General features: G+C 46.7%; 4 protein-coding genes across 6 annotated transcripts in view; 2 read left to right on the top strand and 2 right to left on the bottom strand.

Annotated features, from left to right (window-relative positions):
* LOC307206736 (non-structural maintenance of chromosomes element 3 homolog) overlaps positions 1 to 2,410 on the top strand; it is a 7,246-nt gene extending 4,836 nt beyond the window's left edge. For both annotated transcript variants that reach the window (XM_079960129.1, XM_079960128.1), the window contains exons 9-11: positions 53 to 115; positions 1,006 to 1,120; positions 1,886 to 2,410. In XM_079960129.1, coding sequence (XP_079816255.1) covers positions 53 to 115; positions 1,006 to 1,120; positions 1,886 to 1,966 — 259 coding nt within the window. In that variant the 3' untranslated portion in view covers positions 1,967 to 2,410. The remainder of the gene's footprint in view (positions 1 to 52; positions 116 to 1,005; positions 1,121 to 1,885) is intronic.
* Positions 2,298 to 17,982, bottom strand: PFKFB1 (6-phosphofructo-2-kinase/fructose-2,6-biphosphatase 1). 2 transcript variants are annotated; one of them, XM_079960091.1, is made up of 15 exons: positions 17,824 to 17,982; positions 17,156 to 17,281; positions 16,936 to 17,032; positions 14,644 to 14,710; positions 14,486 to 14,560; positions 12,577 to 12,633; positions 12,067 to 12,188; positions 9,173 to 9,380; positions 7,128 to 7,274; positions 6,517 to 6,621; positions 6,157 to 6,286; positions 5,805 to 5,867; positions 4,449 to 4,513; positions 3,873 to 4,010; positions 2,298 to 2,830 (listed from the first exon to the last, which is right to left on the bottom strand). In XM_079960091.1, the coding sequence occupies exons 1-15, from the start codon at positions 17,912 to 17,914 to the stop codon at positions 2,771 to 2,773; spliced, it is 1,551 nt and encodes a 516-aa protein (XP_079816217.1). In that variant the 5' UTR covers positions 17,915 to 17,982; the 3' UTR covers positions 2,298 to 2,770. The 2 variants fall into 2 exon arrangements, with proteins under 2 accessions (XP_079816217.1, XP_079816218.1); XM_079960092.1 differs by lacking the exon at positions 3,873 to 4,010.
* Positions 17,983 to 24,680: 6,698 nt separating this feature from the next.
* On the top strand, positions 24,681 to 35,073 carry APEX2 (apurinic/apyrimidinic endodeoxyribonuclease 2). The gene is made up of 6 exons (XM_079960087.1): positions 24,681 to 24,839; positions 28,074 to 28,157; positions 28,537 to 28,717; positions 29,714 to 29,860; positions 30,620 to 30,689; positions 33,451 to 35,073. The coding sequence occupies exons 1-6, from the start codon at positions 24,719 to 24,721 to the stop codon at positions 34,444 to 34,446; spliced, it is 1,599 nt and encodes a 532-aa protein (XP_079816213.1). The 5' UTR covers positions 24,681 to 24,718; the 3' UTR covers positions 34,447 to 35,073.
* Positions 35,074 to 36,337: 1,264 nt separating this feature from the next.
* On the bottom strand, positions 36,338 to 64,042 carry ALAS2 (5'-aminolevulinate synthase 2). Its single transcript, XM_079960051.1, is given in 12 exon segments — positions 36,338 to 36,618; positions 38,940 to 39,102; positions 41,065 to 41,333; positions 42,672 to 42,836; positions 43,703 to 43,882; positions 44,930 to 45,114; positions 46,775 to 46,997; positions 48,588 to 48,686; positions 48,792 to 48,932; positions 51,719 to 51,915; positions 63,910 to 63,973; positions 63,976 to 64,042. Coding segments are annotated over 12 exon segments (1,902 nt in total). The 5' UTR covers positions 64,028 to 64,042; the 3' UTR covers positions 36,338 to 36,454.
* Between the last annotated feature and the right edge of the window lie 6,031 nt (positions 64,043 to 70,073).

Below are 70,073 nucleotides of genomic sequence, written 5' to 3'. Positions count from 1 at the left end.
GCTCCTCTGATATTATGTACCCTGACAAAATCCCACTCTCTAACCGTTCCAGGGGAAGATGCAAGGCATTTGGTGATGTGAAGAAGCTCGTGACAGAGGAATTTGTCAAGCAAAAGTGAGTCAGGAATTGCAAATCTTCCTACAGTTTTAGTAGAGAAGAGAAATGTGTTGTACTGGTTCAAAAGTGTTAGGAGACTAGAATCCAGAACTCATTGTTTTGTTTCTAGTGCCTAAAATGGGATGGGAGACCAAGACCAGATATGTCCTTTAGAGAAGGGAATTATAATTAGAATACTGTATAGATTATTAAGGGGACCTTTCTCTTCATCCTCCTCCAGGAACCAAAAGTATCTGATTCCCTTACCTAGGCAGAAACAAAACACGATCTGTGCTCTGAAGTAGTGATGTACAGCTAAATTCCTTGAATCTGCACAGGGTTGTAACAGTGGTTCATTGCATTTGTTCCTTGTACGCAAATGTGTGGGATTGAAATCTTGTGTGCACAGGGCACATTCATGGCAGAAATTGTAGCTTGACTGTTCATAATGTCCAGCTGAGTTTACATGCCCTGGGAGACGTCAGACAACTCTCAACTGGAGTACAGATACTTCAGCTTTTAGCCTTCCTATTCTCCTGTGTCTTTGTCCATGGAGTTTTCTTGGCAGGGATACTGGAGTGGCTTGCCGGTTCCTGCTCCAGGTGGATCACGTTTGGTCAAATCTCTCCACTATGACCTGTCCATCTTGGGTGGCCCTGCACGGCATAGCTCATAGCTTCTCTGAGTTATTCAAGCCCCTTCGCCACGGCAAGGCAGTGATCCATGAAGGGGTACAAACATGAGTCTGACCAAACTGCGGGAGGCAGTGGAAGACAGGAGTGCCTGGCGTGCTCTGGTCCATGGGGTCACGAAGAGTCGGACACGACTAAACGACAATTCTCCTGTGTGTGGGATGGCTTTTTCCTACAAAGGATTGTAGCAGTGATCATGCAATTCTCACTTTCTAGGTACCTGGAATATACTCGCCTCCCACACACTGATCCACCTGAGTTTGAGTTCAGATGGGGACCACGGGCCGCTAGAGAAACTTCCAAGAAGGAGGTGTTACAGTTTGTTGCTAAGGTACTAGTCACCTACTAATAAGGCATGACCAGTCGAATTTTTCCATCGAGAGACTCTGTTGCCTGCAGAGTTTGCCCATGTGGCTGTACCAAAAGATCTCAGCCAAATCTGTACTTGCAGTAAAACTCTACCCAGCATTAAGAATGCCCGGACTCTGGGACTGGAATAAATGAAAGAAATGTTCCCCTGTTTGTACATCCTTTTATACTAGACCATCCTTTTCTGATTTTAAAAAATTTAAATATTTATGGAACAGAGAAATGGAGAAAAGAGAAAAAAGTAAAGGTTGTGAATACTGTATGTGGATTATGAGGGTATAGGGGCAAACACTTAACTGCAGGGGACTGGCCATTGTTAGCTTTCCTCAGTTGATCACTCTCAACTTCTGAGCTTTTCCTAGACATCTTTCAAATGTATTCAGGCTCTTCTCTGCAGTCATAGGGGAGAGCAACTTGCTTGCAACACATGATACTGGAATGTTAGCTCTTGTGCAGTTTCACAGATCCTATACTGCTTTTTTAAGAGGTGCAGCCTGATTCTGGTTCTTCTGCATAGAATTCCTCCTCTCTCTCCGCACCCCCAAATTATGTTGGCAGTATCTGAGCAGGCAGAAAAGGTTCTGATTTCTTGTATAGCTTTCTATTCTGTTGTTAGAATGTGGCTTATATTGGATATATGTGATTGAAAATTAATAAAAAATATTTGCAAAAAATAATAATTCTGTTTTTTCCTAACTGTGTCCATCTGATTCCTTCCCCCAATCAGATACAGAAAAGGGACCCAAAATCCTGGATGAGCCATTACCAGGAGGCTGAAATAGAGGCCAATGCTGCAAGAAGAAAATAGCTGTTACGGCGTTGGATTACAGGGAGTCATTGGAACCCCCAAGTGGAAGTGGGTCTGCAGCCTCCTATGAGTACAGCTGGGAGAAGTGCTTTGAGGTTCATTTTATAGGGCTTGGCTCCATATAAAGCACTCTGTGCAGCTTGGTAGGTTTCCTCCAAATGGAGGAAAGATTGCGTAATACACTTGGGACACTTAATCCTTCAGTCCGATAAGATTTATCCATAAAGAACATGTCTGATTGATGGTTAAGTTCAACGTCTTTGTGATAATTTTTTTAAAAAAATTTGTATGGTTTTATATTGGTCAGGAGAATATGGATCAGAGGTAAAAGTTATACTCAGATATAGAATATTTCTTTATTTAACTGCCTCTGTAATATGGATAACACACATTGTAAAGAGTGTTTTTTTCATTAAAACAAAATAAAAATATAGGGCACATCCAGTCGGAGCAAATGTTTTTATATCCTATTGAAAATGTAAGCACGTGCTAAACTGTCTCAAAATGAAAACAACAGGGCTTAAAATCCAGGCCTGTCTTCATCCCATCCCCACCCACTCCATTGTTTGTTTACAGCCTTTTTCTTTCTTAGTGAACAGTCTCAGCCAGGGCCTCACACATCCTATGGCAGGCAATCCGAGACCACAAATTGCTATTCAAGAGGCCCACTCACTCATAAGGCAGTGTGCAGGCAAAATGCTCCAGAACTCCTGCACCCACCACTATTTCTCTGGGTGGCACTGTGTTGCCTGGATGAGTGCCAGCAGAATGGAAGGTAGGATTCTCTTAATATAAGCAGCATGGTTAATAATGGTCTGGCACTGTGCCTAGTGCTTCCTCAGGATTTCTTGCTACATCCACATTCTGCAGAAAGAGAAAGGAAAAGAAGTGCAAGATGGTTGAATGGTGGCTTAAATTAGAAAACAAAGTTAGGGGGGAACTGAACACCCCATCCGCACCCAATTAAACTAGCGTGGTGAAATGGTTCCATTAGAATTGGAGCTGGAATGTCTGCACTCCACTCCTCTGTTCTGCCACCTCTATTTTATCATTTCTTCTAATGTGGACCAATATTTGGCAAGACCATTGCACCGCTCCACCTTGCAAATAAGATTTTCTTGTGTAATGTGAATTGACCAGCACAATGCAGCCTTGTCTTTAAGGTATTGCCATAATAATCTGCTCCCATCTCCCAGTATAGGCTTGCCATACGTTGGGAAAATTCCTGACACGTCCTGGTTTTCGGGTGTAAATAGGGTGTGGTGGTGGGGGATTTTGCACAATCAGCATAATGTCAGGGAAAACCCAGATGTATGGCAATGCAATGGAAAAAGTAGCTGAAACAGCTCCAGAAGCTTAACATCACTATTTTGGGGGGATGTTTCCCCAAAAAAGCTCAACAGGTGTCAGGAATTTTTTGAAATATGGCAACCCTATCCCAGTAGCTACGAAGGAGAAATAATTTGCTTGGAAAACTACCCACACCTAATTAACCAAGTTAGCAAAAGAACTTGGATTTACAGCAAGTGAAGCCAATTAAGGTCTGTGGAGGGATAGTATTAGGTTAGTGAGCCGGATAGGGTAGAGCAAGACGATCGGGAGCCTGGGGCAGTGTGTGTGCCCTGTGCCCAGGGGCAGGGCCAGCCACCTGCGGGGGCTTTGAGGAGTGCCTACCTTCTCCCACTCAGCCGCCCTACAGCTGAGGAGGAGGAGGCAGGCAGACCGTTTGGGGCAGCGCGGAGCCTGCGGGCACCCAAGACACCGCGTCACTCCCAAGAGAAACACATGGCTCGGGCGCGGTGAGTGCCGCCCAGCATTTTGTCACCCCCCTCAGTGGTGACACACAGGGCAGCCCACCCCCACCGCACCCCCCTTCCTCCACCCCTGAGGGTAGGGGAGTCTTTACCTGAGGGCCAAACAGGCAAGGGGGAGGGGACCGCCCCAGATCACTCCAGCAGGGTCGTTTGGTTGGCTGAGGGCTGGCCATTGGCACATTGTGGTGGTGCCGGTACAAGGGGGCCTGGCTAGCTTTGTAGGAAAGATGCTGGGAGTGGGGGTGGGAAGATAAGAGGAAAATATTACAGAGGGACAAATAGGAGTATGAACAAGGTGGTCTTTCCTGTTAGAAGATCCCCATGGAGTGATGTCAGCAGGTAGGACTAAGCGATGCAGCTGGTGAGCAAAGCTCTCGGTTCTCAACAGCATCACCTGGAGACAAGCTTTATAGCAAGCCACTGCTATGTGGAATTCTTCCAATTGCATGCAAGGTCTTTCAACCAACCTTGGGTCTCCAGCTGTTTTTGGACTACAACTCCTATCATCCCTAACTAGCAAGACCAGTGGTCAGGGATGATGGGAATTGTAGTCCAAAAGCAGCTGGAGACCCAACGTTGGGAAACACTGTTTCAACAGACCCTTTCCAGCGGATCCAACTAGATCCTTGGTTAGGGATATTTCTCAATGTGGCAGGGTTCCCGCTTACCTGTGGCCGTTCCCGGTGTGTATTCACAGCCTCAATGTTGAGGAAAATCGATTCCACCTCGCAACCTGTCCCAAATAACAACCCTACAATTAATGAACATTGATGGATGTACCCAGCATTTACCAGGCCACCTGTGCCTTTTTTCAGCTCATGTGCATTTTGCTGTTAAAGGATAGGCTGGGACAAGCTTCTTTAGAGCCAGTGTGGTGTAGTGGTTAAGAGCGGTAGTCTTGTAATCTGGTGAACCGGGTTCGATTTCCTGCTCCTCCACGTGCAGCTGCTGGGTGACCTTGGGCCAGTCACACTTCTCTGAAGTCTCTCAGCCCCACTCACCTCACAGAGTGTTTGTTGTGGGGGAGGAAGGGAAAGGAGAATGTTAGCTGCTTTGAGACTCCTTCGGGTAGTGATAAAGCGGGATATCAAATCGAAACTCTTCTTCTTGTCTGAGGGAATAGTTAATTGTCCTAGTTGGAAACTGGGAGACTGACTTAGGCAGGACTAAAGGGAAGACCTTGGCAGCTCAAAGAGCTTTCTGAGCTGGCGAACAGCACGACAGTGAAGCTGTCTTGGACTCCCATCATGGCAGTTGTTGGTGGAGCTTTGCTGGTTATTTTCTGGGGGTTTTTTACCCCTCTTCTTTTACCAGGCCTAGGCTGCTACCCTAGGAGAGTATAGCTGGGAGAGAGTCATCTGGGTGGTTTTTTTAAAAAACCCACTTCATTATTTTTAATAGTGCCTGCAAAACTAAGAAGCCTTTCCTGAAGATTTAGATTGAAGTAACAACAGACAAATAGTGAAGGGGAGCAATAGGGCGTCCATGGTTTAAAGTTGGCTTGCAAATTCTGGCTTCTTTGTAAGGCCACTGGTCTGATCCAGCAGCCTCTTACGTTCTTATAAGAAATGTCAAGCTGTGGTTAACTGGCTTTACTGGCACGTGGAGGGATGAGTTCAAGCAGCAGCAAAGGAACTCATATGCATCTGGGCTTATTAGGCAAGCATTTGATTACTTGAAAACAGCTTTTAATCTCCCACGGCCACAGTGAAGGGAGGGAACATACTGGAAGTGGGGGTAAGCAAATTCTCAGCCGTTTTGGAATGACATGCTTTAAAGGGGGTAGAAGGAAGACTTCCAAAGCACAAAGGATTTTGACAGGTGGATGGAATTTGGCTTGCAATGTAGATCCTAATAGGGTTCTTGCCCATGGAGCCAAAAAAGTTCCCTAGCCCCAATTTTTTTTGGGGGTAAGGTATCTCCCAGCTCTTTCTTAAAGCAAATAACCAGGACTTCTGAAATCCACCAGCAGGCCTCCTGCTTGAGGAAGGGGGTATTGAGTTGTTCTGGATTCAGACACTCACCATAGGCCACGGGTGTGAGCTTGAGAACGGTGTGCAGCGGGCACTTGAGGTAAGGCAGCTCCTCTGGATGGAGAGAGAACAGCAAATGAGACAAAGAGGAGCACTGAACAAGGATCCAGCCCCTTAGTCTGTGGAGGGTGGTGTATTGGTGGGGAGAGGAAAACAACAGTCAGCCTCACTAGTGAATACTGCAAATATCAGATTGCAAGAGAGAAAAGCCATCATTTTCTGGCAGTGGGTGCTATGAGGAGGAAATGCTATTTATGGGAGAATGTCCCACCCTCTGCAGGAGACCGTAGGGACTTGGGCTCAAATGGGGAGCCTGCAAATGCAGAACAGGGTACTCTGGTACCTGCACTCTTGTCCAAGAAGTAGGCAAGCAGGCAGCGCATGACCGCTTGATGGCAGATAACCAGCACGTTCTCTTGTCTCTCCAACTCCATTATGACAGGCTCCAAGCGCTGCACCAGATCCTCGTAAGACTGGGTGGATGTAAGTATTAGGTTATCCAGAGATGCCCTTGGTCCTGGCTTTGGTCCTAAGGCCCTCCCTCCCTCGAGGAGTTTCATAACTCTCTTCTCTGGTAGGCTGCATGCTTCCTCTTCCCAACCTACTCTTCCCATTGGGAGTCCCAGGTTCCACAGGTCAGTTCCCATGCGTGTGATGTGCTAAGTATGCTCAGCCCCCAGATGCCCCACTGGGCATTCCTTACCTCTCCCTTAGGATAGCGGTACCGATATTTGTCCTGGTCTCGTAGGGCAAACTCTTCTGGGAAGTGGTCCTGGATCTCTTCGTAGGTCATCTCCTCACAGACACCCTGGGGGGGAAATGAAGCTGGGATATCTGAATTCAGCCTACATTCTTGGCATAAAACAGGAAGTAGCATATATGTTGAAGGAAGGAGCTGGGATGTCTAGACTCCCTAGCTTTCTGGGGAGAAAGTGTGGTGTAGTGGTTAAGAGCAGTGGACTCATAATCTGGTGAACTGGGTTCGCTTCCCTGCTCCTCCACATGCAGCTGCTGGGTGACCTTGGGCCAGTCACACTTCTCTGAAGTCTCTCAGCCCCACTCACCTCACAGAGTGTTTGTTGGGGGGGAGGAAGGGAAAGGAGATTGTTAGCCGCTTTGAGACTCCTCAAAGTAGTGATAAAGCGGGATATCAAATCCGAACTCTTCTTCTAATAAGGGATTTTGGAACAGGAAGCCATGCCTCCTAGTAGCAGGCAGGGCTGGTGGATTAGGACCAAAGAAGTGCGAGACCCTAGTTCCTAGTTCCCCCACTGTGGGAAGAAAGGATTGTGCTCATTTCCTGTTGGTCCTCACCGCATCAATCTCGTTCAGGGCTTTCCACTGCTCGTAGGGCACATGCAGCGCCTCTGCCGTCTGGATTGTGCGCTTCATGTGGCTCGTCCATACTTTGAGGTCACGGATGCACTGGGAGCGGATGAAGCCAGCCAAGGCACAGGCGTACTGGCAGGCAGAGAGACAGAACAAGACAGAAGGTGAGGAGAAGCGCTGAGGGACAGAGGTTTGCTGTGAGGCAAGAGATTCTCAGACCTCTTTGGTGTGTGAATTTCTCCCAAAGTTGAGGGCAAGACACTGCAAGAACAAATGCACTTCTTTCTGCTATACAGTGGTACCTCTGGTTGCGAATGGGATCCGTTCCGGAGGCCCGTTCACAACATGAAAAGAGCGCAACCCGCAACGGCACATCTGCGCATGCGCGGGTTGCAATTCGGCGCTTCTGTGCATGCACATGACGTCATTTTGCGCATGTGCGAGCAGGGAAACCCGGAAGTAACCCTTTCCGGTACTTGAGGTATGACTATACAGGTAATGGCATTGAGGAATCTATGTTGTGCATTCTCTGAGAGGGGAAGTGGTGGCAATTGTGTCTGCAAATTTATCACTCATGCGTGCACAACATCATCTTGGAGCTCAAGGACAGGTTTTTGTTAAAAGAGTCATGTAAACACTTCCATGTTAAAAATATTAACGGGAGACTGCTCATCAGGAATAACTTCGTTGGAGCTGTAACTGTGGAAACACCGAACAAACCTAGGTTCAAATATGTCTGGGAAATATGACAGCCTCTATGTGAAGGGTTGTATCCAATGAAGTTGCCCCGTTTGTGCAAGGACTTTCGCTTGTGCAACAGAACCTTCGCTCCATCGCCACCCTCTGTGCCTCCTGCCATCTGTTCTGGTGCTTCCGCCAGCCCTCCAGAGCATCTTATGTTGGCGGTGGGGAAGAGGGAGAGCAAGTTCTGTGAAAGTCCTTGCTTTGTTGAATGCAACTCTGTGCTTTTCCATGAAGCCCGTGGTTTGTTAGCATTTTACTTATGTCAGGGAACTGCCATCGGAGCCAGAGGCGGAGGGAAGGCTCCAGAGGGATGCCGGAGAGGGTCCCAGTAGGGAGAGAGGCAGCCCATCTGCTGGGGAAGGAAATCAGCGTAGCACCAGTGGAGGAGGGGGGCAGATGGGGGAATCGGAGAGAAGGCTCCAGGACTCCTTGCCGGAGACCAGTGGGGAGAGCACGGGTCCTCCGCTGCCCACACCCTCCCTGCGCAGAAGACTTCCACGCAGGGAGAGTAAGAGGAGACTGGGCGTCAAAGAACTTCTTTGCTGGAAGAAGTTCAAGAAATGCCCACTGACGGATTCTGCCAGCGATTGAGACAGCCACGGATGGGTGGCTGTCCGGACAGAAAGGGTTCACCCAGGTAACCCAGCCAGGTGTGGCGCCAACTTACACACGAGCAACCCCAGAACCATTACAACTTATTCCACTTGTGAATCACTTCCCATAAAAAGTGATCTAAACATCAATAATAAAAAGCATACTTGAAAATAATTTCAAGTCCAATACAGATGCAGACTGGGATCGTCACCATCCTTCACTCAAAAGGCTTTAGGAATTAGGGTTGCCATATTTCAAAAAGCAAAAACCAGAACACCACCTAAGTTGTTGAACTTTTTCTTTTACAAAAATGCCAAAAAACCCGCGATTTTTCGATTGACTTGCCTGAGATCCAGGACAGAGTGCTGCCTTGCAGAAATTCCCTCAGACGTCAATTCAGCCTTTGAAATCCTGTTAATGTCTGGGAAAATCCGGACATATGGCAGAACTAATGCCACCAGTAATGGGACGTATGCCATTTCTTACCGCTTTACCCAGATAGGATTCTACTAGCTTTCCCAGTTTAGTTTTTGGGGAAGCTGAAAACGGACCCATCAACAAGGAGAAATCAACAGGGAAGGTTATTCTGAAATAGAAGTGACAGTGCTTCCATTCTTCTTTAAACACAGGAATTCACAGTAAGAAAAACCTGTTTTTTTGCGTTTTGATTGGCGGGTAGTGTTCTGCTGTACCTGTGTGCCGCGCTCAGACAGTCCGGAGTCGCCCCCAATGCGGCCCCGCAGGTTGAGCTCACTCTCCCCATGCCGACTGAGGTAGATGGAGCGGGGCGTCACGTGGATATTCATCAGGTAATAGACTGTGCGGCTCTGTACATGGTCCTGAACCCGGTTCACTAGGTACCGACTGCCAACATTGAAGATTTTTATGTAGGACAGGGACCTGTGGATGTTGAGTGGGAGAGGGTGAGATCAGAAACCCTTGCAATCCGTGTGAGACTCCCTGGGGAATTCTGCACTGCTCATTCATTGCGTAATAAACTCATGGAATTTTATACTACAGAATAATAATGAGTAGCTTACACAACACAAATGACTATTAGCCATGATAGTAATAATAATAGTAGTAGTAGTAGTAGTAATAATAATAATAACATGAACAACAACATTTTATTTATATCCTGCTCTCCCCAGCCAAAGCTGGGCTCAGAGTGGCTAACAACAATAAAAGTAACACAGCATTCTAAAATCAATCAATTCTAAAATCAATTCAGAATCAAATTAATGGCAACCATTGGGCTAGAGTTCTGTGAGGATTACCAAAGGAGGGGGTCAGACTCTGCCTCAGCCAAAGGCCTGGTGGAACAGCTCCGTCTTGCAGGCCCTGCGGAAAGCTGTCAAGTCCTACTCTCTTGTGACAGAGCTTTCCACCAGATCGGGGCCACAGCCGAAAAAGCCCTGGCTTTGGTTGAGGCCAGCCTAACCTCCCTGTGTCCCGGGATCTCCAAGATGTTTTTGTTTGAAGACCATAAGGTCCTCGGTGGGACAAACCAGGAGAGACGGTCCCGTAGGTACGAGGGTCCCAGAGCCAAAGATCGGCTCTGTGTACAGCAGCAGATCTGTGAATACAAAGTGCTGGGAACAGCAAAAGGCAACTGATGACATGCTCTGTCTATGAATTCCCTGAGGAATCTTGGGGAGCAAATAACAGTACTAAACTTTGGTGTATGAGATAGTCAAGAACCAGTAAGAAAGCGGGGTGATGGTTGCACGCTTCCCTGCAGTCTGGTATGAGGAAAGGTAGTATAAACATGTTTTAAAACAGAGTAAATAGGTCCATAAATAGCTATAATCATGGCAGCTTAGTAGAGCCTCCATGTGCCAGGCAGTGTACTTCTTGAGAACCAAATGCTGTGGGAAAACGGGGGAAGTACATCTGAACCCAGCAAGGCAGTTCTCATATTACGTTTTTACTTTTAATGGAAGGCCCAGAGTTATTTTCAACCTTTTGTACACCCCTATGTGGACCGAGAACTCCCAGAAGTGCAAGCTGGATTTAGAAGAGGCAGAGGAACCAGAGACCAAATTGCAAACATGCGCTGGATTATGGAGAAAGCTAGAGAGTTCCAGAAAGACATTTACTTCTGCTTCATTGACTATGCAAAAGCCTTTGACTGTGTCGACCATGGCAAACTATGGCAAGTTCTTAAAGAAATGGGAGTGCCTGATCACCTCATCTGTCTCCTGAGAAATCTCTATGTGGGACAAGAAGCTACAGTTAGAACTGGATATGGAACAACTGACTGGTTCCAAATTGGGAAAGGAGTACGACAAGGCTGCATTTTGTCTCCCTGCTTATTTAACTTATATGCAGAATTCATCATGCGAAAGGCTGGGCTGGATGAATCCCTAGCCGGAATTAAGATTGCCGGAAGAAATATCAACAACCTCAGATATGCAGATGACACAACCTTGATGGCAGAAAGTGAGGAGGAATTAAAGAACCTTTTATTGAGGGTGAAAGAGGAGAGTGCAAAATATGGTCTGAAACTCAACATCAAAAAAACGAAGATCATGGCTACCGGTCCCATCACCTCCTGGCAAATAGAAGGGGAAGAAATGGAGGCAGTGAGAGATTTTACTTTCTTGGGCTCCATGATCACTGCAGATGGTGACAGCAGCCACGAAATTAAAAGACGCCTGCTTCTTGGGAGAAGGGCAATGACAGGTCTAGACAGCATCTTGAGAAGTAGAGACATCACCTTGCCAACAAAGGTCCGTATAGTTAAAGCTATGGTTTTCCCAGTAGTGATGTATGGAAGTGAGAGCTGGACCATAAAGAAGGCTGATCGCCGAAGAATTGATGCTTTTGAATTATGGTGCTGGAGGAGACTCTTGAGAGTCCCATGGACTGCAAGAAGATCAAACCTCTCCATTCTGAAGGAAATCAGCCCTGAGTGCTCACTGGAAGGACAGATTGTGAAGCTGAGGCTCCAGTACTTTGGCCACCTCATGAGAAGAGAAGACTCCCTGGAGAAGACCCTGATGTTGGGAAAGATGGAGGGCACAAGGAGAAGGGGGCGACAGAGGACGAGATGGTTGGATAGTGTTTTCGAGGTTACCAGCATGAGTCTGACCAAGCTGCGGGGGGCAGTGGAGGACAGGAGTGCCTGGCGTTCTCTGGTCCATGGGGTCACGAAGAGTCGGACACGACTAAACGACTAAACAACAACAACAACATGAGTGGTTTGCTGCTGCTGCTGCTGTTGAAATCCCCTTTGCTGCAAATTCAGACTCCCAGCAAGTTTGGTACAGTGGTACCTCGGGTTAAGAACTTAATTCGTTCTGGAGGTCCATTCTTAACCTGAAACTGTTCTTAACCTGAGGTACCACTTTAGCTAACGGGGCCTCCTGCTGCCTCTGTGCCGCTGCCGTGCGATTTCTGTTCTTATCCTGAAGCAAAGTTCTTAACCCGAGGTACTATTTCTGGGTTAGCGGAGTCTGTAACCTGAAGCGTATGTAACCTGAAGCAGCTGTAACCCTAGGTACCAGTGTTTATGGAATACACACAGCGTTCCCTCCCCTTTGCAAGGCAGGCCTTGCAAGCAGTGGCAGAACTGCCTTCTCACCTGTCCAAGTCATCATCGAGTGGCTGGTAGGTTTTCTGGTAGCACTCGATCCGCTTGAGAAAATCCTCTACCACCTCATCTCGGTTGCAGTCCTTATAGTCAGGGCTGGTTAACTTCACTTGCTGTGGGTGATGTGAGGAAGCAAAACAACAAGGCAAGACAAGGGTGGAGAAAGGGACATGGACACAGACACACACACACACACAACCAGTCAGGCTGAATCTATATTGGTGTAAGCTTAAGAAAAAGGATGGTGTTGATCCTCTCTTGCCAGTAGGATAGCTGGAAAAGGATGCTAGGTTTGGGATGCTGTGCTTCATTGAAGGCAGGGCTCACAAGCACTTTCAGTGCCAGAGAAATTTATTTCAGCTCACATTTTCATGTGAACCTATCTAGTCACCATTCCGCTGCCCATGCTTGCCCTGGAACACAGGAGCCCTTGGGACATTCACACTTCTCTAAGCATTGCCACAAAGGCTGATCTGGTGCAAAAGAGAAGAGAGGTCTTACCTTGATATTCTCCTGGATGATATCAGGGTCATCGCAGATAGATTCAATGAAGAAGACCTGTAGTGACAGAGTGATATGTCATGACAGGAGAACGTATGTGGCAGGCAAGCAGCTGCCATCAGAACAGTTTTCTTTTGGTGGCTGGAGCCAGATGGTTGCTTCCCCCCTTCCCAGAGAATATGAAGGAGTACAAAGTGGAAGGGTTGCTACTGGTGAGCAAATTTTACAGGCTTTTGTGGTGCTTTTAAAAAGTCTTCAAAATCTATTTGGCCAGAGATGACAGTGCAAAGTTAAGAAAGACAAATATACCCAGGAAACAAAATCTCTATTGTATTTATTTCAATTATTGGGGGGTGGAGACCATGTCTCCCATTTTCATTAACACATGCTGAGATTTCAACACAAATGTTGGTTTGGGTGCAGAGTTGTATTTATAAGGATCTCAGGTTTTGACTTTTATGCTTGCAGATGTCTCATTGTGGTTGTAGCAATATGTTCTTCATTGTGCAAATAGCATCGTAATTTTTTTGATGGGGGATACCTGTTATCACCTCCTTTTCCCCATATGGATCTCTAACCAAGGGCAATGCTTGGTACTTAACGGTACTTATGTTATGTTACTGGCATAACATAAATTCACATGTGCTAATTTATATGAATAGATGTCTCTGGGAAAGTAAGTGTGTGGGCTGGGGTCTCACCAGAACCGCACTATCTAATTTTCCCAGCTGCCGTGTGTGTGTGTGTGTGTGTGTGTGTGTGTAAAATGTGGCAGGAGATCTGGAGCCCACTGAAAAAGACCCCCGTTGTCCGCTAACAGTGAATGAGCAAAGGTATGCCCATCAAGCAAACCCTTAGTTTTCATAATTCATTCTGTATAAATTTTGTATAAATTCATTCTGATAGAAAAATACAATTAAAAAAACATGTTTACAACTGTTTAAAAACCTCTAAAACAATTAAAGCCCAATAACACATCCATAATAAATTTAAGAACAGATGTAACCAAATTATGTGTCCAGATAGACCTGCTGAAACAGAAAAGCTTTCAGCAGATGTCTAAAATGGAACAGTGATGGTGCCTGCCTGATATCAACAGGCAAGGAGTTCCAAAGTGCTGCCACCGCCACCTTAAAGAAGGGGTCAGCAAACTTTTTCAGCAGGGGGCTGGTCCACTGTCCCTCAGACCTTGTGGGGGCCAGACTATATTTTGGGGGGAAAATAAAAAATGAATGAATTCCTATGCCCCACAAATAACCCAGAGATGCATTTTAAATAAGAGCACACATTCTACTCATGTATTATAATAATAATTTATTATTTGTACCCCGCCCATCTGGGCGGCTTCCACAAAGACCAAAAATAAACACCAGGCAGGCCCCACAAATAACCCAGAGATGCATTTTAAATAAAAGGACACATTCTACTCATGTAAGAACACACTGATTCCTGGACCGTCCGTGGGCCGGATTAAGAAGGCGATTGGGCTGGATCCGGCCCCCGGGCCTTAGTTTGCCTGCCCATGCCTTAAAGCAGGTATAGATCGTGATCTACTGGTAGATGACTGGACGTCTGTGGTAGATCACTGGTAGATCACTGTCTCCTCCCAAAGAAGTTTAACAAGTTTGGTTCCCCTTTTTTGCCCTGCACCCCCCAAAAAACAGGTCTTTCCTCGTCTCTAAAAAGAGCTCAACAACTTTGACCTGAACCCCCCCCCCAAAAAAAAAGGGGGTAGATCACTGCCAGTCTTTATGAGTAGATCGCAGTCTCTTGGGAGTTGGCCACCCCTGCCTTAAAGGAATACTCCTAAATGGAGAATTTAGAACCCGAGTTCCCTTCACACACAACTTTTGGCACAGGGGACTCTGACGAAATCCTCCGCCTATGGGCTGCTCACTTGACTGCTTACTTTGTAGCCGTTCTCCCTGGCAAACTGCAGGATGAGGGTCCGGCGTTCCCGCGTGGTGTTGGTGGCATCAAAAACCTGTGCAAGGGAAGAGCGAGGCGGTGGAACAAGGGTGCAATCTAAGGAACTCTTAGGAGTGATACGGGCTTTTGCCTCCTTACCGCAACTTGTCCCTCTTCCACACTCAGATAGGTTTGGACGTCCCGAAGAGCGGCTAATGCACACTGTCTGTTGGCGAATATGAGGAGAAGTGAAAACCCACCTCCAGACTTGGGTAATAATAACCAAACCTTTCGTTTTTATACGGCACTTCAGAGCATTCAAAGCACTTCACAGTCCTCACGACACCCTTGCAAGGTGAGTCAGTATTATGGGGAGCAAAGGGTGGCCTGCTCAAGTGCAGAGCTGGGGAACCGATGGTCCTCCAAATGTACCGTATTTTCCCGTCTATAAGACACCCCCATTTATAAGATAAGATAAAACTTTATTCGCATTAGCCAATGGCCATAGCAACAGTAAAACAGTATATGCAGAAAAGGGAATTTGATATAAGAGCACAATTTAAAGTCTTGAATCAGCCGTCAGTTAGTGGCCCTTATTCGGATTGCCTATGAACCTAGCAACCTTTGCTGTTATCTGCTCATTTTGATCTGGTAGAAGAAAGGACATTATAGCAGTGGTTGAGCGCCCTGGGATGGTTAGTACGATGCCTCCTATTTTGGGGGGCTCAGATTTAAGAAAATGGGGGGAGATGTATCCGTGTATAAGACGCCCCCTAATTTTTGACATTATTTTTTAGGGGGGAAACCTGGTCTTATACACGGAAAAATACGGTAACTGGACTACAACACCCATCATGCCTGCCCATGCTGGCTGGAGCTGATGGGAGTTGGAGTACAAACATCAGGAGGGCCACACGCTCCCCACCTCTGACCTAGAGTGTTCACAGTGAAAGCGAAACCTCGATATGGAGGGACTTCCTGTGTAAGAAGTTGCAGTTTAGACATTCCATTCCACTAGCTCTCTGCCATTATTTACATTTATTCAATTTAATGCTTGTTTGGGGCCGATGGGAATTGTAGTGAAAGATGGCTGGATAAGCCCTGGTAGGGGGAGGCTGTCCTGTACTCAGCCCTCCAGCGGGGGCTCTGAACTGGCTCAGATGGTCCTTGCCTCCTCCTTGCTTTTATTTCTGCTGGAGATTTGACGCTGAGTCTTATCTTCAGCCTAGCCTTGTGGAATTTTTTATTTTTATTTTAATCTATTGTTGATTCTTGTTACTCACACCTGCAGCATAGCTTCAGGCAACAGCTTCAAGGTTATGGGGAAAAGTTGGGCATGTTTCCCTCTGACATTGAAAAACACTGTTTGAAAGGATTATCTAGGAATGTGGCAGACAGGGGGAGGGTATTAAAAACAAAATAACACCAAAGTCTGTTGCTGGCGTTTGACACTGAAATGCTTCTAGTTTATAACCTGGCAGCAGCGAGAAGCCTTGCTGGCCAGGTTGAAAGGCAAATGTAAGCTCTGGGATCCTGTGGAGTCTGAGCTGTGGTGATCTGCTACATACAGCACTCTGGCCACTACATGAGGGGTGGGGAGCCTGTAGCCCTGCAGTAATTCCATGGGCATTGAACCAGGTGCCAAAGTCCTGCTGGAAAATGAAGTCAGCATCCCCATAAAGCTTGTCTGTGGAAGGAAGCATGAAGTGCTCCAAAATCTCCTGTCATCAGCTGGTGTTGGTCCACTGTGCTTCATTAAGTCCAGGGTCAACACAGCCGTCTACCAGGAGATTTTGGAGCACTTCATGCTTCCTTCCGCAGACGAGCTTTGTGGGGATGCTGACTTCATTTTCCAGCAGGACTTTGGCACCTGCCCACACTGCCAAAAGTACCAAAACCTGGTTCAATGCCTATGGGATTACTGTGCTTGATTGGCCAGCAAACTCGCCTGGCCTGAACCCCATGGAGAATCTATGGGGCATTGCCAAGAGATAGATGAGAGACATGAGACTGAGCAATGCAGAAGAGCTGAAGGCTGCTGTTGAAGCATCCTGATCTTCCATAACACCTCAGCAGTGCCACAGGCTGATAGCACTCATGCCACGCCGCATTGAGGCAGTAATTGATGCAAAAGGGGCCCAAACCAAATACTGAGTACATATGCATGCTTCTATTTCTCAGAGGTCCAATATTGCTCTATTTGCAGTCCTTGTTTTGCTGATTTCATTTAATATTCTAATTTTCTGAGATTGTTCATTTTGGGTTTTCATCAGCTGTACGCCATGATCATCACAATTATAACAAATAAAGGCTTGACATATCTCACTTTGCATGTCATGAGTCTATCTCATATATTAGTTTCACCTTTTAAGTTGAATTACTGAAATAAATGAACTTTTCCACGATATTCTAATTTTCCGAGTTTCACCTGTAGATGGGAGAATTCCTCACCTCCGGATCTGCATGGCCTCTTCGTTGTCTGGCCTGAAAAACTCGTAATTCTTGTAGGTCTGGACTGCTTCACGGCGATACTGCCCAACGTTGAACACTGGGGAGATGAAGACTAGGATGGGCTGGGGCTCTTCAAGGTGTCCCCTTGCTCCAGCAGTGTGGCTTCCCCCTCCAATCTAAGCGTCCACCCATCCTGAACAAACCCCTTCCCCACCATTACCTTTAGTGGGGGTCCCGATCCAGTTGAGGTAGCGGGTGAGTTTTTTGGAGATGTAGGTTTTTCCTCGAGCGGGCAAACCCACCATGATCACCATGGTTGGTGAATTGGTGAACTGTGGCACGGAGGCTGTAGAGAGAGGCAGAAAGAGGAACTGATGTGCTATGTGATGAAGCCAGAGAGCGCCCGCAAAACCACGGGAGCTGCCAAAGCTTCAGTACCCTACCTTAAACTTTTGCATCTTTTTCTACACTAGTTATAGTCCATGAATTCTAGCATTCCTAGAACCACCAGAGACCTTTGAGCAAAAAAAGATGACAAGGGAAGCCTTATGCCATAGGCAGTTGTTTTATCCAAAGAATCTTGGGAACCATATTTCACCCTGCCCAGGGCCACAATTCTCAGCACCTTTAGCAAACTACAGTTCCCATGATTCAAGTCATGTGCTTTAAAGGTGTGGTGTGTACACAGCCAGGGTCTCTTCTTCACCAGAAGTTGGGCTGAGGTCAGCCCATTCATTAAATACAAATATTGCCCCGTCTACATTTCCCTCAAGTTAAAAGGCTGTTCCTCAGTCAAGCTAATTCCTCTGGCCTGGTCTGAATAAAATAGATCCTGGCCTTCTTCGGGGAGAAAGAACCCACATCGGAGCAGAACAGAGCCCAACTCACATCCCCTGCGTTGCTGCAGGCGTTTGCTGGTGCGGGGAATCCATACTTTCTGCAAAGGCGTCTGAGTGAGCTCCCCAAACGCTCCAGACATCCTGCTGATCGCCTACTTGTTCTCCAAAACTGGACTGTCTGGCTCTTGCTGGAGGCTCCAGATTACTGATTGTCATGTGTGTGTTTGTGTATGCAAGCGAAATAGGTTCAGTGTAGGACAGTTTGGCCATTGAACTCCCACCGCTGTGTACACTACAGATAACTTGGAGATAACGTCTGACCAAACTCACTTTACTATTGGGAAGAAAGTTCCTTGCTGTTCTTAACATTTGTTAGTCGAGGGAGCGGGTGCCATCTAGAAATGGAAACCCCCTGTCTCCCCGCCCCCCCAACAATGCCTTTCCCCTGCCTTCCCGATCCATTCTGTTCTTCTGAACTGATGCTATGTAAGAACTGACACCTCCCAAGGTCAGAGACCCCATATCCCAATTCCAGTTTTACAGAGTGGTTAGCTAATACCACTATAGAATTTTGCCCTTAGGGATGGATCCAGGGCACTATGCAACAAAGGCAGGCTTCCTCAACCTCGGACCTCCAGATGTTTTTGGCCTACAACTCCCATGATCCTTAGCTAGCAGGACCAGTGGTCAGGGATGATGGGAATTGTACTTGAGGAAGCCTGAACTAGGGTGTCCTGCTAAGAGAAGCTTATGCAAGGACTTTTGCTAACATAACAGGCTTTCCCCCTTCTCTTCCTATGCCCCCCAAAGTGGTTCTGTGGGGGCTGGGAGAACTCCCAGAGCAGCCCAAGAGGGGGAATGGGACTGGTTCTGTCTGGCAAGTTGAAATACTTGCACTGAAGGAACAATTCCCATAGCACTACCTTGAATTACTCCCAGAATTCCCACAAATAGAATAACTTTTTAAAATGTGTGAGTTTGCATAATTTAGTGACAGTTTTCTTTTGTAAATTTTGAATTAAAATTCTGTTTAAATGACAAATTATGAAACAGGAAGAAACAAGAAACAGAGGACTATGAATAGTGGTCATTACATTAAATCCCAGCCTCCCTGTCCAGTAAATGAAATCTTTATCAGTTTCCTATGTTTTGAGGGAAACTTGCCAAACTATTTTCCTTTACAGCTGTATAGACTACAGCAGTGTTTGTCAAACTTGGGTCTCCAGCTGTTCTTGGACTACAACTTCCATCATTCATAGTTAGAAGGACCAGTGGTCAGGGATGATGGGAGTTGTAGTCCAACATCAGCTGGAGACCCAAGTTTGACAAATCTTGGATTAGAGGCTTGTTTTTCTAAATAAATAAGTAAATAAAAGCAGAGAACTTCAGGCTTGTGCACAAGTGGTGGAATCAGTTCTGTGTTGCCTGTTGGTGCAATCACAACCATGCAGATTTCCAAAGACCCCACCACATCCAATTCCTCTTAAAGGACAAACCTGACCATGCTAACAGCAACACAGCACCAACTATCTTGTTTTCTGGCTTTTTAAAGTGCAGGGCTTAAGTTCAGTGAGGGTGGGGAGAATGGATGACCTTGAATCAGTACTGGAGCCAGCGTCAGAGTCAGCTTGTATGCTCGACCCAGGAAGGCGTATGCCATGGACCCATGCCAAAGTGCCAGATTCTGGGGCAAAGTGGAAAGTTTTCAATTCCTGGTGAGGTTTACTGTGGACACCTTGCTGGTTTATTGAACGGCAGGGGTACGTACTAGAGCTGGAGGCTTACACTAGGTGGCACTGTAGAGCAGCCTTTCTCAACCTTGGTTTCCCAGATGTTGTTGGACTACAACTCCCAGCAGGGGCAACAGTCAAGGATGATGGGAGTGTAAAGTCCAGCAACATCTACCCAAGGTTGAGCAAGGTTGTTGTAGAGAATTCTAAGAAGTGGTTTTCAAATGGTACCTCTTGAGAAACAACTAGAAGCAGCCATAAACTCATAGGATTGGGGGGGGGGGGGAGAGAAGCCAACCTTCTCTATTCTGTTGAGAGTTCTAAATTTGCTAAGCACCTGGGGATCAACTAAAAGCTATAATGTATGGGAAAGGTTTTTTTTATTTTAAAAAGTGCAGTTGTAGATTTCCAAGGGCCCTCAGTGGATACAGGGCACCTGGACCCAAGCTACAAAGAATAACCTTATCTACCATTGTTTGCTTTTTTGCTCTAATTGGCTTCATCAAGTATATATTGTTTTGCTAACATTTCCTAGGGACAATGAGAGATAAACAGAAGACGACTTCTAGAAGAGTTGACATGAGATCAAAGTGCAGCAAGATCTTATAAATAATTAACACAGCTGACATTTTGCAAAACATGAAAAACTCCTCCAAAAAAGAAAGTAAAATCCCCGGTAAAACAGCCCAGTGTTTAACCTTAAATAACGCATTAGTATGTTTTGTTGTTGTTTTGCTTCTGACTTCATTAAGAACGTCATCTGAAATAATTCAAGTTTTAAATGCATAGATTAAATTTTACTTAATCCCACCGTTGGCAGGGAAGGAAGGAATGTGGGCAAAAAGTTACAGAGAAGACCCATCAGGAACAGAGACCGCAATCCACTGATGGTCACATTGACACCATACAATTCCCAGCATGTTCTACTGACTACGGTTCCCAGAATTCCCCACGACTGTTAAAGTAATGTAAGAGTTCTTTAACTGTATGGTGTGGATACAACCAGGGCTTGTGCAAGAATAATATCCCAGGGGATTGTGTACCCTAAATCGCTAACAACAAGCTGCAGATTCTCACAGAATATTTTCCACTAGATGGCCACATGGCAAAAGTAAAAATGGGCAAAGCGAAAGCAGACTTTCACTAGAGTGAGCACAAGCTCCTTGGGGGATGAAGCAGGCTGTGCATTCAGATAAATACATTGACAACACAGCATCCAGAGTTTATTGGACTCCTGTGTTCCACACGGGGATGATCATTTTGAGCATGCCCATTTCAACACAGGTTACGCATTGCTTCACGCAGATTAGCAAATTCTCTGCAGGCTTATAGCCCGTGCTTGGGCAGCATTTCAGCAAGATGTGCAGACAACTCTCTCCAGCCTGCTGTAGCTTGCATGTGTGCTAGGCCAGGAAATACAATATACCTTATGCAACTCAAGGATAAACACTGTGGGCTTTGATGGGGGTTAACAGCAAGGACAGAAGAGAAAGGGAAGGGAACCAGGCAGTTTCCCAGAGCATTGGACAACTCCCACCAGGGTTAAGAACTCCCCATTTTCCCACACTAGAAATAAAGGATCTCTGCAGGTTTGCCATGCTTGAGCCCCTAAGGAATGGACAGTTAGAGGACATCTTGAACTGCTTAGACACCCACCCAACGTCTTCTTAGAACTCTGTCATCCTGACTGCCGACTGGGACATGCCCTACCTGGGATTTTGGCAGGTTTTTCCTCCATTACTGATCGGTCTCCCTTATCTTCTAGGAGCCGTGGCATTGGGGGATCTGCCGGGTCACTACAGCAAGGAGGATTTCCCTCGGGGTCAAGTTTCGTGCTGCTGAGGTGCCATTCATAGCAGCTGCTCAGCCAGAGGCAAAACAATCCGGGGAGCCTTTCCACAAGAAGCCATGTGGCCTTGACGGAAAGGTCAGCACTAATATTATCCCTGCAGCTGGAGGAAGGAGGAGGAGGAGGAGGAGACAAGGCTTGGGAGTATGAGACAAGACCATGGCCTGGCTCAGAGAAGAGCAGGAGTGTGTTTGCTGCAGGCAATCTTTTAGGACTGAGAGTTGATTAAAATAATTGCAGCTGTTTTATGTAGCTTAAGCAATCAGGGATCTTTCATGAGGACAAACATGCAGCCTCCTCCATATCTGGGGAATGTCCGGATTTCGATAAAAGCCTAGTGCTTGTTGTTAGGGCTGCCAGATGTTATTTATTTCAGAACTGAGTGTCAGGGCCAAACTACAGTTGATTGAATCTACTGATTTTGATTGTTACTGTTTTATCATCTTAAAGTAGCTGGGGGTAGGGGTGTTGGGAAGTACAGTGGTGCCTCGCAAGACTAAATTAATCCGTTCTGCGAGTCTCCTCGTCTTGCGGTTTTTTCGTCTTGCGAAGCACGGCTATTAGCGGCTTAGCGGCTCTTAGTGGCTATCAACGGCTTAGCGGCTTTAAGAAAAAGGAAACAAACTCGCAAGAACTCGCAAGACGTTTCGTCTTGCGAAGCAAGCCCATAGGGAAATTCGTCTTGCGGAACGACTCAAAAAACGGAAAACTCTTTCGTCTAGCGAGTTTTTCGTCTTGCGAGGCATTCGTCTTGCGGGGCACCACTGTATATAGAAGGGATCTAAGCATTTTCCCCAGCTGGAATTCCCTCCCAGCCATCCTGAAACAGAAATTAGCCCGACTAGAGAGGAAATATAGGTATGTATTGTAAGTGCCTTTTTACCCAAGGAAAATTTATAGCAGCTTGGGGAAGTGGGGTGATTTTGATCAGGGAAGCAGCAAGGGGGACAACTTTTAACGCTTCCTTCCCCAAGTATTGCTGCCCCCATCCAATTCAGTTCAAAACTAAGTTGCCATCCCTGATTAAAAAAAACACACACAAAGAGAAAACATGGATCATGTGCAGTTTCTCATGTTAAAACTCAGTTACCGTATTTTTCGCTCTATAAGATGCACCAGACCACAAGACGCACCTAGTTTTTGCAGGAGGAAAACAAGAAAAAAAGTATTCTGAATGTCAGAAGCCAGAACAGCAAAAGGGATCCCTGCGCAGTGAAAGTAGCAATCCCTCTTGCTGTTCTGGCTTTTGTGATAGCTGTGCAGCCTGCATTCACTCCATAAGACCCACACACATTTCCCCTTACTTTTTAGGAGGGAAAAAGTGAGTCTTATAGAGCAAAAAATACGGTAAATCATAGCTCCATCAAAACTACCCAAACAAAATGAAAGTTTGCTTCTACAGTCCTCATACTAAGCACATTTACTCAGGAATATAGCACCATTTTGTTGTGGAAAAGGCAGCATTTTAAATGACAAATAATACTAAAAACTAGAGCATTTGTAACTATGTACATGTTTGGTCAGCCAGCCAGCTCCTATGTTATTGTTTTTTAAGATGCTGTGCCAACCAGCGGCTGCACCATTGCATCTTGGCATGCCCATACTGGCCCAGGTGCTGATTCCGCCGCCACTCTGTGTGCAGTCATTTGGGGACCCTAGAGCAGTGTTTCTCAACCTTTTTCTGACCATGGCTCCCCTCCAGCCTTGTTTTCTTCATGTGGCCCCCTGTCCTATCAGTAGAAAGGTAGCTATTTTGTTTGTAAATAGAACATATTTTATTTATATATTTTTTTATAATTATATAATTGCACCTGTGGCCCCCTTGAAATATCCTGGAGGCCTCAGGGGGGCCATATGGCCCCTGGTTGAGAAACGCTGCACTGGAGTGTGGTGTCAAGGTTCAGCGCTAGCTGCACTACCCAATTAAACCATGTTTTTATGAGCATGTACAGAGTGCACTCCTTACAGAGTTTGGTAATGATAAGCTGCTCCTGAATGTACCTGAAATTAGAAAGCCAGAGTCAAAACATGTGGCTTGCATGGAGCCTTAAACTCCTTCATTTTCATGGTGTTGGCCTCAGGGGCTGCGTAACAGAAGGATGAATGATCCAGCCATCCGTGGTGTAAAGATGCAAGTTTCCCGACATAGCAAAATTCTCTGGACCGTCTGAACCACACCACCATGGTTACTTCTTTTGCAAATACTTTGGGGATCACTTATCAATTAATAGCCTGATGATATCCCATTTAGGACAATAACTTCACAAATCAAATCATGCTAATCTGATTTTTAGGCAATTATTTGGCTGGCTCTATTTCTATCTTTCTTTTTTTACTGCAGAAGGGAGAGGCGGTTCTTTGTTTCCCAATACTCTCTGCTAGCCAGAAAGGGGAAAGAGCCTTTTATGTTTTCTCTGGTGAAACTTCAGCTTCGGGGCGGCTCTTGGCACAACTCTCTTTATTTTGAAAAGGAACACGCTGAAAATCAATTCCGTGGCCTCTTCCAACACCCGAGGAGGAGCAAAGCAACCCTCTTTTGCTGTCACTTCAAAGCACTGCGAAAAGGCGAGCAGTACAGCGACGTTTGCTGCGTTGTAATTTTTGTGAGCCGCTTTGGAGTTCAACATTTGCTTGTGAGCAGGATGCAAATATTGAATAATAATACTGTGCGGGGAGAGGGTTTTGTTATTAACGTGTTATTAAGCCGCCCTGTGAACCTCGGATGGAGGGCACTAATTAAATTTAATAAAATTATTGAATGTTAATGATGTTGGAATGAAATGAAGTGGTTTTAGCAATAAGGCAAAATAGGAATATGTAAAATTGATTTGATGTTAGATGAAAATTTGAAGTTGTAATATGTGAAGATAAAGAACTAAGAGTAAACAAAGAGGGTATGGATTTGCTGAACCAACTATTAACTGGAATACAAAAAAGGGAGGTGTGAGGAAGTCATGAAAATAAGTAAATGAATGGTAAGACAACAGAAAGAGGGATCTATTTTTAACTGTTTTTATTCCTTTTTCTTTTTTTCTTTTCTGGTGTTTGTATTTTTTGTATTTTCTTTTTACTATCTTTTGTAACTTTTTCTGGTTGAAAAGCTAATAAATATTATTTAAAAAAATTAATTAAATTTAATAAACAGCAACAACTTAAAAAGCAGGGGATATAATATAATAATAGTAATGACGACAGCTTGTTTTTATTGGAAGGCCGTTTCCTAATCCTCCCCCTCCGTGGCAACGGGCGTTTCCGTTCTAAACCGGAAGTGAGGCCCTGCTTGCTTTTTCAAACGCCTCGCCTTGGCGGCCGGAAATGACGTTCCTCAGAGTCTTCCGGTCGCTTTCCTCGCCCCTGAGGCGGGGATGAGGCTGGCGAGCTGGAACATCAACGGGCTCCGGGCTGGGTTAGGACCCGCGGGGTTGAGGCCGCTCCTGGACTCCCTCGGGGCGGATGTCGTCTGCCTGCAAGAGACCAAGGTCACCCGTGAGTCGAGGCGAGGAACACGCGTTCACACGTGCATAAGCAGTCCAGGGCAGGGGGCGAACGTGTAGGGCCCAGAACCGGCTTAGTTGGCGCCGGCTGCCTTGTAAAGGTTTATGTCATGACATGGCGGGGGGGGGGCAGTTCTGACGTGAACCATTGATGGAGAACGCGTGTTCCTCCAGACTAGATGGGGGGGGGAGAGCCTCCATCTGTTGTTGGACTACAGCTCCCATCATCCCTGTCCACTGGTCCTGCTAGCTAGGGATGATGGGAGTTGTAGTCCAACGACATGTGGGAGGACCTCCCCCAAGAGGTTGGGAAAGACTGCTCTATTTCAAAATAAAAATAAAAATTTGCATTTTCAAAAGCAGGAACAGAGCATATTTAACCCCTTCCCGTTCCCTCCCCTCTGCCTGTCCCATTTACAACTTGGTACCAAATACAGCAGGGACGCAGGTGGCGCTGTGGCTTAAAGCCTCAGCGCCTAGGACTTGCCGATCGAAAGGTCGGCGGTTCGAATCCCTGCGGCGGGGTGCGCTCCCGCTGCTCGGTCCCAGCGCCTGCCAATCTAGCAGTTCGAAAGCACCTCCGGGTGCAAGTAGATAAATAGGGACCGCTTACCAGCGGGAAGGTAAACAGCGTTTCCGTGTGCGGCTCTGGCGCTGGCCAGAGCAGCGATGTCACGCTGGCCACGTGACCCGGAAGTGTCTCCGGACAGCGCTGGCCCCTGGCCTCTTAAGTGAGATGGGCGCACAACCCCAGAGTCTGTCAAGACTGGCCCGTACGGGCAGGGGTACCTTTACCTTTACCTTTACCAAATACAGCATGTATACATATACCATATGACTTCCCTTCCACATGCAGCTGCTGGGTGACCTTGGGCCAGTCACACTTCTTTGAAGTCTCTCAGCCTCACTCACCTCACAGAGTGTTTGATGTGGGGGAGGAAGGGAAAGGAGAATGTGAGCCGCTTTGAGGCTCCTTAAAGGGAGTGAAAGGCGGGATATCAAATCCAAACTCTTCTTCTTCTTCCATGCTTTTCCTGGCTCCTTTGCTTTTCTACTTCGCGTAATCCACATCTTTTAAATCATCCAATTTGTTATCTATTAAATACTCTTGTCAATTCCAACTCTGCTGGATTTACACGAGACCTGCTTATCATCGTTTTCTCATATCCTGTTCGTCAGACCAGCCAGTTCAGCATATTCAAACATTTTTCACTGACATTCTTCCTTAGTGGGTACCATGCTTGTTCTCCACCGTTGTGCCAATAATGTTCTAGCTGCAGTGGTGGTGTATAGTCATAAACTCTTTTGGGTTTTTGGACCTCCGTTGTTACCATCCTCAAGAGAAAAATCTTGGGTGTTTTGGGGAAAGTTTTTTTAAGTATCTTTTTAAATTCGTTATATATAGTTTCCAAATATTCCTTAATTATTTTATAGGACGACCATATGTGAATAAAAGATCCCACAATTTAATTACACTTCCAACATATACCTTTTTCTTTTTTAGACATTTTTACCAATCTGGTGGGTGCTAAATACCATCTGTGGGCCATTTTCATCATATTTTCTTTTGTCGCATAACATGCCATAAAATTCATATTTACTTTCCACAACTTTTCCCATAATTCATAGTCAATATTGTGACCCACATCTTGTGCCCACCAAATCATGCTTGATTTCACAAATTCCTCTTTAGTTTCCCACTCCAATAGCAGTTTGTACATTTTTGATAGTACTTTTATATTTGTATCTAATAAGTCTTTGGTAAACTGAGACTTTTGTTCTGCAAAGCCATTTTTCCTATCTTAAACAATTCATTAATCTGATGTACCTGCTCTAGATGACGGTGTTGCTGTTGTTCAGTTGTGGGTGCAGGAGGAGGTATTGCTTTTAATTTTTCCTCTATTTATTTATTTCATGAAATTACTACACCACTTTACTGTAAAAAAACCAACAACCCTCAAAGCAGTTTACAGAAAAAGATAAAACAGTAAAGACAAATTTACAACCCTACTTTAAAAACTACAAAAGTTAAAATAGTAAAACAGGTAAAAATTACCTCATATGTAACATGATTTGCTGTTACATTATGTGTTCTTTGTTTTTATGCTGTTAACTACCCTGAGATCTTCGGGTGAAGGGTGGTATATAAGTTTAATAAATAATAAAAGCTACAACTCCCGTCAGCCCCAGGTAGGTAGCACAGCCAGAGGTCAGTGGTGATGGGACTTTGAAGTCCAGCAGCATTTACAGCCACTGGATTCCCATCACTGGCTTACAAGGAAGCAACTGGCATTGGTCCAGCAAACAAGCAAACAAACAAAACACAGGGTCTGTGGCAGATAAAGAGATGGGGTCCCTGCCCCAAGGACCTTACAAGTGCATAAGGTGAGATAAACTTCACAAGTAGAATTAGCCCCCATTAATTTTTTTCCTCCATCCATGAAGAATAGAGAAATTGTATTTTAGGGTAAGGCAGAATCATGTGCCTTTTTTCACCTGTCCCCAGCTCACAAGGGGTCATGGTGGAGATTCCTAGTTTCATTATCAAAAGCAAGATTGCTCAAAGTTGGGCATACAGTTGTATTTTGGTAACCTGAAATTGGGTGTGGGACAGGTATCAGAATGGGTTAAAAAGACGTGTCTGACACCCCTCCAACATTTACAGGTGGGAAAGGCAGTGCCAACTACAGATGAGAGGCAAAGGGTCATGATGCAGGGCTGCAACATGGTGAGATATATTTCCTTCCATGAGAGAAACATTTGGGAAAGGGGTACCCTTTGCCTAGGATTAGGATGAGGAGCCTGTGGCCCTCCCATGTGGTTGGACTACAGTTCCATTAATCCCTGACCATTGATTTAGGCTGGCTAGGGCTGATGGGAGTTGCAGTCCAACAACACCTGGGTGGCTGCAGATTCCTCCACCTCTGCTCTGGGAGTAAAGCAAGGGAGAGTAAGGAGTCAAAAGAGAGGAGGGGACAAATCTTTTACAGTGTTGGTGGAAGACATCCATTAAAAATCCTGCCCCCCCCCCCTTGCAAAAAAAATCTGGATAAACTACATTGCTGAGAGAACCTGCATTGCTGTGACCACATTGCTGGGTGAACCTGTAACTTTTTGCACGTTGGAAAAAAGACAACAACAGCAAAGAGTGTGATTTTTTTTAAAAATTGTTTTCTGGTGTCATGTCTCCAGCCTGATGGCTTTCCAAATTCTGTTTTGTTCTCAGGGGACCTGCTGGAGGAGCCACTGGCAATAGTGGAGGGCTATAACTCTTATTTCAGCTTCAGTCGCACCCGCAATGGCTATTCAGGTTAGTGGACAGTAGCAAAGGGAATCAGCCACCTCTCAGGTTGCCAATGTCTCAACATACTCCTGTAGCTCTGTCTTAAGTGGTGACTTCATCTGTCACTTTCAGATGGCATTGATTTGCCTCCCTGCCTGAAAAATATCCCCTGCTTTTTACCGCCAATCAAACCACCATTATTTATTTTATTCTGTTGCATATAATTTGCATACCACTTGATTTTTTTATAAACCCCACCAAGTGATGTACAAAGTGGTGTGCCTTACCTCTGTAAGGTACAGAGGTTTCAATTTGTTTCTTTCTCTTGTATCTTGGATCACATAGATAGCTTTATAGCCCACTTTGAGAGCCCAGAACAAACTTTTAGTCTCTCTTTGTCTTCCAGGTGTTGCAACGTTCTGTAAGGTCAGTGCCACCCCAGAGGCAGCTGAAGAAGGCCTGTCTGGGCTGTTTGCTAAGCACGATGGCGCAGTTGGTTCTTATGGAGAGACAGAGGGCTTCACAACTGAGGAGCTACAGGCATTGGACAGTGAGGGCCGGGCTGTGATCACCCGTCACCGTATTTGGTAGGAACAGGAAGGGGTGAGAGGGTCTGCAAAAAGTTCCTGTTATTGCCATTGGCAGAGCTGTGAGCCAATGACAATGCTTGGTAACTGGCAGCGGTTGTAGTCGAGAAAATTGTGGCCTTAAGAGTGTGAGCCAAGAAATGCCCAACTCAGATCTAACCCTCAAGGATAAATTTATTACAGGGCCTGTTACCTTGCTCTCAACTCTCCATTTGTGATCCTGGCTAATAATAACAATAATAATTATAGCAACTTTACAGGGTTGTTGTCAAGGAGAGTTGAAAAGAATGTGTGTGTAAGAGAGAACAAGTTTCCAGGATTTTTCAGATTTTCCTGGCCAGCTAAGAGGGCTAGATGCTTTCCTTTTAATTTGTAGCAAAATTGAGATTTTTGCAATTTTGCATCACATGCTGGGTTACACATTGAGGTAGGTAAAGTTGAAGGACCCCTGGGCAGTTAAGTCCAGTCAAGCTTGACTATGGGGTGCAGTGCTCATTTCACTTCAGGCCGAGGGAGCCAGCGTTTGTCCACAGACAGCTTTCCGAGTCATGTGGCCAGCATGACTAAACAGCTTCTGGCGCAACAGGACACTGTGACAAGTGGCAGAGCACACAAAAACCCTGTTTACCTTCCTGCCGCAGCAGTACCTGTTTATCTACTCATGCTGGTGTGCTTTCAGACTGTTAAGTTGGCAGGAGCTGGGACAGAATGAATGCCACACTGACACCACTGCAGCCATAAATATTTTTAGAAGTATGCAGAATGTTTCCAACCCTGGCTTTAGGAGCAAATTGCTGATTGCTGAGTGTTCTTTCCATTTTAACACATGGAATTTCCTGAGCATCCTCAGTCTTGATAGTGGAATTGCTTAAACTTGTTGTGAAGATGTTAATGGCTTTGGGTTTATAGCTGTCCTAGCCAGCCATGAATCAGGGAGCTTGAGCCATTAGTAACTGAGGCGTGACAGCAATGATGTGCTTTGTCCTTTCACTGCAGCACTTCAGAACAGCAGGAGACCACGCTGACAGTCATCAATGTGTACTGCCCTCGTGCAGACCCTGAAAAACCAGAGCGTGGGGACTTCAAGCTGCGTTTCTATCACCTCTTGCAAGCTCGGGCTGAAGCACTTCTCAGAGCTGGAGGGTATGTGTCACTCCTCTCATTGGCTCAGTGCAGTCCTAGACATGCTTATTCTGGGGCTTACTCCCTAGTCAAGCCTTTGGTGCTCCAGTCCCTTCCAGTGTTTTGGACTCCGACTCCCATCAGCCACAGCCAACACTGGTGGAGCAAAACAGCTGGGAGCCAGGTCAGTGAGCCCCACTGAGTTCAGTACTACTTATTCCAGAGCAAGCATACAAAGGATGCCCTAGTTAAGTTTTCATGAGGTCGCACTATTGTAAAGGACCAAGCTATGAAACTCCTGGTGAAGTTTGGGGCACACAGATGAGTGCCCCAAACTCAATTGGCTATCCCCCAGAGGGGTAGCCAATGTGGTGTCCTCAATAAGTCATTGAAAATCCATCTCCCTTCAGCTCCAGCCAGCCTGGCAAATGGTGAGGGATGATGGGAGTTGTAGTCCAGCAATAGCTGGAAGTCAGCAGATCAGCTACCCCTGGGGCTAGCCACTGTTGTCTCTGCCTCCATCCTCGTTCCAATGTGGGAAGAATACTGAGCTGTGCCATAATTGCTGCAAATACATGTGAGGAACCTTGAGAAAGTCAAAGAGCCCAAATGAATGATGCTGATGATATTTCATTGCCTCAGCCGTTATCCCTTCCCTGTCCAAGCCAGCTTCCAGTCCACCAACCTTCTCCGATGGAGTCAGGACTGTTGGGATGAATGGGACCTCGCTGTCTTGCCTCTTTGCCTTGCGACTCATGCACATTTCCTCTCTCCGTCTAGCCATGTGGTCATCCTGGGGGACATCAACACAGCACACAAGCCTATTGACCACTGTGACCCAGGAGATCTGGTGAGCAATCTGCCCATTTTCATGCAGCTGCCTTTACTCTCTAACAGTACAGGGCTTGGCAGTGCTGCCGCAGCGGCAGGAAATCTGTTTCTCACAGGCATGCACAGTTGGGTGGGGAGTCCTGACACATAGGAAGCTGCCTTACTTTGAGTCAGATCCTTGGTCCATCTGGTTCAGCATTTTCATCACTGACTGGCTGCGGCTCTGGTTTCGGACTGAGGGCATTCAGACGGAGACCTTCCCAGCCCAACCTATCTTGCAATCATAGAATCATAGAGTTGGAAGAGACCACAAGGGCCATTGAGTCCAACCCCCTGCCAAGCAGGAAACACCATCAGAGCACTCCTGACATATGGTTGTCAAGCCTCTGCTTAAAGACCTCCAAAGAAGGAGACTCCACCACACTCCTTGGCAGCAAATTCCACTGTCAAACAGCTCTTACTGTCAGGAAGTTCTTCCTAATGTTTAGGTGGAATCTTCTTTCTTGTAGTTTGGAACCATTGCTCCGTGTCCGCTTCTCTGGAGCAGCAGAAAACAACCTTTCTCCCTCCTCTATGTGACATCCTTTTATATGTTTGAACATGGCTATCATATCACCCCTTAACCTCCTCTTCTTCAGGCTAAACATGCCCAGCTCCCTTAGCCATTGGGGGTTGAGCCTGGGACCCTTCTTCATGCAAAGCAGAAGCTTTGCCACTGAGCCCAGCCCTTCCTAACGTGTTTTGGGAACATGAAGTCTGCAAGGTTGTGCTTTGAGGGTGAGGAACAGTGAGACAGATTCCCTCACCCACCCCAGGCTGTGAAGGTGGGGAGTATGTGAGTGTGGGTGAATGTGGGCTGCGCTAGGGTGATTTGAGGTACAGATGTTTTAATACTTTGTTTATTCGAGCACAATTCAAAGTGTTGGTGCTGACCTTTAAAGCCCTAAACGGCCTCGGTCCAGTATATCTGAAGGAGCGTCTCCTCCCCCATTGTTCTGCCCGGACACTGAGGTCCAGCTCCGAGGGCCTTCTGGCGGTTCCCTCACTGCGAGAGGCCAAGTTACAGGGAACCAGGCAGAGGGCCTTCTTGGTAGTGGCGCCTGCCCTGTGGAACGCCCTCCCATCAGATGTCAAAGCGATAAACAACTACCTGACATTCAGAAGACATCTGAAGGCAGCCCTGTTCAGGGAAGTTTTTAATATGTGACATTTTAGTGTATTTTTCATCTTTGTTGGAAGCCGCCCAGAGTGGCTGGGGAAACCCAGCCAGATGGGCGGGGTACAAATAATAAATTATTATTATTATTATTATTATTATTATTATTATTGCTGTATTATTTACTTATTGCATTTATATGCCACCTTTCCTTCCAAGGAGCTCAAGGTGGTGTATGTGGTTCTCCACCTCCCCATTCCATCCTCACAACAACCCTGTGAGTTAGGTTAGGCTAAGAGATGGTGTCTGGCCCAAGGTCTCCTGGTGAGCTTCATGGCTGAGTGGAGATTCAAACCCTGGTCTCCCAGGTCATAGTCCAACACTCTAACCCACGGGTAGGCAAACTAAGGCCTGGAAGCCGGAGCCGGCCCAATCGCCTTCTAAATCCGGCCTGCAGACAGTCCGGGAATCAGTGTGTTTTTACATGAGTAGAATGTGTCCTTTTATTTAAGATGCATCTCTGAGTTATTTGTGGGGCATAGGAATTCATTCATTTCCGCCCCCAAAATATATTCCGGCCCCCCACAAGGTCTGAGGGAAAGCGGACCGGCCCCCTCCTGAAAATGTTTGCTGATCCCTGCTCTAACCATTACAGTGCACTGGCTTAATAGTTTTGGATACTGAGCGAGTGGAGTTCTGTGTTGTGGAGCTGGATGCTTCATTTATCACAGAATAATAATAAAAATAATAATTTTATTATTTATACCCCGTCCATCTGGCTGGGGATGGAGACGCTTCTTCGGGTACACTTTAATTTTTGTTTTACATAGTCTTACTTGCAAACCAATTTGTGATATTTTCTGATGAAAAACAGTATATACATACTTTAAAAAATTAATAAATAGGCATGGCCAAAGTTGGGGATGATGTGAGTCGTTGTTGGGGATGATGCGAGTCTGCAGGGCTGCAGGTTAGTTGTCCCTGTGTTTCAGGATGATGCAAGGGTTAAAGGTAAAGAGACCCCTAACCATTAGGTCCAGTTGTGACCGACTCCGGTGTTGCGGCGCTCATTTCGCTTTATTGGCCGAGGGAGCCGGCGTACAGCTTCCGGGTCATGTGGCCAGCATGACTAAGCCGCTTGTGGCAAACCAGAGCAACGCACGGAAACACCGTTTACCTTCCCACCAGAGCAGTACTTATTTATCTACTTGCACTTTGACGTGCTTTCAAACTGCTAGGTTGGCAGGAGCAGGGACCGAGCAACGGGAGCTCACCCCGTCGCGGGGGTTTGAACTGCCGAACTTCTGATCGGCTAGTCCTAGGCTCTGTGGTTTAACCCACAGCGCCACCCGCATCCCTTGATGCAAGGGTTACAAGAAACCAATGCATAGACAGCATTTGAAAGCGCTATGGAAATCTTAATTTGTGAAGAGGCTGCATCCTAATGTTTTAATGTTGTATTTTAATCTTTTTTAAATGGTATTTTAATCAACTTGTTTTTATTATTGGTTGTTAGCCGCTCTGAGTCCGGTCTTGGCTGGGGAGGGCGGGGTATAAATAAAATTTTATTATTATTATTAATAATAATAATAGCACTTAACGCTTCCACCACTGTCACCTGCAGGAATCCTTTCAGGAGCATCCCGGGCGCCGCTGGCTGGACAGTTTCCTGTGGGAGCCAGACAAGGATTCCCAGGATGGGAAATGCTTTGTCGACACGTTCCGTTTTCTGCACCCTCGTCAGAGTGACGCCTACACCTGCTGGTGCAACGTAACCGGGTCCCGGCAGCTCAACTACGGCACCCGCATTGACTATATCCTGGCTGATCGTGCGCTAGCATTGTCAGAGCTGCAGGATGCTCAGCTCATGCCAGACATTTTTGGCTCCGACCACTGTCCTGTGCGGGTGGCGCTTAGAAGCATCTGCCTGGGGGCGCCCCGCTGCCCACCTCTCTGCACCCGCTTCCTGCCTGAGTTTGCTGGCACCCAGCAGAAGCTCAGCCGCTTCCTTGTGAAAGTGGAGCGGACCAGCCTGCCAGAGGAGAGGGGGCAAAAACGGGGCGGGAGGGAATCAAGTGTTGCAGGGGGTTCCAAGAAGAGACGGGTGGGTCCACCACAGAAGGGGCAAGGAGATCTGTTAAGCTTCTTCAAAGCTGGAAATGGCAGGCCGAGGGCCACCACCAACAGTGCCAACTATCAGTCTGTAATGAAAACGAGGACAGCAGAAGATTCTGGGGTGGAACCTCCTCTTGACGCTTCTGGAAGGATGGCTGATGAGCATGGGATGGAGGAAGTTGCTGGTGGGACCCAGCCATGCACTGGGAGTTTGAGAGAGGAGCCCACTCTGGGCATGGCCAATGGAGAAGCTCTGGGTTGTGGGAAAGGTTCGGTCCCCTCTAGTTCAAACCAGTCCGCTGCCCTGTGGAAGTCACTGCTGCCAGGCCCTGCTCGCCCGCCTCACTGCAAGGCCCATGGAGAGCCCTGTGTCCTGCGGACAGTGAAGAAGCCGGGACCAAACTCTGGGCGGCGCTTTTACGTCTGCGCCCGGCCTCTGGGGAAGCCGTCAGATCCCCGCTCCCGCTGTGACTTCTTCCTGTGGGCCAGTCGGGGGAATCCTTGAATTGAGAGGAGAACTGAAATGAGAGGATGTTAGAGGCACAGTGACCCCTAAGTGGAAAAGAAGGGGTTGGTTTCTAATGGAAAGTATCCTGGATGTCTCACTGCCTAAGATGAGAGGGGAAGGCGGCCTCTGTGGCAGAGTGAGGCCTAGGCTTATTGCCAGGGGGGTCAAAGAGGTCAGGCCCCAAGTTTCCATGGGATCTTTTTGGACTGTGCCAGTAGAAACTTACTTTTGTACCAGAGCACGTTGGGAGTTTTGAGGTCTTTGATGCCAGACCCTGCAGATAGGAACGTTGTTTAAAGAGGAATAAATAATTGGTTTTATTATTAAATCAACAGTTTTATGTGCTAGGACTAACACAAGCTCTGGGAGTACACACGCAGACTACCCTGACTTGTGATGAGCATTTTCTGGATTCATGCCCACCAAACCTGCAGTTAACATTGGGTGGAGAGGTGCTCTTAAATGGTGCTCTTGCAGCACGTTGCTCTTTTCCCTTAATTGCCCTCCCCATAAACCCCTGTAATAACAATGATGCAATTACTGGGAGGTGATTCATCCTTATTCAGGCAGGGGGGAATCTTATTTTTTTTACTTTTGATAAAATAAAGATGTTGAAAAAGAAAATTCCTAAGCGTTTGCTCTGTGGGAACAGGGAAAGTTGGATTTCTTATGTTCTCTGAAAAGAGAGTTGGGTGATGCTGAACAGGAGTTAAGGTTCTGATTCTGAGGAATGGCAGTGCTGTTTTGGCACTCCTGATCATAGCTGTCAACCTTCCCTTTTATTTGTGGGAAATTCCCTTATTCCAGCGCCGTTTCCCGCTGCTTTCCGGATTGTTAGATATCCTGTAGACTGTCCCTGGGACAGGTGAGGCTGCTGATCCCTTATTTTCAAATCTGAAAGTTGACAGCTATGCTCCCGATCCCTGTGGCATAAACTGCCCTGAGTGCTTCAGCTGTTGTGGTGACAAAGGGATTAAGCCCAGGCTTTGCAGATTAGCACAACTGAGTTCATATTGCCTGTACAGGATTGCTTTGGGGCAAAAAGGTGCGTCTTGCTTCTCTATCTGGGAATAATGCATGAAAATCCCTGCTGGCTGTCATTTGGATTGCAAGATATGGAACTTTCCCCTTTCCATGGGTTTCAGTGTGTGTGCTTAGGGAAAGTGGAGCCCTCTGCTGACCATCCCTGGTACTACTAGCATTATGCCTTAAAGGGGAAAACTTGAATTGCCATTTGCTCCAATTCAGTGGTTAAAAAAGGAAAATTGCTAGGGGTTGGGGGGAACGCTCAGACATGGGCCAGGAAAGTGCAAACCTGTGCCTAGAAAGCACAGGGCAAAAGGTAAGTGTGGACAAACCCTATGTCAGGTATGGGCAGGAGGTAGATCAGGAGATTCCTGGAAATTTTGTAATAAATCACCAAAGATTTCTGATTCCCAGTTTGGTAACACCAACCAAAGGGCTTCCCCCCTCCCTGCCCCTCTTCTAAATTAGGCTATTGAAATTCCAACAAGAACAAAATCTTAGGAGGAACCCTGGAAGGAAAAGGATGTTGAGCTCAACTTTGGTGCTGAAAACAAATTCCTATTCCTCCATTCTTGGTGTAAGCCTGCAGATGAGCAAGAGACTTCAAGGACATGTTCCATTCAGTAAAAAAAATGCTCAAAGAAGGTGCAGAGCAGGGCTGGTGGAGAGTATGGCTTGGGGAGAATCTGGGGAGCCAATAGGATTGGAGGGCTGCATTCGGCCCCTTGGCTTTCAGTTCCCCACCCCTGTGGCAAGCAGAGGCCTGTGCCTTCCCCTGTTCTGCTTGCCACCTAGAGAAGCCCTGCCCATTTGGATACTTGAATTCCATGAATGTGGGAGGCAGTGAAGGAGACACAGCAGACAAAGTGGCAGATTTTTATTACACTCGGATACCCACTTTCCATTTGGCAGCTTCAGTGTTGACATCCTTATGTCTCTTGTAAGGTTGTGTGTGTGTGTGTGTGCAGAGGCCAGCTCTTCAGGCGCAAAGAGTGATGTAGCGGGGCCCCATGTTCCCGAAGTAATCCCTCTCCCACTCGCTCATGAGGGCAAAATGCAGCGGGCGGTGGCAGAAGTTGCACTCGGGGGAGACTGCGGCTTGCAGAGGCAGCCCTACCTTCTGCCAGGCTGCCAGGAGCTTCTCTGGAGAGGAAATGGAAGAAGAAGGCGTTAAATGTAGCCAAGCCATGCAAATTGCAAATTTCATTATTATTATTTTTAGGTGAGTTGAATACAGTGGTGCCTCGCAAGACGAAAAGAATCTGTTCCGCAATTCTCTTCGTCTAGCGGTTTTTTCGTCTTGCGAAACAAGCCCATTGACGGCTTAGCGGATTAGCGCTATTAGCGGTTTAGCGGCTTTTAGCAGCTTATCGTCTTAGCGGATAAGCGGCTTAGAAAAAGGGGGGGGAGGGGAAAAAACCCGCAGGAACTCGCAAGACATTTTCGTCTTGCAAAGCAAGCCCATAGGGAATTCGTTTTGCGAAGCACCTCCAAAACGGAAAACTCTTTCGTCTAGCGAGTTTTCCGTCTTGCGAGGCATTCGTCTTGCGGGGCACCACTGTAATGGGCAGCTGATCGGTGGTATCTATGCTAAGCAGCAGCTGGGGCTTGTGGGCCAATGCCCCTGGAGCTGTTGAACTGTTGTTTCTGAAGAAGAGTCTGTGGCCCTGTTAAAATCCAGAAGAACCTAAGAATTGCCTGATGGATCGGGCCAAAGGCCAGTTTAGTCCAGCATCCCATTCTCAGAGTTTCCAACCCGATGTCTGAATGAGTGTCTCCACCCCCATCATTCTTAGGTCCAGTGCCGAGGGCCTTCTGGCGGTTCCCTTGCTGCGAGAAGCCAAGTTACAGGGAACAAGGCAGAGGGCCTTCTCAGTAGTGGCACTTGCCCTGTGGAACGCCCTCCCACCAGATGTCAAAGAGAAAAACCAGACCTTTAGAAGGCATCTGAAGGCAGCCCTGTTTAGGGAAGCTTTAAATGTTTAACAGAATATTGTATGTTAATATTCTGTTGGAAGCTGCCCAGAGTGGCTGGGGAAACCCAGGCAAATGGGCGGGGTATTAAAATAATAATAATAATAATAATAATAATAATAATAATAATAATAGGAAGCCTGCAAGCAAAAGCCCTCTTCCTTCCTGCAGTTTCCAGCAATAGGTATTCAGAAGCATTGCTGCCTCCAACTGCAGAGGTAGAGAGAGCATAGTCGTCATGGCTAGTGGCCACTGGGAGCCCTTTCCTCCATAACTATGTCTAATCTTTTAAGGCCATCCAAGTTGGTGGCCATCACTTCCTGGGAGACTTCGACTATGAATAGTGTAAAGAAGTACTCTCGTTTATCAGTCCTAGATCTTCCAACATTCAGCTTCATTGAATGTCCACAAGCTCTAGTGTTAGGAGAGGGATAACAGCTTTTCTCTCTCCCCTTTCTCCTTGCCAGGCATAACTTTTTAAACTTCTATTACGTTGCCTCTTACTTGCCTTTTCCCAAAACTAAAAAGGTAAAGGATCCCTGACAGTTAAGTCCAGTCACAGAGGGCTCTGGGGTTGCGGCGCTCATCTCACTTTACAGGCCGAGGGAGCCGGCGTTTGTCCGCAGAGAGTTTTTCCGGGTCATGTGGCCAGCATGACTAAGCCGCTTCTGGCACAACAGAACACTGAAACCAGTGCAGCGCACTGAAACGCTGTTTACATTTCCACCAGAGCAGTACCTATTTACTTGCACGCTTTGGTGTGCTTTCAAACTGCTAGGTTGGCAGGAGCTGGGACCGAGCAATGGGAGCTTACTCCGTTGCGGGGATTCGAACCGCCAACCTTCTGATCGGCAAGCCCCAAAGTCCCAAATGCTGCAACCTTTCTTCAAAGGGGAGTCTTCCTTGACTATTCCTTTGATCCAATGGGAGAAAAGGCAAATGCCAACCTGGCACAGGAGTAAAACTCCTAAGAAGCCCAATATATGTTTGGTGCTATGCAAAGGAGCCATAAAATTGATGTGCTCCCCTCTCCTGTAGCATGCAGGTGTGAAGAGGTGTAGATGCCTTTGCTTCTGTCTTCAACAAACCACAGTTTGTTGCTACATGCAAGTCAGGACAAATTTCAGTTAGTTTTAACTATGGTTTGTCCAAATGAGCCACCTGTAAACTGGTTTGTAATTCTGGCTTTTTGACCAAACCATCATTATTTGAAAGCAGAAGTAGATGCTTCCCAGTTTATTCACAGCTGCAGGTCCTCAACTATGGCTTAGCATTATGTACGAATGAGGCCCCAGCCTCCATTTCTATGTTAAAGGCTTCATTTTCTGGAGAAGGATTCAAAAATAGCAAACAGGTTTTTTCTTTTTACAACTCCTAACTGCATGTTCGTAAGCCTACCATTATTAGAGTTTGCAACTCTAGAACCACACAGTGGTCTCTATTACAGGGAAACACGGTCCCGACTAGATCATGTGGTCCTGGTGACTCACCCACAAAGTAATTCATCATGGGTGGTGTGTGATGGGGCGAGGGGGCCAGCCGCAACAGCTCCTCCCCCCGAGGCACAGTAGGGTAATTGATGGCTTGGACGTAGATGTTGTATTCACCCAGAAGCAGGTCACAGAGGTGAGAATTCAGGGCTGCGTCTCCAACCTGTGGAGGAGAGAACCATACATTGCTAAGAGAGTGAAGCTGGAGGTCTGGTTCCTTTGTCTTTCCATCCTGCCTTTTGTAGCTGTCAATGACCCAGCCAAAAAATCAAGACCGTTAAGTCCCTTTGATTTAAATAGAACCGGAGGGAGTCCTTTTACACTTTTGCAAAGCGCTGTGAATGTAGCATAAAAGTAATAACAACAAATATTAATATCAGTTTCCGCCCGTCAAAATTGAGATTTCAGTGCTTCATATTAGCTGGATTGTGCCATAAACTCTGTTGCTGTTCTTCAGAAGACAACCGGGGTCCTCTACCCATAACACTAGATAAACCCATGACTGCCCTGGGCTTTCCCCACCCTCCTCCTCCCCACTGGAAGGAGGCCATTTTGTATAATTTCCTTGGAGCGTTTCCTACCCTTTGTGTGTGAGAGAGACACCACCACCACCACCAAAATACTCAGAATGGTGTTAGGTCCAGGACCCTGCGGAGGATGCAAAAACTTCCAACATATTTGCTTGCAGCATCAATAAATAAATAATGTCAGGGGGAAACAATTACCCCATGCATTTAAAATACATTCATACCACTTTAACAGTCACATCTTCCTCCAAAGTATCCTGGGAACCGTAGTTTATCCCTCACAGAACTATAATTCCCAAGATTATTTGGTGGGGGGTGGGGGAAGCTGTGCTACTCCTGTTGAAGAGCCCTGCCTCTACAAAACTGCTTGATGGGGACGGGGATGGGGACCTTTTACCCTCCAGGTGTTGTAGGTCTCCCAATCATCATCATCCCCGACATAAGAACATAATGATATTTCCGTATAACAATAAGAAGAGCCTTAACACTAGTGAAGTTAGCAAAAATGTATCATACTCATGATAATAAATGCTGGAAATGTAAAGAAAAAGAAGGCACCTTTTACCACATGTGGTGGACGTGCCCCAAGGTAAACGACTTCTGGGAAAGGATTTATAATGAATTGAAAAAAGTGTTGAAAAACACATTTATTAAAAAAAACCAGAAACCTTTTTACTTGGTATAGTGGGGGGGGGGGAGTGAAATCCCCCAAAAGGATGTTACTTTTTTTCTGTATGCCACAACAGCTGCGAGAATATTGCTAGCAAATAATTGGATGAAACAAGATTTACCAACTATCAAAAGAACGAAAGATGAAGATGATGGACTATATGGAACTTGCTGAACTGACCGGGAGACTCCGAGACCAGAGAGAAGAGACGGTGGAAGAAGATTGGAAGAAGTTTAAGGAATATTTGAAAAAATATGTTAATATTTAAATCTTAGAATAGCTTTGGAAGTGGATATAGGTGGTAGGGTTAGAAGTAGAAGATAGTGTATTTTATAAGTGATAAAATGTTAAGTTTTTTATGGTTAAAGTAAGTGTGTGGGGGGAAAAGATGGTTAGAAATTATGATATATGTAAACTGCTAAAGATGAAGTAAAATGAAAATCAGGTAGGTAGGGCTTGGGGAAGCCCACTTAACAATGTTTAGAAAAATAAGGATATGACAAGAATTTGTTTGTATTGTTTGTCTTTTCTGTTTGTGTTTTTTATTTGTGTTATAAAATGAATAATTTTTTTTGGGGGGGGGAACAATAAGAAGAGCCTGTTGGAGCAGGCCATTTAACCATTTTGTTCAGCAACCTGTTGTCACGATGGCCGACCAGAGGCCTCTGGGAAACCTGCAAACAGGACCCAAGTGCTCTCCTCCTCTGGCGGTTTCCAGCAACTGGAATTGTTTCCAGCTAGGGACCATGCTGCCTGGGTCTGGCTGAGTCCAGCCACACCTAGAAGGCTACAGGCTCCCTAATGCCGCCGCTGGATAATTTCTCCTCCCCCCTGGAGAAACTTGGTGAAATTGCCCTCCCTATTTCACCCCTAGCTAACAGAGTGCGGAACTGCGTTTCTGCGTAGTTTTCGTCCTGGAGAGCCATACCCGTATGGGGATGATGTGACTGGGGCAGCTGACCACAGGGAGCCCGGCGTCCATCAGCAGCTGGCGCATGTGTTTGACGTTGCGCTGGTGGGAGCGGCGCAGAGCTTGCCCCTCGGGGCTCTTCAAGACCCGGACCGATTCCAGGGCCCCGGCCAGTACCATGGGGGGCAGGGAGGTGGTGAAGATGAAGCCCGCTGCATAGGAGCGCACTGTGTCAATCAGAGACTTGGTGCTGGCCACATAGCCACCCACACAGCCGAAAGCCTTCCCTGCAAGGGGAGAGAAGAAAAGGCAGACATTAGTCCAGGCACTCTGGAAGTATACCTAGGCTCTGCACTGAAAATACAATGGTGAGTGTTGCATGCAGACAATCCAAACTGAGTTGGGTTCTGCAACTTGCATAACTTTTGGCAAACTGAGGAACTTCATGTGTCTTATTTTGCATCCTTGTTTCAACTTCAGATGGAACTGCGGGCATCCGTCTGTCTCGAGAGTGTGCCTCTGGAGGTGAAGTGAAACCGCTGCGTTAGCAGCACTGAAATGACCTCCCCGGGGCACAAGCCTGTGTGGTGTGTATGGAAGTCCTGGGCTGCCCAGATGACAAGATGTGGTCTCACTGAAGAAAGGAAAGTACAGTGGTACCTCTGGTTACGTACTTAATTCATTCCAGAGGTCCATTCTTAACCTGAAACTGTTCTTAACCTGAAGCACCACTTTAGCTAATAGGGCCTCCCGCTGCCGGAGCACAATTTCTGTTCTTATTCTGAAGCAAAGTTCTTAACCCAAGGTACTATTTCTGGATTAGCAGAGTCTGTAACCTGAAGTGTATGTAACCTGAAGTGTATGTAACCCAAGGTACCACTGTAATACATCTGACACCAGCTTGGCTGCAAGAGTTGCCAGAAGGAGGCGTACAAGGCACTGTCCAACTGCCTTCAGGACTCTACTCCAGTTTTGTGTAGGGCTTAAAGGTAAAGGGACCCCTGACTATTAGGTCCAGTCGTCGCCGACTCTGGGGTTGCGGCGCTCATCTCGCTTTACTGGCCGAGGGAGCCGCCATACAGCTTCCAGGTCATGTGGCCAGCATGACTAAGCCGCTTCTGGCGAACCAGAGCAGCGCCAGGGCTTACTCCTTAGCTGCTTCTTCTCTTGAAGATGCTTCCTTTCCAGGTGGATGAGCCCCATCTGCCCCTCACTTCCCTCTACAGCACGTGAAGACCACCTTCTTGACCATTGGTCTCATCTGCTCAATCTGCCCAAGCCTGTCTTCACATGCACGGGAAGTTCCTAACTCACCGAGGGTTTGAGACCTGTTGGCTACCCTCACCTGGTCTAGCTGGCAAGTCGAAGCTGTTCCAGGTGTGGCCACTGGAGAACCACTTGCCTCCAACATGGTGTTCCTTCCTGACCAAGTCTACCCCATCATCTTAAACTTGCTGCTCTGTGGCACTGAGGACCATAGAGTTTTAGGCCATCTTTTAGGCCACCTACTTCAACTTCCTGCTCAGTTCAGGAATTCCAGTGCTAGAACATCCCAGACCTTCACCGTAGTCCATCCCTTCCTGATGCCCTTTTCATTAGGGGCTGTGGCTCACCCTCAAACTTACCCAGGGTTCCAGAGACGATATCTATCTTGCCCATCACTCCGTCGCGTTCACCAATGCCAGCCCCGTGGGCCCCGTAAAGTCCCACCGCGTGAACCTCATCCACGAAAGTGATGGCTCCATAGCGGTGTGCCACGTCACACATTTCCTCCAGTGGGCAGATGGCACCTGCAGACAGAGAAGACTTAATGCATGAAGGATACTGACCCTTACTGGCGATTGCAAAGGAGGTGTAGTAAGGAAACCGTGCAGGGTAATGTTTTGAAGAACAGAGTTCTCAGCTTTGATCAAATCCAACACAGGATTTCTTTTTTAGCTCTTCTATGTAAAATCAAGGATGAGGAACTTCTGGACCTCCAGACTACAACTCTCAGCATCCCTGACTATTGCCCATGCTGAATGGAGCCGATGGGAGTTTGGGAGCATCTTGGAAGCCCATAGATTCCCAGCCTCTAGGACAAATGAACTTTCTGCTGGTAATTGTGTTATCATGCATGCTGACTTTGGATTTTAGTGTGGAATTTCAGTGCCTTGTCATTGTTATTGTCATTAACTTAACTTATTACCCATACTTCACTATAAGGTTCAAAGGTGGCTTACCAACAATTCAAAATACAGTATTAAAAACAGTCAAAAGAATAGGGTGGGTTCTAAAAGATGAATCTCTTAATATGCTTATGTTTTTGTTTTACAGTGGACGCTTGGGTTGCGAACATGATCCGTGCAGGAGGCCCGTTTGCAACCCGCAGTGTCCGCAACCCACAGTGCCGCGTCTGCGCATGCGCGGGTTGCAATTTGGCACTTCTGCGCATGCGCAAAGCGTGATTTAATACTTCTGCTCATGCGCGAGTGCCGAAACCTGGAAGTAACCCATTTTGGTACTCCTGGGTTTCGGTGCACCGGTAATCCGAAAACGCACAACTTGAAGCGTCTGTAACCCGAGGTATGACTGTATATTGATTTTATCACGTTATCTGGAAAATTCATTATGAAGTGAATAATAAATATTAACAACATACAAATGCATTACCCACCATCCATGGAATGGACAGTCTCAAAGGCAACAATCTTTGGGGTGGCGGCATTGGCTTTGCTCAGGAGCTCCTCCAGGTGTTGTGGGTCATTATGCCGGAAGACATACTTTGGTGCTCCACTGTTTCGGATGCCCTGAATCATGGAGGCATGGTTGCCTGCGTCTGAATAGATCTCACACCCTGCAGGAGGAAAAGGAGCCTCTGGGTCACCCACCGAGCCTCTGCTCTCCGCCTAACGGGAATAAGGACAAAGGAACCTGCCTTACACTGAACCAGATCCTTGGTATGGGGGAGAAATTTGATCCAGTTCATGTTTAGCTGTGACTCCTGTATCACAGGGACTTAGACTAGATGGCTTCTGGGTCCCTTCCAAGTCTACAATTGCATGATTCTAAATGCTTTCAAGGTGGACCTATGTCATTTGCACTTCCCAAAGCAAATACACAAATCTAAACACAGCCATCTTTTGATATTCACCCTGTGTTGTATTTGCACTATGCTATATTTGCTACACAGGGACACGGGTAGCGCTGTGGTCTAAACCACAGAGCCTAGGGCTTGCCGATCAGAAGGTCGTTGGTTCGAATCCCCGTGACGGGGTGAGCTCCCGTTGCTCAGTCCTTGTTCCTGCCAACCTAGCAGTTCGAAAGCACCTCAAAGTGCAAGTAGATAAATAGGTACCACTCTGGCGGCAAGGTAATCGATGTTTCCGTGCGCTGCTCTGGTTCGCCAGAAGCGGCTTAGTCATGCTGGCCACGTGACCTGGAAGCTGTATGCCGGCTCCCTCGGCCAATAAAGCGAGATGAGCACCGCAACTCCAGAGTCATCCGCGACTGGACCTAATGGTCAGGGGTCCCTTTACCTTTACCTCTGCAGCAATGTATGCAAAATTGCACACACGGGTAAGTGCATACTTAAAATACTAGGAGGATTTTGCCTTAAAATACTGATAATTTTTCAGGAGGACTTTTAAAAACTAATGTAGAAACAAGGAGAAATGAATTTAAGACTGGAAAAAATGAGAGAAACCAGCACGGTCAAATTTACCCATCCCGAGTCAGACCCACTGGTCTATCTGACACAGTACAGTCTCCACAGGATTCCAGCCCAACTTGTTGATGCTGGGGAATGAGCTTGGAACCTTCTTCATGCAGAGCCCATGGTCCTTCCCCTATCTTGGCTCCCAGCCAGGCCCTAAAGGCCAACCCACTGCATTGCCCTGGTTACCTGGCATCATGCGGGCCAAAGTGAAGAGGGTGGAGTCATTGGCCACAAAGCAAGAAGAGAAGAGCAGGGCAGCGTCTTTGCTGTGCAGGCTGGCCAGTTCTTGCTCCAGCTCCACGTGGAACTTACTGGTGCCAGAAATGTTCCTGGTGCCTCCAGCCCCAGCTCCATAAAGATCCAGAGTATCCCTGGTGGGGATAGGGTGGAAGAAGAGGAGAATGAGATTCGCTCCAAAAAGGGCTGAACTCAGAAGGTGAATCACACCTGGATCGCTAAACCAGATAAGACCATGGAGACCCTTGATCAGATCTTGGGTCCCTTTTCCATTCTTGTGCAAAGCAACTGTGGGGAACCTGGTTCAGATTGGGGCCACCCTCAGTGTTAGGAAGGGAGCATGTTCACCCTTCTCCACCTTGCCATGATCCTATGAGAATTGCCTCCTCAGACCTGGAAGCTGTGGTTTTCCCCACCATTAGTGAAACCTACAGCTATGGGTAAGTGCTCAAAGATGTTTACATTTTAAAAAGGGGGTTGGGTTGCATCCAAGGTTAATTCAGATCAGACCCATTGAAATCAAAGGACTTGTTTCCATCAGTCCTAATGCGTCTGCTCTGAGTAAGATTAATGTTGGATACAATCCATGCTAACCCGTAACAGAAGTTCCCCAGGCAGCTTACATAGTAAGCTAAAATTAAAAGTCACATTACAATTGTTATGTACTGAAGTTCTCGCCCAAAACCACACCATGTGCTGTCTTCATGGATCTGTTGAAAGAGGATGGGGAGGGGGTTGACACTGACAGGACAGGGTCTTGCCTAAGCCCACCCATTCATGGCTGATGTAAGCTTTGAATCAGAGACTTTCCTGCTCATTCTCTTACTCACTAAGCTGCCTAGAGTCGGAGACAGAAAACACTTTTAAAAGGGTTTAAAGAGGATTGGGAAAGGGCCCCAAGGCCTACACACATTGACTTTCTCTCGGCCACTGTCACCTCTGTTTCAAACCAACACATTTAAAGCTAATGGTTTCCCTCAAAGAATCCTGGGAACTGTAGTTTACCCCTCACAGATTATGTGGGTGAAGCCATGCACTTAAAAAGTACTTTGAATGTATGAGGTGGACTCTAGTTTACTCCCTCACAGAGCTACAATTCCCATTATTGATTTCCTACCATGACCCCTGACATAATGCCTCTGCAGGGCATTGTGGGAAATGTAAATGGCAACCCCACATTTTGATGGGAAGGCCAGGGTGGTCCTGGGTCCTGGGCAGTGGCCTCAGGATGTTGAGGCTGACCAGAGGTAAGAATTGGGGCAAGAGTTCACGCCACAAGCAGCCACCCATTTTTCAAATTTTCATCTCTCCAGAGAAAACAAAAGCACTATTTTCTGTTTCCAGCTTAGGGGCTAGACAGGGGTCAGCAAACTTTTTCAGCAGGGGGCCAGTCCACCGTCCCTCAGACCTTGTGGGGGGCCGGACTATATTTTGGAAAAATAAATAAATGAACGAATTCCTATGCCCCACAAATAACCAAGAGATGCATTTTAAATATAAGCACACATTCTACTCATGTAAAAACATGCTAATTCCCGGACCGTCTGCGGGCCAGATTTAGAAGGCGATTGGGCTGGATCCAGCCCCCAGGCCTTTGTTTGCCTACCCATGGGCTAGAACCTGTTTGCCCGACCCTATGATCATGTCAAAGGGCCATCACACTGAATTTCAAAAGTAAACTGGGGCAGGTTACAAGGGCAATGCGTAACAGCTTGAAACAGACCATTGGAACTAGACGAGGTGTGGGCCGGAGAGAGATTGTACTGGAGACATTGCTGGGCAGCTGCCACTCACCGGATGGCCTGCATGACTCGAGGGTGGCGGCTCATTCCCAGGTAGTCATTACTGCACCAGACCGACACCTCACGGGCTTCCACCTGGGAGCCAGAATAGTCCTCAGCAAAGGGATAGGCGTCAGCCCTTCGATTCACGGTCTTGAAGACCCGGTAGGTGTGATCTTGCTTCTTCGCTTGGATCTTTGCCTCAAAGAAATGGTCGTACTCAAACACTTTGCTCCCTGCTAGGAAAAACAGAGGGCTGGTTAACACAACCCATGTGAATCACTTGATTTCTCTATAATGGATGACTTAGCCAGTGGCATAGCGTGGGTTGTCAGCACCCGGGGCAAGGCAAGTAATTTGCGCCCCAGGTGGCGCTGTGGGTTAAAGCCTCAGCGCCTAGGACTTGCCGATCGAAAGGTCGGCGGTTCGAATCCCTGCGGCGGGGTGCGCTCCCGCTGCTCGGTCCCAGCGCCTGCCAACCTAGCAGTTCGAAAGCACCTCCGGGTGCAAGTAGATAAATAGGGACCGCTTACCAGCGGGAAGGTAAACGGCGTTTCCGTGTGCGGCTCTGGCTCGCCAGATGCAGCTTTGTCACGCTGGCCACGTGACCCGGAAGTGTCTCCGGACAGCGCTGGCCCCTGGCCTCTTAAGTGAGATGGGCGCACAACCCCAGAGTCTGGCAAGACTGGCCCGTATGGGCAGGGGTACCTTTACCTTTACCTTTAACCCGTGGATTTGCGCCCCCTAACCCATGGATTTGCGCCCCCTAACCCTACCCCTAACCCTAACCCCCAGATGTTGCGCCCGGTGCGGCCGGCCCCCCCTGCACCCCCCACGCTACGCCACTGGACTTAGCACCTGCAAGGCTAAGCTACTGAGAAGCAGCCTCTGAGAGAGGGCAGGAAGGTTCTGTTTACGTGGAGTCAGGGGCACGTTCTGATGGATCATGGGCCATGTTGTCAGACAGAGTGACACAGATTCTCCAGGCAGAAGATATCAGGGGGTAGGGAGCGGTGGCAAGGAGTTGGAGGAGGCTGTCAGTTTCTTCTCTGCATGAGTTACTGCACTGACCTCGTGCCCTTCAAATTGGCCTCTCCTGGGAGGAAACTAATTTCACTCCATCTCTGGACAACAACAACAACAACAACAACATTAATGACAATTTTATTATTTATATGCCACCCATCTGACTGGATTACCCCAGCCACATTGTTTGACTGGATATAATGGGTTGTATCCAAAGTACTACTATGTGAATGTCCCGTCAGTGCAGGGACTTCTGCTTGCACAATAGAACATTCTCCCTCTTTCCTCCCCTTGTACACCCCCCCAAATCTTTTCTAGGGGTTCCCCCAACACTCTGGAACAGATTGGGAGAGGGTGTGGAGCAGGGGAGGAGGGTGGGGAGTCCTGGTGCACAAGCAGAAATCCTTGAGCTGACACATTTGTCGGATACTGCTCTTCAATCATCCTCAGTTGAGAGTCCCAGTAAAAATAACCTGCTCTTAGAGGAGGCTGCCTGTTGTGTCTCTGTGTGACTAGCTGCTTTAAGTTTGCCTCTTTTCAATCAGACAGCATGTGTATAACATCAGGGACTGGGAGAAAAACAACAACACAGGGTATGGCCTCCTCTAAAGGTGGGTATGCTTTATTTCTTACACAACTTAAAAGTAAACTTTTTTTGAGTGGGGAAAAAGTGACAGCCAATTCCGACAAGGCTGGAATGCTTAATTGCTAGCTCTGTGTCTGACACACACGGCAGGTGTGTGTGTTACTTACGCTGTCTCCTCGTCTGAGTAGTTTTGGGAGTCCTCCCATTCACTTACCTGGCATGTTGTCCCGAATGAGGTGTGACGCTTTGTCAGAATCGAGCAACTTCCTCTTGAGGCTGGACTGCACCTCCCTTACTAGGGAAGTCCACATGCCTAGAGGGAGAAGGACGAGTGGGTCATGGCTAGGGAAAAGTCAAGGATGGGAGCTCCCCCTTCCGCTTCACTTCCCCATATGATGCAGGCCTCTTCATTCCCTACCTGACTTGAAAGGCCTGACATCTTCCTGGACCTCAGGTTTTGCCTCCTGCACAAAGGAATTCTGGCCGCTTTTGCGCTCTGACTCCATAAAAGGGCACTGCGTGGAGGGGAGAAGCAGGGGTGCCCTCTGCGCCGCGGAGCCTAGTGGGCAGAAGAAGGAGAGGAGAACACAGCTGGTTCCATCTTTCAGGTGGTGGCCCCCATAGGGACTGTACCCCACTTGGCCCCGGACTTTTTCAGAGCTGGATGTAGGAATCTGCCTTGTCAGGCTATAAGTAAAGGTAAAGGACCCCTGGACGGTTAAGTCGAGTCAAAGGTGACTATGGGGTTGCGGTGCTCATCTCGCTTTCAGGCCAAGAGAGCTGGTGTCCACAGACAGCTTTTCGGGTCAGGTGGCCAACATGACTAAACCTCTTCTGGTGCAACGCAACACCGTGACAGAAACCTGAGCACACAGAAACACTGTTTACTTTCCTGCCACACCAGTACCTATTTATCTACTTGCACTGGCATGCTTTCGAACTGCTAGGTTGGCAGGAGCTGGGACAGAGCAACGGGAGATCACTCCATTGCAGGGATTCGAATCACCAACCTTCCATTCAGCAAGCCCAAGAAGCTCAGTGGTTTAGACCACAGCGTCACCCGCGTCCCTTGTCAGGCTATGGGTGCGTCCAACACTTTCACATCCGCACCACAAATTTAAAGCACTCTCATAACACTTTGATGCTCATAGAGAATTCTGGGAATTGTAGCTTGTTAAGGGCACTGAACTCACAGAGCAAAAGGCCCAGCGCCCTTCACAAACCACAGTTCCCAGAATTCTCCATGAGTTGTATGGTATGAGTTGTACGGTGAAGGTCTCTTTCCTATCGCTTGCTCCTTAAAGCGTTTCTAACTGGAGATGAAGACGACTGGACCAAAACATGTTATGAGCCACTGAGCTGTGCTCTGGTCCTGCCTCACATAAAACCCAAACACCTTATCTTTTGGACAGAGCTATTTTTCCTAGAAAAAGAGGTGCTGGGAATCACTTGTTCTCTCATAATGGCAATGGCATCAACCTGAGAGGAGCCAGTTCTGGCTGAAAGAAAGTCCTGATTTTGGATCTTTCTTTCCCTTCTCCTTCCTCTAGTGTCAGGGTTGCTCGGCCTTTGAGCCAGGTCTCAGACCCAGGTCTCAGACCCAGAACCGTTTTTAAATGACCAGACTCCCTCCTGGGGTAGGAATCCTTCACCATGCCAGATGACAGAAGTGGTATTCCTGTGATGGAATTCTTCCTCCATTTGGCAAATCTTTTCCCAGCTGAGCCTTGTGAGAGAATTACTAAGTCAAAAGTCCTCTCTACTCTCAACCCACAACAGGCATCAGCTGGCAAGAGGGAATGGGGAAATAAGAGATGGCAAGAATTGTGATCCTGGAGACAGAGTCTCCATACCTTGGATCTTTCATATTTTTAGGGAGGTGGGAGTATGGGGAATGGAGGAACATTCCATGATAGGGCCCCTATAACTGACAGCTCCTTTCTACAAAAATTAAAAATTTCCCTGCACACAAAACGATCCTGTCAGGGAGAACTCTGGGCTAGAGTCTTCTTCCTAGCTTTCCGTACGCTGCAGTCTGAAATGCTACTGTCCAGACAGGCAATTTTACTACCTGCCATGGTAGGCCATATTTATTAAAATAAACCATGTAGTATGAAGTTGCTGGCGTTGTACCATTTCAAACTGCCTTACATGAAAAATGTTACCCCACATCTAGGGGTGGGGAACAAAAAAACTATCCTGTAAGGGAAAAGGATTTGAACCTAGCCTTCATCCTGACAGGATAGTTTTCTATAAGCAAGGATTAAATTTTTATTTTTTTTAAAATGGAGGAGCTTTCAAGCACTATTTATTTATCAAATACTGTTTTGCAGCCCAAAGGCCCCCAAAGCAGCATATTCAGACTACAATAAAGTAGAATAAAATGGCATGAATCCATTGTCAGTTTCCCCTTGCCATAATGTCTGGAGTAATGAAGCCCAAGAGCACATAGTTTATCTGAATAGGTAGATCCATTCATTTCCCACTGGACTTTCATACTGCCATATTGGATTCTTCCAGATCTAATAACTGTACCCCCCCCCCGTATTGAAAGAGCATATACTGTGTTTTGGGGGAGTGTTATGAGTACATCCACACCATACATTCAAAGTGCATTGAAAGCACATGGCTTTCCCCAAAGCATCCTGGGGATGTTTTTTGGGTTTTTTTAATGATTAAAAATTTTATTTTTTCACCAACAACCAAAACACGAACAGTGAACCCCCCCGGCAGCTGATACATTGGGTATACATAATCAATAATAACATATTCAAATCAACCATATGTACAATTTTATATACGTTAACACTCATCCATCTACAAGGTTTATTTAACTTTTAACATTTTGATTGCTCCAAATTGTTCAAGCCTACCCAAATAATTCAATATCTTCTTAAACCAATCCTCCTCTTTCTCACTGACCTTAAACCTTTTCATTCTGTGTATCTTCAGAGTTAGGTATTCTAAAATTATAATATTATTCAGTTTTTTCCTCCATTGGTTCACCTCTAACTCTTCTGCATTTTTCCAATTACTCGCTATAACCTGTCTGGCTGCAGTTACCATCAATTTTACCCATTTACATTCCTCTTTTGTTTTTAACTTGGTACTACTCATTTTAATAAGAACCATTAATTTAGATATTCCCACCTTCCTACCCACAATTCCCAATACCTGGGAATGGCATTTTGCCCCTCAGAGAGCTACCGTTCCCAGCACGTGTAACAAACTGCAATTCCCAGGATTTCCTTGAGGGTGTGCTTTCAGTGTGTGGACAAAACCCCTCTCCCCTCAGCTGGACATTTTACTCAGGGCTGTTGCCTGTGAGCCCACCCACTGCCTCACCAGAATCTCCATGGGTCTCTTTTCCGTGCTGCTGGACAGCATGAGAACGAGAGAAGGCTCGGGCCACCATCACGGGGCAGCGCTGGGCACTGCTGACCAGCAGGGGCTGACATCGGCGCAGGAAGGTGGCCGGGTCCCGGGTCAGGAAAGGGCAGCACTGGAGGATTGAGGCCATTGTGGTGTGCCAAGGTCTGGTGCTACACAAAGAAAGAGAGAAGTCAAGGGAGGTGTTGGGAGAGCCTCTTTGGCTGAGGCTATACCACAGCTCCATAGCCACAGAATGGGATCAGTACCAAAAAAGGAGCCAGGGCATTGCTCACCAATGTCCAAGCAATAACTATTATGTAAAGGTAAAGGGACCCCTGACCGTTAGGTCCAGTCAAGGACGACTCTGGGGTTGCGGCGCTCATCTCGCTTTATTGGCCGAGGGAGCCGGCGTACAGCTTCCAGGTCATGTGGCCAGCATGACTAAGCCGCTTCTGGCGAACCAGAGCAGCGCACGGAAATGCCGTTTACGTTCCCTACTTGCACTTTGACATGCTTTCGAACTGCTAGGTTGGCAGCAGCAGGGACCGAGCAACGGGCGCTCACCCCGTCGCGGGGATTTGAACCGCTGACCTTCTGATCGGCAAGTCCTAGGCTCTGTGGTTTAACCTACAGCTCCACCCACGTCCCCTAACCGTCATGTACTCGCTGGTTAAAAAAGAGCTGCCACCTGGCTGGATTTGGACTGCCCAAAAATGGAAAGAAGAAGGAGTCCCAGGAAAAGAGGAACGGATACAAAAACTTATTGACGATGCAGAAATGGTGAAACTTACCAGAAAAATAAGAAATCAAGGCAACAAACTTTTTTTTATAAAAGAATGGAAATGGTTTATGGAATATTTACAATGGAATTGTAAACAGATAAGAACATGGGCAGGATTATTGTAACAACCTTCAGTTTCATAAGAGTATATTTTAAAGTAGATGAATAAATGAGCAAATTAACTTAATTGGGATATGCAAAAAATATTTAAAATAAATTTAAGGAACGGCAGAAAGTGGGGGAAGGATGTCAAGTTTTGAAATGGTAAAATGACTGTAAAATTATTGAAATGTATACACTTGAAAATCACAAATTATGCATACACATACGCACACACACACACACACACGCACACACGCACACACACAGATTTGGACTGTCTGCCCCTGACCCCAAGCTGACAGTCTCACCAAGACAAACATTTCGAATGGAGAATATCTGATATGTGGCCATAAGAGCTATACCTTTAAAGCACATTCAAAGAAGAGTCCCTCAAAGAATTCTGGGCACTGTAGTCTGTTAAGGATTGCAGGTAATTGTAACTCTTTGAGGGGGTAAACTGCAGTGCCCAGAATTCTTTTGAGGGAAAGAATGCCCTTCAGTGGCGTAGCGTGGGTTGTCAGCACCCGGGGCAAGGCAAGTAATTTGCGCCCCCTAACCCGTGGATTTGCGCCCCCTAACCCTAACCCCCAGATGTTGTGCCCGGTGCGGCCGGCCCCCCCTGCACCCCCCACGCTACGCCACTGGTGCCCTTTGAATTCGCTTTATAGTCTGTGCACATCCATGGCCAAACCAAACATCCATCTCAGTGCTTAGGCAAGTGCAGGTGATTTAAGAGTACTTTGTGAGGAAAGGGAATTCCATTTCCCCCTTTTCTCTTGCCGCATTCTCTTTCCTTCTTTCCGCCTTTCTGTTGGAATATTGGCTGAAAGCTCCTTGCATATGGGGTCCTGAATTCTTTTTCTCCTTTTGCTTTCATTGCTCTGATGCCTCTGGTGACTCTCACAGTAGTTTTTTTTAATTAATGCTAATAGAACAATTTCAATAATAGTGCCTAGAGAGAGGGTTTTCCTCAATCGTGGCCACTTGTATTTAGAATGGTCTCCCAAAATAGTTTGCTTGCCACCAACTCTGATGACATGTCAGCACAAGGCAAATACGTTTTCATTTGCCATGGGCAGATGTGGGAAACCACTGGCTGTCCAGATGTAGCTGAACTACAACTCCCATTAATTCTGGCCATTGGACTTGCATGCTGGAGCTGATGGGAGTTGTAGTTCAGTAACATTCTCCATTACTTTGTTATAGTCTGCTGGTTTTGCAATTTTATTGTTTTCAGTTTGCATTTTTCTGTGTGTGGTTTTTAAGTGAATGTTGCCCTGAGAGCCTACATCTATCAAACAAACAAAATCAACTATTATTCTCACAAGAAGGCCTTCTCACTCACTCAGAAAAGAATTGTATGTTTGTTGCATGCACCTTTTTTCAAGTAACCTTAAGGCTCTATCTTCCTTTTAGACCACATGAGATCAGCATTAACTCTCCAGAGCAGGGAGCGCCCTTTAATTAACCTTCAGCCAGCTCCCTTCCTAGCACCCCTAAGGCCACCAAGTTGAGCACTGAAACATGTCATTGAGAGCTATCTTTTCAAGGTAGCAATGATTTTTTAAATAATAATAGAAAATAACCAACTGCCTGACTGGCACACAAGAAGATACACACCCACAGTGTAATATAAAAAGTGACAAGCTAAATCCACTTCTGCAAATGAGGATGAAGAATGCCTTTTAGTTGCTAGTGCATCTACAAAAATAGAGGAAATATACATTTGTGCATCATATAATTCAGGAAGGCAGCCATTTTTAATCTGAACGATGTGTCATTAGAAAAACAGTCATGTAACGTGAACAATCTGGTCAGCAGGTTTTTTTGTTCCTGTGAAGAGGTGTGGTCCTGGCTTAGGGCAGATCTACCCTGTCCAACAAACACAGCTGCTGTGTTTATACTGGTGTCATGCCACTGATTCAGTGCTCAGTGTGGACGCCATGCATGTCTTGACACATGTCTGGGAACCCTGGCCATGTCAGAGTTCCCAGACATGAGTATATAAGTGGATGCCTTCCTAGCTTCCCTTGCTTTAAGTCCGGGATGGGCATCCTGTGGCCCTCCAGATGTTCGTGGGCTCCCAGCCCCATCACCCCTGACCATTGGCCGTGCTGACGGGTCTTGCCCATGTTGAGGCTGGAGGCCAACAACATCTGGGAAACCACAGACATACCAATTGTCATAGCTGTGCAAAGTGTAGAGCTGCCCTTAGAAAGGTCACCAGATACTTTTCTATCCCAGGTCCTTAATTTTCACAATCTCTTACTTACCCTTGAATACAAACTTAATTCGTTCCGGAAGTCTGTTCTTAAACCAAAGCGTTCTTAAACCGAGGTGCATTTTCCCTACTGAGGCCTCCCACCGCCAGTGCCCTTCCACTGTTCGTCTTCTGTTCGTCTTCCAAGGCAAAGTTCGCTAGCCGGAAGACCTACTTCCGGTTTTGCGGAGTTCGTTGCTCAAATAGTTCGTTAACAGGACTGTTCGTAGACTGAGGTACCACTGTATTGCTAAATCTTTGTATTAGTTGAGGTTATATTATTGGACTTCCCTGGGAAGAGGGGATGATTGTTAAACTGCTCTGAGGACTGATGCTCTGGGAGGGGAGGAAGGGGCACCTAAGGACTATCAACACCCTTAACAAACTACAGTTTCCAGGATCCTTTGGGGTCTAAAACTAGCTTCACTGTGGTTCCACAAAGGGAGATGACACTGGCAGTAGGACTGAGAAAAACCCACAGTGTGTCTACAAATGTACCACCTGAACCTCTTTGCAAGTTTACTCAAAAGTAAATTGTAGGGTGTAGCTGAATTAACTCCTCTGCCTTAAGGAGCCCTTGTGAATGGTCGTTCTGGGAGTAGCAGAGAGACCAGCTGCTGCAATACATGACAAGCTTCCTGTCCCTTGGATAATTGCACAGCAGAGGGAGTTTTCGGCAGGTGTAGACTTTTCTACCCCTGCAGCACTCACTGCAACAGGACAATCACGACATGCAAGGCAGGGCATCCTGCAGAGCAGGTCTGATTTAAGAGGCATTTTCTGCTTCAAAGAGAACAATCTTCCAGATTCCCAAGGGGTCAAAAGGAAGCAGGGGAGAAACCCACAGGGAAAGAGAGAAAAGAGAGCACCACGCAAGTGGGGCCCTGAAATTCGGGGCTGAAACTCAGACAATATGTGGCTCCATCTTGGGAAGGAAACGTACTCCTAAAAGAGACCACAGGAGATGCAGGTCGTTCATGAAAGAACTTGCCTATTTTGTCACTTTTTCTTCCCTCACTTTGCCTTTGAGAGCTAGGTGACAGGCAGAAATTCTGTGGTTCTATAAATTCAGCTTCCTCCAGCATGGAGAATCTACTGAATTTCTGTCTGCAGTAACGAAACATGTCTCTACCGCCAGAGCAGGCGCTGTAACTCTCCTGTAACCCCCAAAGGCACACTATTTCATTGTCTCCCAGGACAGATGGATGCCAGTGATATAAATGATAAGGACAGAGGGTCTGTGTTAGGAGAAAGAAAGCGAGGAGGCAATGGCATTAATGTGAATGCAGAGTTAGACGGGGTCGCCAACAAGGGGGGGTTGGGTTTTGATGTATTCGTCCACTTGAGATCTCTAGGCTGGGCATACACTGTATCTTTGAAAGAATCTGCTTTGAATGTGCTTTAGAGTCAAAGCGTTTCACATGTGTTCATTCATAAGTCGGTTCCTTTCCTTTTCTGCGTCATGCCGCTGAAAATTTTCAAACCACATTAAAATGTGCATTGTTTCTACAAGTTATCCTAAACACTCCCCCCTCCCCCCGTATGCATTTCCTTTTTGTTTTGTTGTGGTGGCGGTTTGGAGTAGAGAACTGTGTCACAAAATTTGGAGAATTGTCAATATGAAAAGGATAACCATGTTTTGACCCAGAAAGTGCGACTCAGGTCTGTCAGCTTTAAAATGTGGAGCAATCAGAATCCTTGAGTGTTCCTATGAAGGCAATTTCTGTGTGTGTGTGTGTGTGTGTGTGTGTGTGTGTGTGTAATTGTCCAGTAGCACCTTAGAGACCAACTAAGTTTGTTCTTGGTACAGTGGTACCTCGGGTTACATACACTTCAGGTTACAGACTCCTCTAACCCAGAAATATTACCTCAGGTTAAGAACTTTGCTTCAGGATGAGAACAGAAATCGCGCAGCGGCGGCGCAGCGGCAGCGGGACGCCCCATTAGCTAAAGTGGTGCTTCAGGTTAAGAACAATTTCAGGTTAAGAACGGACCTCCAGAATGAATTACCACATACGCTTCAGGTTACAGACTCCACTAACCCAGAAATAATACCTCGGGTTAAGAACTTTGCTTCAGGATGAGAACAGAAATCGTGCTCCAGCAGCGCAGCAGCAGCAGGAGGCCCCATTAACTAAAGTGGTACCTCAGGTTAAGAACAGCTTCAGGTTAAGAACGGACCTCCGGAACAAATTAAGAACTTAATCCGAGGTACCACTGTATAAGCTTTCGTGTGCATGCCCACTTCTTCAGATACACTGAAACAGAAGTCACCAGACCCTTATATATAGTGGGAGGGTGGGGTGGGGTGAGGTTTTTCTCAGGAGGGTAGTAGGAGATGGGTGATGGACTCATTGGGTATGGGCATGCACACAGAAGCTTATACCAAGAACAAACTTAGCTGGTCTCTAAGACGCTACTGGACAATTTTTAAAATTTTTTAAAATATATTTCAACTGTGTCAGACCAACACGGCTACCTACCTGAATCTAGAACCTTGAAGGCACTATTTGTTTGCTTCCACTTATTCCCTGCTTATATTTCCAATGGGAACAAATATTGCCAAGGCACCCATTTTGCCAGTGTGCTCTCATCTAAAGGGACGCGGGTGGCGCTGTGGTCTAAACCACTGAGCCTAAGGCTCGCCGATCGGAAGGTCGGCGGTTCGAAGTCCCGCGATGGGGTGAGCTCCCATTGCTCGGTCCCTGCTCCTGCCAACCTAGCAGTTCGAAAGCACGTCAAAGTGCAAGTAGATAGATAGGTACCGCTCCAGCATGAAGGTAAACAGAGTTTCTCTGCGCTGCTCTGGTTTCGCCAGAAGCGGCTTAGTCATGCTGGCCACATGACCTGGAAAAACTGTCTGCGGACAAACGTTGGCTCCCTCGGCGAAAAAAGCGAGATGAGCGCCGCAATCCCAGAGTCGTTCGCAACTGGACTTAACGGTCAGGGGTCCTTTACCTTTACTTTTCATCTAAAGGTAGCACTGCCAATGGAACCTCTTACCACTCAGGGGAAGTGGGGAGGGTCCAACAGTCACTGTGTGAAACTGTGACTGCAAGTGGTGTTAAGTGAGCGCAACATTAGGGAGTGTGGGCAGTTATCCTGGATTAATAAATACGGGATAAAATGGCTCCTGCGTTTTGTACGTGTGTCATCAGAGAAATGAAAAACTAGAGCGATGGCCCATCTAACATGGAGCTCAGGCATGGGAAGGGTGTGCAAGTATGTTGGGAGCTGATAACTCCCTCTGAGTTTAATCTGACTTGTAAAAGATACACCCTAGGCCAGTTTGGATGATTAAAACTAAAGAACTCAAGCTGCAGAGCTGCATCTTGGTCCTTAAGGGTGCATGCAAAAGATAAGGCTGGTTTCCTGGAAAACAGAGAAAACTGCCCATCACCTGCTCCAGTGCTCCCTGATGTGGAGCCAGATTGAAAATTGCCCCCCCCCGAATATTTCCTCCAGGTTCCAGTGCTGCTTCAAATTATATGCCCCAGTAACACTTTTTAAAAATACAACATATTAGAACCAAACCACTGAACCACAATCTTTCTCTTGTATTCTCTGTTTTGAAAAGTTTGGGTCTCTGTAATATAGAGCCTATATCACTGTCCTCCAACTTGGTGCCCCCCTCCCAGATGGCTGTAGATCAAGGACAAGGAATGTGTAGCTCCCCAAATATTGTTGGACTACAACTCCCATTGTCTGTGTCCATCAGGCCATGCTGGCTAGCAGTGGCATAGCGTGGGTTGTCAGCACCCGGGGCAAGGCAAGTAATTTGCACCCCCTAACCCGTGGATTTGACCCCCTAACCCGTGGATTTGCGCCCCCTAACCCTAACCCCCAGATGTTGCGCCCGGTGCGGCCGGCCCCCCCCGTACCCCCCACGCTACGCCACTGCTGGCTAGGACTGAGGGGAGCTGGAGTCCAACAGCATCTGGAGGGCACCAAGTTGGGGAAGGCTGCTCTGTATCCATAGCAGGATACAGACCACTGAATGAGCAGTCCAAAATGTTAACTGGACATCCACAGTCCATCGCAGACGCAATCAGTTTTAATGTGTGTAGCAGCTTTTGTTGAGTTGCCCTAGTGGGAATTGTATGTTTGAATTCCCCACCTCATTATAAGAAATCTCAAACATCGGGGGCTCCCCCACCAGCAACAAAACAAAACAAAACAAAACAAAACAAAACACGGAGGCGAAATAGAGCTTTCCCACTGGCTATAGTCGCAGCTATAAGGGACGCAGGTGGCGCTGTGGGTTAAAGCCTCAGCGCCTAGGACTTGCCGATCGAAAGGTCGGCGGTTCGAATCCCTGCGACGGGGTGCGCTCCCGCTGCTCGGTCCCAGCGCCTGCCAACCTAGCAGTTCGAAAGCACCTCCGGGTGCAAGTAGATAAATAGGGACCGCTTACCAGCGGGAAGGTAAACGGCGTTTCCGTGTACGGCTCTGGCTCGCCAGAGCAGCGATGTCACGCTGGCCACGTGACCCGGAAGTGTCTCCGGACAGCGCTGGCCCCTGGCCTCTTAAGTGAGATGGGCGCACAACCCCAGAGTCTGTCAAGACTGGCCCGTACGGGCAGGGGTACCTTTACCTTACCTTATAGTCGCAGCAACTTTCACAGCAGCTCGAAGTGCAGGTGTTAGCAAAAGATAATGTTTGTGTCCATGCTGCAAAAAACGTCACCTGCTAAGTTCTGCACATGGAGCTTCTCTTAAAGGCAGAAGAGCATGACAGAATGTTGCTGCCTATTTTCTGGTCACTGGCCAATGCTTGGGAGAATTCCGACATGATTCCCTGAATTAGTAAAGTGCAGCCAAAGCAGTCCACTGTTGCAAAGTGAACTATACAAAGCTACAGAAGACTCTCAATTGAGTGTAAATATCACTGGCTACAAATCAGAGGTAGAACATGAGGAGAAGTAAGTAAGTAAGCAAATGCACAGATGCACTCACTGTTCTGCAAAACTCTCCAAAATCATGCAGTGCAATCTGCAAGTACCTTTGAAAACAAAACAGGAAGCCAGATGGGAACTATGCTTGCTTTTTATCTAGCCATTGTACTTTGTGCCAAGGGGAAAAAGGAGTGAAGAGAGTAGGAGTTAAAGACAAGGAATAGTCCAAGGACAGGCCAGTCCATGGAATGGAGGGTAGGTGGGAGAGGAAGAATAAGATATGAATTTATTACATCAAAATTCACTTTAAATGCCAGTTTAAAATATGTTCCGCTGTTCAGAGTTGCCTTTTCTGATACTATTCCCTACTATTCCCTACTAGGGTTGCCACCTTTGAAAAGAAAAGAAAAGAAAAGAAAAGAAAAGAAAAGAAAAGAAAAGAAAAGAAAAGGGAAGAGCTGTTTGACAGTGGAACCGACTCCCTTGGGAGATGGTGGGCTCTCCTTCCTTGGAGGTTTTTAAGCAGAGGTTCATGGCCATCTGTCAGGGATGCTTTAGATGAGATTCTTGTATTGCAGGGGGTTGGACTAGATGACCCTCAGGGTCCCTTGCAACTCTAGAATTCTATGATTCTATGGCAGGGTCCATTGCAGAATGTTTTCTGACTCTTATGCAGCCCTTAAAGATACAGGACCTTGGCCCTTAAAAAGGTGGAGACCCAATTCTCTGCAAGGGTCTTGCGGAACACAAACCCCAAACATAAAATGCAGTGTTCACAACACAGACTAGACAGTAGGAAAGAGTACATATCATGATGGCATGTGTTAAAACACTAGAAGATAGGTTACCAAATACATTTTCACAAATATAATAATAATAATAATAATAATAATAATAATAATTAAAAACAGCTTACAACAGCTTATGATTACAGAAATAAAGGAGCTCCTAAAAGGAGCTCCTAAAAATTTACACCCCAGTTGTCGAAACTCTGGGCAAAGAGGCAATAAAAATGCCTTTGTTTAAAAGTTTGCCAACCTTTAAACTGGCCATTGTAGCTGTGCCTTTAATAGAAGCCTGATGAGCAGTTAATAAGGCTTATGTGCACCTCACAAGAATTTCTGCATGCTGATTCCCGAAGATTCGGCTGCAGTTAAAAGCGTCAGGATTTTTTCCTGGTCAGATGGCAAGTCTCCCCATTTACACTATTTGTTGCACATGTGAATGTACTTGATGACGACGACAACAACATCATCATCAGTAGCAACAACTCAACTGAAAAACCTAAATGTACATTTTTACAGTCAGGATTTTATATTTGCATGGCAATTCTGGGAAATGTTATTTATTTATTAATTTTTACTTGGCCCCCCCACTTTCTACTGAAAAGGCCCTCAAGGGACCAATCATTAATAAGAGCAACACAAAAATACAATGCAGCGTATCATAGAGACGATCATAAAATGGGAGCACGTGTCGAATACAGCAATTGGCCAGTATTTTCCCTGTAGGGCAGGTGAGCAGTGATGGAGCCTGGGAAACCATTTCATAGCAGTGATGCCTCAGTCCCAAAGATCCACTCCTATGTCCTCACATGTCTCACTTCAGCCAGTGGGGAGACATGCAGCAAGGCCTCCACTCTTGCTCCAGGTGGCCAGGTTGTGACATTTTGGAAAAGGTGGTCCATAACAGTCTGGGGCCGAGGCATGTTCATTGGGAATCACCTTTCCCCAGCATGTAGCTTCAGGGCTTTAAAAATCAGAATTTGTGCTTTGTCTTGGGCTTGGAGACAAATTGCTAGCTTATGAAGTAGCAATGAGCCTGGAATAATAATAAGATGCCAAAAATGCACACATATATATATTGGCATCATGTGTGAAAACGAACTATTAGAGACAGGGATATTTCATAATATACAGTGGTACCTCGGGTTACAGATGCTTCAGGTTACAGACGCTTCAGGTTACAGACTCTGCTAACCCAGAAATAGTACCTCGGGTTAAGAACTTTGCTTCAGGATGAGAACAGAAATCGTGCGGCGGTGGCAGCGGGAGGCCCCATTAGCTAAAGTGGTACCTCAGGTTAAGAACAGTTTCAGGTTAAGAATGGACCTCCGGAACGAATTTAGTTCTTAACCCGAGGTACCACTGTAAGTGGGTTGGGAGGGGAATGAAGGTTAACTTCATAAGGTGAAATAGTGTGCCAACGGGCTGCTTTTGATGCTTTTAAGATGCCCTGAGAGTAGGAGCCAAGCTGTGCATTGCATATCAGATATGTGTACCAATCTCCCGACATTTTTGTTTTAATAATAATAATAATAATAATTTATTATTTATACCCCGCCCATCTTGCTGAGTTTCCCCAGCCACTCCCAATCAAATGTTAAAAACAGTACAGCATTAAATATTAAAAACTTCCCTAAACAGGGCTGCCTTCAGATGTCTTTTAAAGATAGGATAGCTGCTTATTTCCTTCACAACTGAAGGGAGGGTGTTCCACAGGGTGGGCGCCACTACCGAGAAGGCCCTCCGGCTGGTTCCCTGTAACCTCACTTCTCGCAATGAGGGAACCGCCAGAAGGCCCTCGGCGCTGGATCTCAGTGTCTGGGCTGAACAATGGAGGTGGAGATGCTCCTTCAGGTATACAGGACTGAGGCCATTCAGGGCTTTAAAGGTCAGTACCAAAACTTTGAATTGTGCTTGGAATTGTGCTTAGTTTTAATTAAAACTAAGTGCTGGAAGCTGTGATCCCAAGAGGAATGGCAGGGGTAAAGGATTCCTTACCCCTTCCCCTACTATTTATTTCCTGATCAAAACTGTCTCCATCCAGCTGTTTTTCTATTTGCACAGGAAAAGATACTGGTACCCATATCTTTGCAGTGGGGCATCAGCATAGAAACCAAGTCCTAAGGGCTGAGGTCCCTTTGCGCCCCCCCCCCCCAATAAAATATTTGAGGGGGCCACCTCCCCAAAAGTTAATGGACATTATCATTCAATGGTGTGCAATTATACCTGCCCCCCCCCCCAATATTTTATTTAAATTGGCACGCCTGGGTATGAGAAAGCAGCTGTGAAGCAACTTATGGTGGAAAAATAGCTAGTTTTTTATAGTTAGCAGCATCCTTGTAGCTGTTTTTCAGAGACCATTACATGCCTCTGCTATATAATGTCTGGTTCCTCCCTAAAGGAGAAACAGTTTAGTTATGCCGAATAATATAAAAATAAAATGAAATAGGAAAGATCAACCACTCTTACCTCCTGGATGGCAACTGCCGTTTTTCAGGACAGCCCTTTGACAAAGGTTTGAAGACTGCTGGGCCAATGAAGATTCCCAACTTTTGAAGCCACTTTTCTAGTTGTCCCTTTGATAGCACTGATCTAAGCAAGGATAGGGGACGTGGTACCCTCCAGATCAATGTTGAACTCCAACTCCCATTAGCCTTAGCCAGCTGGGCCCATGTTCAGTAATGATGGGCGTTGTAGTCCAACAAAATAACGGGATGGTTACAGGCTCCTCATCCCTAATTTACAGCCATAAACAGATTACAGTGTTGAGCTCCATACCTTGCAAAGCTTCGCCTGTTGATTCTTGGAAATCAAGTCTCAAAAGCAAGCTAGACTGCTTGTTTCCCAGCTAGTTGGTAGCCTTGAGGCCAATGCAGTACCCCAATTCCCTTCTTCATTTTTGGATATTTAGTGGAGAAGGGAGACAGCCAACACTCCTCTGAGAGCCTGCATGGACTTTAGGGGCTTCCAGTCGCTGGTCCTTAATTTAGGCGACAGGGTAGACAGCAGGTGGAGAGAAAAGAAATGAACACCAACAGGTAACAGCAGAAACGCTGTGTGCACAACTAAAAAGCACACTTGATGGACATTCTTTCCCTCAAAGAATTCTGTGAAATGTAGTTTACCCCGTCATGGAATCACAATTCGCAGCAGTCCTTAACAAACTACGGTGCCCAGAATTCTTTGAGAGAAAAAGGTGCTTCGAATGTGCTTTCGCAGTTTAGTATGCTCACAGGCAAAGAGCCGCCTCCATTTTTATCTGTTTTCATATTCAATGAGAGGTAGAAGAGAGAGAAAATAAAACCCCAAAGCGTCCCGTTCCCCCCAGCCCTTTCTTCCTACCTGTTGACCTGCACTGAAGTCGAACAACTTCTGAGCAGTCTAGTTAGAGAGCTGAGAAGTCCCCTTGGATCTGCCTCTCCCCACCCACCAGCTGAAGGCAGAGATAAGGCAAGTTCATGGCTGAGGAGGAGATAGGGGGGGAAAGAGAGAGAGAGGGGAGTCAGCCATGTCACAGGGCCAGGGCAGACTTCTATAGGGAAACTTCAGCAGGGCAGAAAAATACAGCAGCTGTGGCCTGCCTCCTGCGCCTTTTAGGTAAAGGTAAAGGTAAAGGTACCCCTGCCCGTACGGGCCAGTCTTGACAGACTCTGGGGTTGTGCGCCCATCTCACTTAAGAGGCCAGGGGCCAGCGCTGTCCGGAGACACTTCCGGGTCACGTGGCCAGCGTGACATCGCTGCTCTGGCGAGCCAGAGCCGCACACGGAAACGCCGTTTACCTTCCCGCTGGTAAGCGGTCCCTATTTATCTACTTGCACCCGGAGGTGCTTTCGAACTGCTAGGTTGGCAGGCGCTGGGACCGAGCAGCTGGAGCGCACCCCGCCGCAGGGATTCGAACCGCCGACCTTTCGATCGGCAAGCCCTAGGCGCTGAGGCTTTAACCCACAGCGCCACCTGCGTCCCTTCCTGCACCTTTTAGCAGAGATTTAATACCCAGGAACCAGTAAGCGACATTTTCCATGTCACTGGGCAAAACACTATCATGTGCTAGGAGAAAAGCAGTTGAGATGATGGAGGAAAACAGAAGCTGAATTTAGTTCCTCTTGCCTCCTTTCCATGAAGCAGTTAGGTCACTTTTGACTTTGGTAAATGGTAATATATATTTACTTCCAGGACTTCAACATTTGGCACGCCAGTCCTGCTGCACTTGGGAGCGCTCCTGCTCATTCTGCTAAGGGAGTGTCCAATCCTGGCACCCAGTGAAATGTGGCCATATTGTGGGCACCTCTTGTGAGCACCATAGGAGGCCCTGGTGGGCACACTGGTGCCCATGGGCACCCTAACCTAAGCAAATTCATAGCTGAGGTGAGATTTGAATGGAGGACTTTATAGTTCATATATTCCACTGCTAATAAATCGAAATCTTCCACCATCAATCTGAGTAGCTCACATCTTTTCCTCATTTAAGAAATTATTGAAAATTCATGCTTAGTTTTCATTCTTGCTTTTTTTCTTCACAATCTTTCTTCTTTTTTCTTGATGGCCATTTGTCCTGTTATTCCTCTAGCTTCCTAATTCCTTTTTCCCTTTGTGTTTTATTTGATTGTAAACCTGAGGGCAAAACCACGTCTGTTTTAATATTTGTATGATGCCTGATAAGCACAGTATAAATAACGGTGATAATTTGATGCATCTCTCTCCTCCAGAACACACTTTTCTCCACTCTTTGGCAGGTGCTTGACGAAGCGATCTTTCTTTCCCTTATATTTGGGAAACAATGAAGTTGAAACTATAAATGAAGAGGGGCCGCCCACAAACACTTTGGTGGCACGCCCTGTGAAATGTGTTTGCTGTGATAGGTGATGACGACAAGGGCACCATCTTGAGGAAAAATTGGAGACACGATGCCTTGAAACAGGGCTTCCTCACCCGAGTCTGCTTTTCCCATCAGTGTTAGCAATGAGATGTTGTGCACACACTTCTGTGTTCTTCCACATAACGTAAGCCACAGTACATAAATATATCCTGCTTCCACCCTGTTGCTTCTTATGAAATGTTGTGTGCGCGTTAGTGGCTTAAAACAGCAAAGTTGTTGTCCTCACTCTGTTTCAAGCTGCATTTGTACAGTGGTACCTCGGGTTACATACACTTCAGGGTACATACACTTCAGGTTACAGACTCTGCTAACCCAGAAATAGTACCTCGGGTTAAGAATTTTACTTCAGGATGAGAACAGAAATTGTGCTCCGGCGATGCAGCGGCAGCAGGAGGCCCCATTAGCTAAAGTTGTGCTTCGGGTTAAGAACAGTTTCAGGTTAAGAATGGACCTCCGGAACGAATTAAGTTCTTAACCTGAGGTACCACTGTACGTGGTTGGGAATGAAGATGCATCCTCCTAATGCGCTTGACCTGTTTAATTTCCCTCTGCCTGCAACCCCCCCCTCCAAACTTCTGTTCAATAAGCTGTAATCTGCACACATCACTTGGGAAGACAGGCGAACTAATACCAGTGTACCGGAAGAAGCAAATATCACCAGTGTTGAAGCAATGATACTACATCAACTTCCTTGGTCTGGTCATATTGTGCGGAGACCTGATTATTGTCTTCCAAAGCAACTACTCTATTCTGAACTTAAAAATGGAAAGCGTAATGCTGGTGGTCAACAAAAGAGGTTTAAAGACTGTCTCAAGGCAAATCTAAAAAAATGTAGTATGAACACTGACAACTGGGAAACACGGGCCTGCGAGTGCTCCAGTTGCAGAACAGCCTTTACCAAAGGTGTCATGGGCTTTGAAGAAACCCGAACTCAGGACGCAAGGGGGAAACGTGCTAAGAGGAAGGCACGCTTGGCAAATCCACACCGTGATCAACTCCCGCCCAGAAACCAATGTCCCCACTGCGGAAGGACATGTGGATCCAGAATTGGCCTCCACAGTCACTTACGGACCCATTGTTAAAACCGTGTTTGTGGAAGACAATCTTACTCGTCTACGGGTGATCATCATAGAAGAATAAAACACACTGCTCCAAAGAATCTGGGGAACAGTAGCTTAGTCCCCACAGAGCTACAATTCTGAGCACTCATAACAAACCACAATTCCCAGGGTTCTTGGGTGGGGGAAATATATGCTTTAAAGGTATTGTGTGTATGCAGCCTTAGAAAATGGCTACAAGAAGAAGAGTTTGGATTTGATATTCTGCTTTATCACTACCCGAAGGAGTCTCAAAGCGGCTAACATTCTCCTTTCCCTTTCTCCCCCACAACAAACAAACAGTGGGGTGAGTGGGGCTGAGAGACTTCAGAGAGGTGTGACTGGCCCAAGGTCACCCAGCAGCTGCATGTGGAGGAGCAGGGAAGCGAACCCGGTTCCCCAGATTACGAGACTACCGCTCTTAACCACTATACCACACTGGCTCTATAATACAATTATATTATTGCATGTTAAAAGATGTATATTATATTAAAAGATGGGGCAGTCTCTCTGCCTGCAGGCTCAATGGAGTTTAATGTGGTTTAATAATAATAATAATAATAATAATAATAATAATAATAATAATAATAATTCTTCGAAGCATTCAAAGTTGTGGATCTCATCCTCCTGCAGTCAGCCCATTCCAGCACCTGCTGTAAATGCGGAAACAGTGTTTTATGTTTGCATCAGGTGACAAGCAAGTTCTATTTGTGATTATTAATCTGTTATCCTGGCTAATTTGTCACTTTGCAAGGTCCGAAGGGGTGATGAGCTTGCAGGTGTAAACCAGACCCTGGTGGGCTGCCATACTATTATGCTTGCAGTTCCACTTTCCAACACATGGTGGAAGTAGGTTATCAGAGAGGCTCCCCCTCTCAGGCAGGGCTCCCCAAACTATTATTCCACTGACACATTTTTTATTATTACCTGTGATGATTTAATCTATGGCGGTGACTCATTTGCTCTTGGAAGTTGCTGCTTGAAGTTGCTGCAGTTATCCAATTAGCAATAGCGCATGCCTGAAAAGGGCCTCCTCTGCTCCCCACCCCCGCTCAGAACTAGGCAATCCCACTGGGGCAATTTCCTCTTCCAAAGGCTGTCGGTTGGATTGGTGGGGCTTCTGTGATGCCTGTGCTGGTCCCCAAGTGCTTGGCGACAGAACCGTAGCTACAGGAGGGCTAGCCAGGTTTTTTTTACCCTGGGCGAAGCCTCCAGAGGGCAGCCATTGAGGCTCCCAGCCTGCGGGAGGGTGTGCAAATGTGAGTTGTGGGGTGCCAAAACAAAATCTAGTTTTGCCCCTGCTTGGGGGTTCCCAAGGGATGAAGGCATACATTGTGTGATATGGAGCAGTTCACTAGGAAATGCATCCATTTCCTGAGACAGTAGCCTCACTCTGCCTAATAGCAGAGCAGAGCCTGATGCCATGGTCCTGCTGTGCCTCCTCTAGCTGCTTCAGGTTCCCCTTTCCAGCCCCAGTCTTCCTTGACACTGGATTTTTCTTCTTCTAAATTTGCTTGTATTCATAGATGCAGTTACTGTTGTTCTATTTATTTGCCGCTTACTGCAAACAAAAGCCAGCTGTGCCCTTTTCCAGAATACACCATTCTGGGGGCGCCTGCCGAGACCACATAACACTGGTCTTGAAAGACCTAAATTGGCTCCCAGTACGTTTCCGAGCACAATTCAAAGTGTTGGTGTTGATCTTTAAAGCCCTAAATGGCTTCGGCCCAGTATACCTGAAGAAGTGTCTCCAAACCCATCGTTCTGCCCGGACGCTGAGGTCCAGCTCTGAGGGCCTTCTGGTGGTTAGAATCATAGAATCATAGAGTTGGAAGAGACCACAAGGGCCATCGAGTCCAACCCCCTGCCAAGCAGGAAACACCATCAGAGCACTCCTGACATATGGTTGTCAAGCCTCTGCTTAAAGACCTCCAAAGAAGGAGACTCCACCACACTCCTTGGCAGCAAATTCCACTGTCAAACAGCTCTTACTGTCAGGAAGTTCTTCCTAATGTTTAGGTGGAATCTTTTTTCTTGTAGTTTGGAACCATTGCTCCGTGTCTGCTTCTCTGGAGCAGCAGAAAACAACCTTTCTCCCTCCTCTATGTGACATCCTTTTATATATTTGAACATGGCTATCATATCACCCCTTAACCTCCTCTTCTCCAGGCTAAACATGCCCAGCTCCCTTAGCCGTTCCTCATAAGGCATCGTTTCCAGGCCTTTGACCATTTTGGTTGCCCTCCTCTGGACACGTAGTGGTTCCTTCACTACGAGAAGCAAAGCTACAGGGAACCAGGCAGAGGTCCTTCTTGGTAGTGGCACCCGCCCTGTAGAACGCCCTCCCACCAGATGTTAAAGAGATAAACAACTACCTGATATATAGAAGACATCTGAAGGCAGCCCTGTTCAGGGCCATTGAGCATGCTCAGTCCCTACTGGACTGTTTTGGGATGGCTCCCACTCCACTTAGAACTTTTTTCCTGAAGATTTTTTTTTGGGGGGGGGCACTTCTGCAGACCTCTGGGTTTATCCAAGCCTAGGGATACCTCCCTCTAATAAGTGGATGGTGCCATGACAGATACACAATGATCCACAGTCAGAGGACTGAGTTTGCTACGAGAACATAGGATGTACGTGAACTACTATAGACAGTACTTCCAACTGCCATGTAAAAAAGGTGCTGAATAAAGGTGAGGTATTAGGAGTACGGAAATGTAACTACCATTACTCTCTTGTGGATTAGCATCCCTGCCTTCAAGCTCTGGAAAATGCATAGAGGGAAGGGAGAAGTGAGAAGGAGCTAGAACATCTATACAGGGTCAGTTCGTTTTGTGAACTGACATCGCACTTATAAGCATTGGTCCCTTATAGTGTTTTACACTCTTAATTGGCTGCTAGTCTGAAACAACATGCTTAATTCTGTGTTAGATTGAGTTCACCAGTTTGTTGTATGTATGTATGTTTGTTTGTTTGTAAAGGTAAAGGTACCCCTGCCCGTACGGGCCAGTCTTGACAGACTCTGGGGTTGTGCGCCCATCTCACTCAAGAGGCCGGGGGTCACGTGGCCAGCGTGACATCGCTGCTCTGGCGAGCCAGAGCCGCACACGGAAACGCCGTTTACCTTCCCGCTGGTAAGCGGTCCCTATTTATCTACTTGCACCCGGAGGTGCTTTCGAACTGCTAGGTTGGCAGGCGCTGGGACCGAGCAGCGGGAGCGCACCCCGCCGCAGGGATTCAAACCGCCGACCTTTCGATCGGCAAGTCCTAGGCGCTGAGGCTTTAACCCACAGCGCCACCTGCGTCCTTTGTTTGTATGTACGTATTTTTACATGCAGTACATTTAAAGCCCATTTAAGGCACATCTCCCCCAAAAGAATTCTGGGCACTGCAGTTTACCCCTAACAGAGAAACAGTTCCCAGCATCCTTAACAAACTTCAGCTCCCAGGATTCTTGTTTGAGAGGTGTTTTAATTGTATGGTGTGCATGCAACCTATATCCTGCTGCTACTCCTCCTGGAGTTCAGGGTTTT

This window comes from Podarcis cretensis, assembly GCF_951804945.1.
Source record: "Podarcis cretensis genome assembly, chromosome: 17".
Lineage (NCBI taxonomy): Eukaryota > Metazoa > Chordata > Lepidosauria > Squamata > Lacertidae > Podarcis > Podarcis cretensis.
Note: the sequence above shows the minus strand (reverse complement) of the source record. Positions and strands in the feature narration are given on the sequence as shown.

What these genes read in the sequence shown, in the direction of transcription:
- PFKFB1 (XM_079960091.1), bottom strand. Translation starts at nt 17,914, where the DNA reads ATGTCTGGAGCGTTTGGGGAGCTCACTCAGACGCCTTTGCAGAAAGTA. An exon ending in CCCTGAACGAGATTGATGCG is followed by an intron (nt 6,622 to 7,127) that starts GTGAGGACCAAC and finishes TTTCCCCCCCAG; the next exon opens with GGTGTCTGTGAGGAGATGAC. An exon ending in CACACCGGGAACGGCCACAG is followed by an intron (nt 4,011 to 4,448) that starts GTAAGCGGGAAC and finishes CCCCACTCCCAG; the next exon opens with CATCTTTCCTACAAAGCTAG.
- APEX2 (XM_079960087.1), top strand. Translation starts at nt 24,719, where the DNA reads ATGAGGCTGGCGAGCTGGAACATCAACGGGCTCCGGGCTGGGTTAGGA. An exon ending in CACCCGCAATGGCTATTCAG is followed by an intron (nt 28,158 to 28,536) that starts GTTAGTGGACAG and finishes TTTGTCTTCCAG; the next exon opens with GTGTTGCAACGTTCTGTAAG. An exon ending in ATCACCCGTCACCGTATTTG is followed by an intron (nt 28,718 to 29,713) that starts GTAGGAACAGGA and finishes CTTTCACTGCAG; the next exon opens with CACTTCAGAACAGCAGGAGA.